Source organism: Muntiacus reevesi, chromosome 12 (assembly GCF_963930625.1).
Source record: "Muntiacus reevesi chromosome 12, mMunRee1.1, whole genome shotgun sequence".
Classification (NCBI taxonomy): Eukaryota; Metazoa; Chordata; class Mammalia; order Artiodactyla; family Cervidae; genus Muntiacus; species Muntiacus reevesi.
In genome coordinates, this window is record NC_089260.1 from 42,731,322 (window position 1) to 42,786,366 (window position 55,045).

Genomic DNA, 55,045 nt, shown 5'->3' on the forward strand with positions numbered 1-55,045 from the left:
AGAAAGAAAAACACCAATACAGTATATTAACACATATATATGGAATTTAGAAAGATGGTAACGATAATCCTGTATGCGAGACAGCAAAAGAGACACAGATGTATTGAACAGTCTTTTAGACTCTGTGGGAGAGGGCAAGGATGGGACGATATGGGAGAATGGCATTGAAACACTTAAATTATCATATGTGAAATGAATCACCAGTCCAGGTTCAATGCATGATACAGGGTGCTCGGGGCTGGGGCACTGGGATGACCCAGAGGGATGGGATGGGGAGGGAAGTGGGAGTGGGGTTCAGGATGGGGAACACATGTACACCCATGGAGGCCTCAAGTCAACGTATGGCAAAACCAATACAGTATTGTAAAGTAAAATTAATTAATTAATTAATTTTTAAAAATCTGAAAAAAAAAAAAAGACTATAAAATCTTTCAAAGAAAGAAAAGCAGATTACCTACAAAGGAACAAGAATTCTCATGAGAAACAGCAGTCTTCTCATCAGCATCAGTGGATACTTGAAGTCTAATAGAATAAAGCTGCCAAGTTCTGAAGGACAATAATTTTGAAACTAGCATTTCCGTATCAGTCAAGGCACTAATTAAAGTGTGAAGGCAAAGATTCAGCCTTTCAGAGGTGTAGAGATTCAGAAGCCTTGTGAAATGGCCCTCAACAGGGTATTTTTTTCTTTCTAACTTTTTATTTTGTATTGGAGTATAGCTGATTAGCAAGCAATGCTGTGATAGTTTCAGGTGAAGAGTGAAGGGACTCCGCCATACATGTACATGTATCCATTCTCCCCCAAACTCCCCTCCCGTTCGGGCTGCCACCTGACATTAAGCAGACTTCCCTATGTTCTACAGTAGGTCCTTGTTAGTTATCCATTTTAAATATAGCAGTGTGTACATGTCCATCCCAAACACTAGGATACTTTTCTCAATTAAACGTGGCAAGTCGAAAAACATATTTTCCTCCTTTACCTCCAGATTCCTAATAAAGTTACAGTTAAAGGATTTTTTTTAAAAAAAGACAAAGAGTATACTGATAAGGAGATTGAGAGGGAAGAACCTGAAAAGAGGCGGCCGTAAAATTTCAGGACCAGTGAAGCAGAAGGAAGGAGAGTCTGATGCCTAGAAGAGGGAATTTCAGTAAGCAAGGTCCTCTCCAGCATCCCAGGAATGTAGTCTTAGCCATTAGACCACCAGGGAAGTCCTGGGGGACCCATTTTACAGTGCCATTTCCCTTGCCACCCTCTCTTCTACTTCAGCAAGGAGGGCTGCCCAAATGCACAGCCCACACCCAGACTGAGATGGAGTATAATTAAACAGGGATGCTGAAAGACTGTCTTCTTAGAGGAAGACTGAACTGGAAACAAATCCCAAACTCTCCCCTTCTCCCCAACGAATTGTGGGAACACTGCTTTGGGTCAAAGAGGTTGTCACCAGTCAGCCGTCCTGTGAATCTACACCCCAAATTCTCATCAACAGGCTGGGCTTTAGAAATCTCAAATTGCTAATTCAGTTTCAAAGTGGTTCTAACCGACTAAAAAAAAAAAGAGAGAGAATTAAGATCCAGATTTGGAATTAACTGCCTATCAGAACAAAGTCCAACATAATTCAGAGGAAGAAAACAAAATCTAGAACTCAAAGTCATGGGTCAGCAAACTACAACCTGCAGGCTAAATCTTGCCTGTAGTTTCTGTAAATATAATTTCCTTGGAACACAGTCACGCCCATTCATTTGCATGTTTATGTCTATGGACCATTTCAAGTAGAGTTGACAGAAACCCAGTGGCCCACAAGGCCTAAAATATTTCATCTGGCCCTTTACAGAAAGCTTGCTTACCCTGGCTTAGATCATTGATATTTAATGTAATTATTCATGTGGCTGCATTCAGGAGCACCATTTGTTTTTTTGTTAGTCCTTGTGGTTTTGTTGGTTTTTGCTTCCTGTTTCCCTTTCTCCCTGCTTTTGGTTTCTTAGGGATTATTTAAATAATTTTTACTATTTCAATTTATATATTAGTTATATATGTGTATTTTTTAAATGGTTTCTCTGGGGGTTACAATATCATACCTAATATTTTATAATAAATGTAACAGTTAATATTATTCCTCTTTAAACATTTATTCAGCTGCACTGGGTCTTAGTTGTGGCATGTGAACTCTTAGCTGTAGCATTTGGGAACTAGTTCCCTGACAAGGGATTAAACCTGGGCCATCTGCATTGGAAGGGCAGTCTTAGCCACTGCACAACCAGGAAGTCCCTAATATTATTCTTAATATTACACTTCATGTAAATTGGAAAAGCCTTGCAGGCATAAACTGGAAACTCAGAGAATGAATTTAAAAATTGACAATGGGCAGACCTTACAAGACAATGCTGAGCCATAACCTCTGTGGCAAACAGTTTAGAATGAGGAACTGAATTCCCAAAGCTATCTACCCAGAATGGACAGGACTCAGTTGATTAGCAACATCACAATTTTTTTGTCCCTACTTTCAACTTAAGAGCAGGGAAAGCCAAGTATGTTCCCCCAAACAATTACATAAGATGCCTGCTGCTAGCTGGCTGGCCTCCAGCTTCCTCATGCCAACAACCTCCAATCAGAGCACGCCTGAAGCCTTAATTTTTGACTACAAAGCTTTCCCACTATAAATATCTGCCTGCATCTCTGCCAAACACAAGTGATGCTGGCTGGCTTCCTTGCTATATCAAGCTCTGAATAAACAGGCTATTTGTTTTCATTTTTGAGTGGCTTCATTTATTTCCACAACTCAAATAGTTGTGATATAAGGAGGAAGCACAAGCTGGAATCAAGATTGCCGGGAGAAATATCAATAACCTCAGGTATGCAGATGACACCACCCTTGTGGCAGAAAGTGAAGAACTAAAGAACCACTTGATGAAAGTGAAAGAGAAGAGTGAAAAAGTTGGCTTAAAACTCAACATTCAGAAAACTAAGATCATGACATCCAGTCCATCACTTCATGGCAAAGAGACGGGGAAACAGTAGAAACAGTGGCAGACTTTATTTTTCTGGGCTCCAAAATCACTGCAGGTGGTGATTGCAGCCATGAAATTAAAAGACGCTTGCTCCTTGGAAGGAAAGTTATGACCAACCTAGACAGCATATTAAAAAGCAGAGATATTACTTTGTCAACAAAGGTCCATCTAGTCAAGGCTATGGTTTTTCCAGTGGTCATGTATGGATGTTAGAGTTGGACTATAAAGAAAGCTGAGCACAGAAGAATTGATGCTTTTGAACTGTGGTGTTGGAGAACACTCTTGAGAGTCCCTTGGACTGCAAGGAGATCCAACCAATCCATCCTAAAGGAGATCAGTTCCGGGTGTTCATTGGAAGGACTGATGTTGAAGCTGAAACTCCAATACTTTGGCCACCTGATGTGAAGAGCTGACTCATTTGAAAAGACCCTGATGCTGGGAAAGATTGAGGGCAGGAGGAGAAGAGGACGACAGAGGATGAGATGGTTGGATGGCATCACCGACTCAATGGACATGGGTCTGGGTGGACTCCAGGAGTTGGTGATGGACAGGGAGGCCTGCGGTTAACGGGGTCGCAGAGTTGGACATGACTGAGTGACTAAACTGAGTTATATAACCTTACTTTGTAGAAATGCAAATGAACAAGTATGGCTATATACATGAATTTGTTGAGTGGGGGGGGGGGTGAGAAAACAAAGAATACAGAGTAGTTCATTTCCTAAAATCAAAAAGAAAAAGGACTTCCCTAGTGATCCAGCAGTTAAGAATCCACCTGGCTATGCAGGGGACATGGGGTCAATCCCTGGTTTGGGAAGATCCCACATGCATGGGGGAACTAAGCCCATGTATAAGCCCACGTGCCTAAGCCCATGCTCCACAAGAGAAGCCACTACAATGAGAAGCTTGTGCTCTGCAACTAGAGGGTAGGCCCTGCTCACAGGGCTAGAGAAAGCTGCTCACAGCAACTAGAGAAAGCCCCCATGCAGCAGGGAAGACCCAGAGAAATCAAAAATAATTAATTAATCTATTAAGGAAAAAAACCACACTCTCCCAGCCTTTGCAGTTTGGCTCAGTTGGGTAACTCATTCAATGCTGAACCAGGCCACCTACAACTAACTCTGCCTTAGCCTCCATCTCCGGCCCTTATGAAGCCTAAAGATCACACAGCATAGAGGCCTAGGGTGCTCCCAGGTCTTTCCTGAGACTGCATCTAGTCCTGGGCACAGGTGCCTGGTCTTCTGGATTCCCTGGTTTACTCAAGACTTTCAAAGCCTTTACCTACCAAACATTTCATGCAGCCATGAAATTAAAGATGCTTGTTCCTTGGAAGAAAATGTATGACCAACCTAGACAGTATATTAAAAAGCAGAGACATTACTTTCCCAACAAAGGTTCGTCTAGTCAAAGCTATGGTTTTTCTAGTAGTCGTGTATGGATGTGACTTGGACTCTATACAGAAAGCTGAGCGCCGAAGAATTGATGCTTTTGAACTGTGGGGTTGGAGAGTCTTGAGTCCCTTGAACTGCAAGGAGATCCAACCAGTCCATCCTAAAGGAAATCAGTCCTGAATATTCATTGGAAGGACTGATGCTGAAGTTGAAGCTCCGATACTTTGGTCACCTGATGGCAAGAGCTGATTCATTGGAAAAGACCCTGATGCTGGGAAAGACTGAAGGCAGAAGAAGGGTATGACAGAGGATGAGATGGTTGGATGACATCACCGACTCGATTGAGTTTGAGCAGGCTCTGGGAGTTGGTGATAGACAGGGAAGCCTGATATGCTGCAGCCCATTGGGTTGCAGTTGGACACTACTGAGCAACTGAACTGATTTTCTTCTCCAGGCTCTTCAATCTGTCTGCTGTCCCTGACCCCAGGCAGATGTAGGCACTACTTTTAAAGCCCATGAGTTCAGAGGGGGCAAAACAAAGGCAAATCTCTGAACCCCCAGGGAACTGCCAGACATGGAAACATCCCACCACAAACCTGAGCACAAGTTCTGTGTTGGCCTTTCCCACATTGTCAAACTGCACAACACAGATCACTGGTCCCCCCTCAAACAGGGCAAGGAAAACCACCAGAATGCTCTACAATTTAGCAGCCTTTTTTTTCACTGAGCACTCCCCATTTAAGTTATTAGATTCGTTTCAAAAAGTTGATTTTAATAGTTTTTTTTTTTTTTTTTTGCCAGCTTAACATTTGCTTCAGAAAAAGGAAGTTTCTCTGAAACTCTCCACTTTGTCACTCTCTATGTAACCTTTATAATGACTGTTTTAGAAATGAAGGGCAGATTAGTGGTTGCCAAGGTTTGGAGGAATGATGTAGGAGAGAGATGAGTGGCAACAGAAGCGATCCTCACGGTGTTGGAATATCTTGCCTGTGGTAGATACATGCACCTACACAAGTGATAAGTTGTTTGGAATTACATACACCATATACACACGGTACAAGACTGGGAAAATCCGGGTAAAACTGATTATTTATATCAATAATCTGATGGTGACTTATTGTGGTTTAACTAACACTGGGGTAAGCTGGAGCAGGTGTACAAGGACCAATTATTTCTTACAACTGGAGGTGAGTCTAGATGTCTGAATAAATTTCAGTTTAAAAATTCAAAGTATTCAGATAAAAATGAGGAAGCATTTAGGAATACAATAACCCAATTTATTTCACTTTTCCTTTTTAATGTGTCCACAAGTTATATAATAAAAACCTATGCTTACATAAATCTATAACAGTTCTTTAATTAAAAATAAAATTCTAAATAAGAAAGCACCACATTATAGCATAATTCTTAGTGATCTTTTTTAGTGGCACATGAAATAACTGAGCATCTTACAGTTCCTATCAGTTTAGATCTGATGATTTAGGGTGTTTGGAAAGAGGTTGACAAACTGGTCTATTTTGGCTCATAAATAAAATCATCAGCTTTGGCACTGATCATCAAAATGTCTGCAGTAAACACAGTGATGGCAACTAGTACTGTAGCGGGACAGACAGAATCAGGAGAGATTATCCATACTTTAATTTATTATACATAAAAGACAACAAACAGCAAAAATGAGAAAGTAATGTATAAAACTTTAATAAGAAAAACAAATGACAAAATAATCATTTAATTTTTTGTGCAAATACTTAAGCATTTTCACATACTTGTTACTAAAACATACATAACTCAAAATGCTAAATAATTCTAGTTTTTGACAAAATTCTCTAAAGAATGTGTTGGTAAAAACTCAAAAGTTGTCTAATAAGGTGTGCAGGATCTTGCTTATTTACTATCTATCACAGATATTAAAATGATTATGTTTGAAGTCAATTCAAACATTTACAGAATGCCATTTAGGCCTGATATTTAATTAAATGAAAATATCGGAGAAATTGATATTTATGGCACCAGGTTACAAAGAAGCTTTATTTAAACTATCTGTCAAAGTTTTAACACCAGAACCAAAGTCAAATGTACGTAAATGAAACATAAGCTATTCTTGGTAGTAGTATAAATTTTGTCCTATGGGTATTACATTTTCAAGTTATTTCCTTTAAAATGAAACTACTTAAAAGGAAAATTTAAGTATATCTCATAGATTACTCTGTACATTTATCATTCTATAAGCAAATGTGTTAGTAATTAACATATTAAGGTCATAAATCATTACCCCTTATGTCAAAGGCCTCTTACTCACTGATTTAGACACTTCACTTTTACGTGTGTCACGGAGTTGAAGTCAGCCCACACATAGATAGCAGGTTAACAGCAATATATTTTCCCTGTAATCAGGCTTTCACTTTCTTATTGGAATAGGGTTTGGAGGTAGGAGGATTGAAAGCACTAGGGTTCAAAAAAATTTGTTTTATCAAAGGAAAAAGATTCTTAAAGAATACAATGATGGTAATGCTCCTAACAGCACAAATCCTCATATTGAATGATTGTGCCACAGAAAAAATACTGTAATGCTTTAAACAGAATTTTAAACTACATTAATGACCAACTTTCAAACAACATGCAGTGACCAGAGTGTTAAACTGTCGTCTCATCAAGCTCTGCAAACACTCTCAGTCTTCACTGTCTGAACAGATCAGTTTTAGCTTCTTCATAGTCCTCCATCTGTCTTTCAACATGACGCTTGTTCGGTTGTTGAATTCATAATGTGATAGTATTTTAGACCAATTTCCCTCTCCGTATTTCCTCACGCCAGATCTCAGATTCTTGTCTTCTTCCCAAAGCCATGCCTTTTGATGAAAAGTAGGATAGTTAATCACAGAACAGTTCTTGACAAATAGCATTAGTTTCGGGTGTACAACATAATGATCCAGTATTCATATGTATTGTGAAATGATCATCACAATAAGTCTAGCTAATATCTGCCAAAAGTGGATAAAAAGTAGAACAGTTATTCCCAGAAACAATTCTTTTAGTTTTTTCCATTTATTTTTATTAGTTGGAGGCTAATTACTTTACAATATTGTAGTGGTTTTTGCCATACATTGACATGAATCAGCCATGGATTTACGTGTGTTCCCCATCCCGATCCCCCCTCCCACCTCCCTTCCCATCCCATCCCATCCCTCTGGGTCATCCTAGTGCACCAGCCCTGAGCACTTGTCTCATGCATCCAACCTGGGCTGGCGATCTCTTTCACCCTTGATAGTATACTTGTTTCAATGCTGTTCTCTCAGAACATCCCACCGTCGCCTTCTCCCACAGAATCTAAAAGTCTGTTCTATACATCTGTGTCTCTTTTTCTGTTTTGCATATAGGGTTATCATTAACCATCTTTTTAAATTCCATATATATGCGTTAGTATACTGTATTGGTCTTTTTCTTTCTGGCTTACTTCACTCTGTATAATGGGTTCCAGTTTCATCCATCTCATTAGAACTGATTCAAATGAATTCTTTTTAATGGCTGAGTAATATCTGAAACAATTCTTTAAAAAACATATCTAAATACACATTTTAAAAAACCAATATGTTACAATTTCTTAATGGTGGAAGAAATTCTGTGAATATATCTTAGATTTCTGTAAGATCTTGTTGTGGTGATATTGTCAAGGGTCCTGACTATATTACTGTTTATTTTACATGACACACTATGACTCTGCTACCCCACATCAGACAGCTGTAAGGTGTGAGAACTAAAGTAAAAGTGAAAGTGAAGTCGCTCAATCGTGTCCGACTCTTTGTGACCCCATGGACTGTAGCCTACCAGGTTCCTCTGTCCATGGGATTCTCCAGGCAAGCACACTGGAGTGGGTTGCCATTTCCTTCTCCAGGAGATCTTTCCAACCCAGGGATCAAACCCGGGTCTCCCGCATTGCAGGCAGACGCTTTACCATCTGAGCCACCTGGGAAGCTCATCCATCACAAACCCAATTTGTCTGGCTTATGCCCACAATGTCTCTTAAAATTCTATAGCTGTTAATAGATTAGAGATATGTCTCTCTCCCTCTTCCTCTCTCTCATGCGTCCTCAATCATGTCCAACTCTTTGCGGCACAATGGACTGTAGCCAGCCAGGCTCCTCTGTCCATGGAATTCTCCAGGCAAGAATACTGTTTATAATAGCCAGCACATGGAAGCAAGCTAGATGCCCATCAGCAGACGAATAGATAAGGAAGCTGTGGTACATATACACCATGGAATATTACTCAGTCATTAAAAGGAATACATTTGAATCAGTTCTAATGAGATGGATGAAACTGGAGCCCATTATACAGAGTGAAGTAAGCCAGAAAGAAAAACACCAATACAGTATACTAACTAACACCAATACAGTATACTAATACAGTATACAGTATACAATACAATACATATATACAGTATACAGTATATATATGGAATTTAAAAAGACGGTAACAATAACCCTATATGCAAGACAGAAAAAGAGACACAGATGTATAGAACAGACTTTTGGACTCTATGGGAGAAGGCGAGGGTGGGATGATCTGAGAGAATAGCATTGAAACATGTATATTATCAATTGGGAAACAGATCGCCAGCCCAGGTTGGATGCATGAGACAAGTGCTCAGGGTTGATGCACTAGGATGACCCAGAGGGATGGATGGGGAGGGAAGAGGGAACGGGGTTCAGGATGGGGAACACATGCAAATCCATGGCTGATTCATGTCAATGTATGGCAAAAACCACTACAATATTGTAAAGTAATTAGCCTACAACTAATATAAATAAATAATAATAAAAAAGAATACTGGAGTTGTAGCTCTTTCTTCCTCCAGGGGATCTTTCCAACCCAGGGATTGAACCCGAGTCTCCTTTGTCTCCAGCACTGGCAGGCAAGTTCTTTACCACTAATGCCCACCTGGGAAGCCTTAGAGATGTGTAGGATTCATGTAATACCAAATAGAACTCATGAATATTTAATTCTTCCCTAATGAACTCAGTGAAAACCCTGTTCTATGTTGGGAAAAGTACATACACACACACACACAAAACTCAAACCTTCTCACTTCCTCCAACAGATTTCTGAGAACACAACTAACACAAACTAATTAGAGATACATTATTTTGTTTTTGGAGAAAATGACTGATAAATTTTAAAAACCAAATTCAGTATTATACACAGAAAAAGATTACTGGCATTTGCTAGAGGTGACCAACTAACTATTCCTTCTACTGACATGCTGAGGAACAATCTATAGGGTCATCTGAATGATTATTTACTGTTTCTGAACTATGAATGATTTCCCCAGCTGACTCACATTTGGTTTAAAAATTCATCCATCATCAGTCATGAATAGGCAAATATTGTATGATTTCACTTACGTGAGATATCTACAATAGTCAGATTCCCAGAAACAGAAAGCAGAACAATGGTTGACGGGAACAGGAGGAGGGGAAATGGGGGGCTGTCTAATGAGCATAGTGTTTCAGTTTCGCTAGATGAAAAAGCTCTGGAAGCTGCTGCACAACAATGTGAATGCATTTAATGCCAGTGAATCATACACTTAAAAAACAATTAAGGTGACAAATTTTATGCTATGTTTTACTACAAATACATTTTTAAAATGAATAAAGGTCTTGAGTAGAACAATTCTCCAAAAAAGATATACAAATGGTCAATAAGCACTTGAAAACATGCTCAATGTCACTTAATCATTACAGAAAAGTAAATCCAAAACCCTAGCAGATATTGCCTCAAACCCATTAGGAGGTATACCATCAAACAACCAACCAAACACAGAAAATAACACGTGCTGGTGAGGATATGGAGAAACTGGAACTCTTATGTGCCACTGGTGGTAACAAAAACTTGTGTGACTGCTAAGGAAAACAGTGTGGTGGTTCCTTAAAAATTAAAAGCATCATGTGACCCAACGATTTTACCAGTGGGGAGAATTCTATATTCTTTTGTATATAGCCAAAAGAACTGAGTGCAGAGACTTGAAATTTGCACACCCCTATTGACAGCAGTATTACACATAATAGACAAAAAGTGGAAGCAACTCAAGTGTACGTTGATGGAGAACTGCATAAGCAAAATTTGGTATATAAACACAATATCATTAGCCTTAAAAAGGAAGATTCTGACACATACTACAAGGGAAACGATCTTTATCTTGTCCTCAAGGTAAATGAGGACATTATGCTAAGTGAAAGGAGTCAAATACAAAAGAAAAAAATACGTAGATTTCCACTTATATGAAGTACCTACAATAGTCAAATTGAGATAAAGTAGAAAGTTGGTTGCCAGATGCTTGTGGGGGTGGGGTGAATGAGGTGTTACTATTTAATGGGTACAGAGTTTCAGTTTTGTAAGATAAAAAGAGCTCTGTGGATGAATTGTGGTAATGGTAGCACAGGAGGTGTTTAATGACACTGAACTATACACTTTAAAATGGCTAAGATGGCAATTGAAAATTCACTGGAATATTCGACTGATGCTGAAGCTCCAAAACTTTGGCCACTTGATGACTCATTTGGAAAAGACCCTGATGCTGGGAAAGATTGAGGGCAAGAGGAGAAGGGGGCGACAGAGGATGAGATGGTTGAATGGCATCACTGACTCAATGGACATGGTTTGTGCAAACTCCGGGAGATAGTGAAGGCCAGGAAGACTGGTGTGCTGCAGTGCATGGGGTCACAAAGAGCTGGACATGACTTAATGACTAAACAATAACAAGATGCAATTAAAAGGAGGGAAAAGAGAATCCAGCTTAACTGTCTGACATACCAAAAAGAAACTCAAGGTGCTTGTACACAAACATGAGATCAAAATTATCTTGTGTACGACTCAATGCCATAAAACTGGCAGTGAGCACCACTAAACCTCCTGCGGAAGTTTGTCTGAGCTGTCACCTATCAGCAATGGTGCTGCCTACAAGTGTAGGCTACTCACCCTCTAGACAAAGACCGACATCTGTCCTACGACCTTCTGTCCTGACAAGCCAGCCCACTTCCCTCACCAGTCACCACTCCTAAAAGCCTCACCATACTCCTCATTACTAACTGACACAAAACCAAAGGAGATATAAATTCTGCATGTGTGCAGTGAGGAGTTTAAAGGGGAGAGGGATGTACTTACTGATTAATCTCTGGGTTCATGTAAATCTTTTCAGAATGTGATGAAAGCTATGGATCCACTTTGCAGACAAGTGAAGGTACATAAAATTTTACATGAAATTTCAGGAGCCATTTAGAATCCTCTTAAAAAAACCTATCAATTTTATAGTCTTTCAAGTTAAGAATTTTTGTTGTGTAAGAAGCTGCCATACATTTATTCTGTTTTAAAAAGTAGGCTTTGATTTGTGCAAATCTTATATACATAGCACTGTTTCCTTGTTTTAATCTCAGTAATATTTAATAGAGAGCACAGATGATATCTGATAAAATAAAAAGCCCTTTCTCTGAAGAAATAACATTCTCTGCTTGAATACTATTTAGGTTCTATACTATTTAGTGCAACCAAAGTTTAAATGGTATTTCCAGTGGATCATATACAGCAACGTTAGGCAGGCTACTACCCCCTGTATAGCGCAGGAGTCAAACAACGGTATTTACATTTTAAAAAGTTGCTTTCAATAAAGAGAAGAATATGTGACAGAAACTGTATATGGCTCACTGCCTAGCCCTTTATAGAGTTTGTCAACCTTTGATCTAGAAGTTATAATTTTGTCAGTAAAAGTTAATTGAAAAGCACAATGTTTAACATTAAACATTTAATTTTTTTTCTTCTACTGAAAAGGAGCAACTGTAACTTGATATATTATTGTTACTTCATGATTATGGCTTATTTTGTTTGATCTCAATGCTTTTTTTTTTTTTTTTACAGTCCTTGCTTAATTTCATCTATGATTTAAAGGGGAAAGAGTCTTAAAAAACACCATATGGAATATATTAGTAATCATACAGCAAACAGAAACTATAGTCCTCCATCCCTGGTTGGGAAACTAGGATCACTCAAGCCACACAGCGTGGCCAAAAACAAAAATAAAAGAGAAAACTTAAAGAGGTCAACCTCTATTGTTCATAGATGGAACTGAATAAGTGACACAATGGACTTACCAGTGTTAAGATTAGAAAGAAAATATAAGGACAGCATAATTTCATAAGTTTACTTTTTTGCTTAACATGCTTTCATTTCTTTACTTTGTACTGGTGACCTATTACACTAGATTCCCTCCATAGTGACACATGGTTAACTAAGAGTCTAAGATAATGTATTTCAGGTCAAGAGCAAAAACTGTGCCCTTGGTACTATTCTGTCTTTTGCTTTCTTGAAAAAAATAAAATTAAATCTAGCCATGCTCATAACTCAAGATATAGACAGCACAGAACAAATTAAAATGCACTGATCTTTTCTTTCCTTAAGGTTAAAAAGTTATACAACTTACATTTTAAAATTGCATATCACTTCTAATGTCTTTTAGGAAAAAAACCCAATGCTTTAAAAATGGTATCGTTTATTTACACCAATGTAGTCCTTGGATCTAGTGCTATGTCAGTAAATGGCACAGGCATTTTGCACTTTCTTATCTGTTGAAATGTATACCTTCTAGCCTAGTTTGGTCTATTTTTAAAGCCTGATTTGGTGTGAGTAATCAAGTCAAAAATCTAAACTTTGAAATATGTAATGAGCAACTACCTTCCACTAGTTCATATAAATCATTTCAAAGGCATCTATTTTATCTGATAAATAATAAATCTATACTTTGGAGAAGGGATTGTTCCTTACATGGCCACCAGGCAAGTTACAGGCTTGTTCTACTGTATTCTCCAGTAATGACTTGATGACTCAAAGGTCTGCTCCTACCTGCCCCCTTTACTTCTCTCAGATAAGAGAAAGCCAGAGCTAAAGTGGTGACCTCTTTCTCCCATGACACAAAACCTTCAGATTGGCATTGTTCAGGAATATGGAGATCTCAGATGCTGCGGAAGCTGCCAGAGAGAGACTCAACTGTTCTAGAAACTGAGAACCATAGTAGTCCCCAAACAGAAAGAAACCTTGTGTGTGTCTCTGAGAATAGAACCTACCAGTTTTCTACCCCTTTACTTTCTGCCTCAGAGGAAAGATGTGGGAGGCAAACATAATCATATAAAATACTAATTTTAAAAAGCAGCTGGATTTAGAGACCTGATTTCTAGTCTTCATTATAAAGCACATATTCTTGTGGGTTCATAACTGAGTATTAAGTATTGGCACCATCCAATGCAGGACATTTTTTCCCAAGGGCCAACTGGATTCCCCCCACCAAAGTTTTTATACTGAGCAGATGCTGTGTCACAATTGTGGTGGTGCAGTTCTGATATCCTCTAAACTTTATGGGTTCATAAAACAGGAAGGAGTAAACTATCAGTCTGAAAGCACAGTCCATTCCTCCCACTGTTTGCAGTAACACATGGATGCTATTTTAAACAGTGTGCCCTTGTGCTGCTCAAGTCCAGCTGGTCTACCACCCCAGGGTCCATACTGAAACACCAACTGACTGGAGAGAAGGGGCTTTGGAGCTTTAAAAACTGAAACATCCTTCCACTTTCTCACTCCGATTCCTCAAACAGAGTTGGGAATAATGTTCTTTTCATCTTTCCTATCCTATCCTTTTTTTCTCTTACTGTGAAAAATAATAGTCAATCTCAAGACACAGACTGAACTCATTGCCTGCTGAGACAGGACTGTTGGTTTGTTTCTTGTCATATCTGTATGTTGGTGCCGTATGTAGTATAGGCATGTTTTAAAATAAAACAGATGATATATATTAAACAATGATATCATTTATAATTTAAAAATACTGTATAATAATTCCCATCACATACCATCCATGGGAAAAAAGTCTTTATTGTTGAAAGCCACTTACTTTTCTTCTGAATAAATTTACAAAGGACGGCCTCTTTTTAAATTGTGATAAGGCAGGCAAAAATACCTTTGTTTGTTTAACATACAAATGCAGGAGAAAGAAATTGTCCAAGAAACTGTGCAAGACTACTGTAATCAAAATTTTGAAAGAATTCAAATCTCAATACAAAATAAGATAAAATTGGTCGTTCATTTAACAAGTTATCCCACCAAAATGCCAACAGTAGAAAGCTAGAAATAAAACCAGACACAGAATTTTTTGGCATAATAAACAGTGATAGACAATATCACCTATATTCTATTCTTTAATTTCACAGTTGATATCCCACATGTTGTTTCAAATATAAAAAAAAGAGAAACTGTTTTCTTGATGTATATCTCTAAGTAACACCTATAATTCCACTTAGAATTGTTACCAGAAGAACCACAGGGAAAGATAAGTATATAAGGCAGAGACTTCTGGATTTTAGACCAACCTGGAGAGTCCAGGACTTGACCCTATCCCAACATATCAACAATGAACCATTTGCAAACAGCTTATAAAAAAAAAAAATCATCTTAAATAATTTACTCATCTACTGTAAACAACTAGAAAACCAGATAAAATACAATAAACAATGGTTTCAGAAACTGGACAGATAGCACAGGACTATAATCACTGAGAGGAAAAACAAATGAGTGAGTCCTAAAACTGACTCAGATTTCTGAATAGGAAAATTCTATATCAAATGGTATCTCCTTTTTTAAAGCACACAAAAATCTTATTTAAACTGAACCTCTGTTAGGAAGATACGAAAGTAAGTTTTACCGTGTGGATTTAAGTTTTACCCTACATCTGATAAATGGACTGTAGGATGGATAATTCTAAATAAATGTCATTAATACCAAGCTTAAGATTATCTTTAAAATGTGAGTGAACTCTGAACAGGCATTTTGATCAACTTATCTAAGATGGCAAAGAGGAAACATTTTATTCTCAAGATTTTTTAGAGTTGAACAGAAATAATGTGAAATAATCACAATTACTCCTTATGACTTTAACATACATTTAGCATTATTAAAGTAAAATAAACAAGTACCTGTTTTTTCCTAGATCGATGCTTTTCAGGAGTTACAGGCTGACTTTTTAAAATACGTATTCTCTTGCTTTCAGTGGCTCGCCTACTGTTCTCCTTTTTCTTTCTTCCACCTAAAAGTAGAAACACTGTCATCAAAAACTGCCCACATTAAAAGATTATATTTTTAAAGGTTATCATGAAATTCCTATTTATTTTATAGCTATTAAAAAAACCTGTTTAATCTTTTTCCTTTGAATCTGGAAGCAATATGGTATAAATGCAAAAATCAGCCTTTGAAAATCAGGGGGCATGTGTTTCCTTTCCAACAAGGGCCTGGCAGAATCGCTCCTGCAGAGGGTGGCGAGAAGGGGCACTCTGCCATCAATGAGATGGCACCATCAACATCCACAAATTTATCAATGGAGTAGGTTTCAAGAAGCACTTGTGGGGGCTTCCCTGGTAGTCTCGTGGTTGAGAACTTATGTGCCAACGCAGGAGGCACAGGGTTCAATTCTTGCTCTGGGAGGACCCCACATGCTGTAGGCAGCTAAGTCCAGGTGCCCAGAGCTCAGGCTCTGCAATCAGAGAAGTCACAGCAGTGAGAAGCCCACACACCACAACTGGAGTCGCCCTGAAGCCTGTACATGGTAACAAAGACCCAGTGCAGCCAAAAAGAAAGAAAGAAGACCCTCTGGCATTCAAAGAGATCTGGAAAGACGCCATGAAGGAGATGAGAACTCCGTATGTATGCACTGACACTGCGCTTAACAAAGCTGCCTGGGCCAAAAAAATAAGGACTGTCTCATACTGCATCTAGCTGTGTGCGGTTGTCTCAGAAAATGTAATGCTGCTGCTGCTGCTGCTAAGTCGCTTCAGTCATGTCTGACTCTGTGTGACCCCACAGATAGCAGCCCACCAAGCTCTGCCGTTCCTGGGATTCTCTAGGCAAGAACACTGGAGCGGGTTGCCATTTCCTTCTTCAATGCATGAAAGTGAAAAGTGAAAGTGAAGTCGCTCAGTTGTGTCCAACTCTTAGTGACCCCATGGACTGCAGCCCACCAGGCTCTTCCGTCCATGGGATTGTCCAGGCAAGAGTACTAGAGTGGGGTGCCATTGCCTTCTCTGCAAAATGTAATGAGGATTCATCAAAGAAGATTTATATATTTGTTATTTATTTAACTACCACTACTTAAAAAAAATCTACAGGCAGTGTGAATGAGGACTAACTGCTGATTGTCAAAGTTATAGAGCTGCAAAAAACCAAACAAAACAAAGAAAAAAAATCAGAGGGAATGTGCTTTGAATCTTGATTCTCTCATGCCTCTGAACAAGTCATTTCACCTCCCAATGCCTGTCTTGCCATCATCTGCTAAAAAAAGGAATATTTACCTTATAGGATCATTGTAGTTTCTTAAAGTAATGTTTAAGGAATATCTGACACAGTATAAGAAATAAATCTTTCTCTCTTATTTACAGTTTAGTAGGATAAGAAATAAATGTATATGCAACTGAAAAGAAATAGAATGGTCATTATTGAAAGAAAAGTGTATATATTTAGTTGATCCTTGGATGATGTGGGTTTCAATTACATAGGTTCACTTATACAGATTTTTTAAAATAAATATAGTTTCTATGTTTTCATTTTACAAATCTTTTTAAGTGTGCAGAAAAGTTTATGTTCGATTAGAGATCATAATATGTGGAATCAAAAGAACTAGGGTTTGAGTTCTGATTTTATGCCACCTATTTCAGCTGCTTACCCTCAGGTAAGTCAGTTATCAATCCCTTTGTTTCTGAGGCAGAGATGGCAGTATGGTGTTGACTGCACAGAGTTGGAGCCCCTCATCCCTATTGTACTGTATAGAAACCTAAAAGAATCTACACATAGAATTAAAAAAGGGTTTTAGCAAGATGGTTTCATACAAGATCAATAAACAAAACTCAACAGTATTTCTGTACATTAGCAACAGTTAAAATATTTAAATAATCAAAAGATAATATTAACAATAGTAACAAAATATAAAACATTCTTAGGGATAAATCTAGCAAAAGTAGTCAACATCTACATGCAGTAAATTATAAAGTTTTACTATATTTGTTAAGTGTGTGCACACACGCATACATGCTGTAAGAAAAATAACATAAGACACTCTAAATAGAGAAATGCTTTTGTGCATAGGAAGATAATATAAATGCATCAGCTCTCTCCAAAATTATCTATTACAATGTAATTTCAAATAAAATTTCAACAGGGTTCTTTGTAGAACTTAACAAGATTATTCTAAAATGACGTCTAAGGAGAGGTAATTAATCATGAGCTCTGAGCATTCCTGTAGTTCTTGCTGAAGGTACAAGACTTTACTAAACAGTTTCTGAAGTTAGTAAACTGCAAGTACCTATTTCAGGTACCTAAATAGGTCACCGGAACCACAGGCTGACCACCATGTAGCTACTCTCTCCTGGAGAAGTGAACTGGATTTATTTGCTACAATGTTTTGGTTGTTGCTTACTCAAAAAGTACCCTTGGTCCTGAGTTCCTCTTTCCAATACAACCTACTGCCTGTGCAGCATCTACCTGGCTGCATTATGCTGTCTTTGGGACCTGGCGAGGGAAACCAGCACAACCATGCTGTTGCCATATACAACCTGCTGTGCTGTAGCAAACTGCCCTGTTCTGACCCACTGAGTCTTGTTGTACACTTTCTGGCACCTATGGAGTGGTAGCAGCTTCACTGCTTGCCATCTTTCATGAAGTTTCCTCCCACCCCTGACAACATGGAGGATGAAAACACCAAGAATACTTAAGATGTTCCTAAAGAATAGCAGCATGATGAAGGAAATTACTGTCACATACTGAGTTATTTCTAAACTACAGTGATAGAGACGATGTGGTATCACTGCAGGGGGAGACCATATGTGTTGGTAAAGGCTAATGGAAACCACACCGTTATGAACAGAGATTTTCATATTGTGAACTGTTCAAACAGGTGATAGAGGACTAAAAAGGCAAAAAGGAAACAATAACAGATTAACAATGAAGAGAAATTCATAATCATAGCTGGACACTTCAATACTTCTTTCTTTCAGTAATTAGTAGAACAAGAAGACAAAAAGTAAGCATACATATAGAACATCTGAAAAGCACTATGAATCAATTTGACCTAATCGACACTGCACACTCAATGATAGCAGAATTCACATTCTTAGTATATGTGCTGCTGAAGCGAGCACCAGAATTCACATTCTTAAGTGTACATCAACAGTCACCAAGATAGACCACATTCTAGGCCATAATTTAGTCTTAAAAAAGAAAAAGAAATCCTACAAAGTACATCTTCAGGCTGGAACAGAATTAACTGTAAATCATTAATAGAAAATGATTTCTATTAATATCATTTCTATTAATATCATTTCTATTAATATCTCTAGGATATCTTTAAATATTTGAAAATTTAACAAACAGCTTCTTAATAGTCCAGATGATCAAAGAGAAAAGTCTCAAGGGAAGTAAAAAATATATTTTGATGAAAATAAAAATATAACATATAGGGATGAAACTAAGACAGTAATAAAAGGAGAATTTATGGCATTAAATGCACAAATTAGAAAAACTGGGCATCTATGAAGAAAAAGCCACTCATATACAAAGGGAGGCGAGTCAGGTTGATATCAAACTGCCCACAGCAACACTCATTCAGTTAGAAAATAAAGAAACAAAATCTGCAAAGTTGCGAGGAAAAATATTTCCAAAGAATACTGTATTTAATCAAATCTTTTCTTTTTTTTGCTACTCTCACCATTACAGCTGAAATCAACAGTAGTCTGAAGTTTATATTTACTGTTATAGAGGCAATCTGACTCAAGCTATCAAAGTATTTCCTATTATTTATTCTTCATTTTGAAGGAATCATAGTTTACTGATATATTTCTTATGATATAGCATTAACGAGTACTTCACTGAATCCTCCAGTTTCACCTCTTAAAAATTAAATGTAAATATACTTTTAAGTACATATGTAACCTCATCACTTTTTAATAAATTTTTATTTGCTTCGATTCTATCCTCCCCTTGAGGCAGTTTATCTATCTCAACATTTAAGGACATGGGCTCTAAAAACTCAGAAATGTTATTGTGGCTCTAGTTCTGTTCATGATCTGTATGACCAAGGGCTTTCTACACTCAACCTCTTTTTGTCTTGGCCTTCTCATCTGTAAAATGGGGCTGATTAAAAAACAAATGCACTGATTCAGATTGTTTTGAGGATTAAATGAGTTTATGGGTAAAAAGCTTCTAATTCAAATATTAATCATTTCACTGAATACTGGTGAAATTTTTTTTGCATAGAACTCAGGTGATGCAAGAGATGCAACAGATGTGGGTTTGATCCATGGGTCAGGAAGATCCCCCGGAGGAGGAAATGGCAACCCACTCCAGTATTCTTGCCTGAAAACTTTCATGGACAGTGGGGTCATAAAAAGTCGGACATGACTGACAAACTAAGCATGTGCATGCGCGCGCGCACACTCACACACACGTATATACTACTAACAACTAACAAAAAGTTAAGAAATGTACTAAAACTCATAGGATCGTCTGTTTAATATTCACAGTCACTGTCAAATCACTCTACAAAGGGATTACGGCCTTCATCAGTCTAATTACTGATCAACTACAGTGTAGAAAAGTATATGCTTCCATTTCTCTGAACTTTGTATTATGAAATTAAAAATCCAGGAAAAACCCCTCAATTATTTTAGTTTAGAATTATTACTCCAGTGCTCACTTTGGCAGCACATACACTAAAATTAAAATTTTGATCTCTAGTTATTTCTAGGAACTTCACCAGGACCTTCACTGAAGCAAGTATTTCTTTGCCCTATCATTGGCCATCCACTATGAATAAATTTATTCAATTAATATTTACTGCATATATTACAGCACAGGGAGCTCTACTCAGTACTCTGTAGTTGCCTATATAGGAATACAATCTAAAACAGAGTGTATGTATGTATTTGTGAAACAGATTCACTTTGCTGTACACCTGAAACACAACACTGTAAATCAATTATACACCAATAAAAATTTTTAAGAAGTATTACTGCAGGTCTACCATGTACCTGGCATCAAGGTGGTACGTCTATTATTTTTATATTGATCATTAAATATTTAGATTTGAGTCAAAAATATTTAAAAATCTTTGCATTAGAACACAATAGGTTCAATAAACATTTTTTGAATGAATGCATACCATGGAGGAATTTATAATCAAATTGTAATTGAAAATAATTATGGACTGCTTTTAAGATTTTTTTGGTTACTGTTGTTTTTTTAATGAAGCAATGTTTTTTATAAGGATAATAAACTCTAAATGCAATGAGGAGAGTAGTTAGATTCTATATATAGTCATCCTCACAATAGTCATGGATTCTGGTATTTGAAAATTCACCTAACTGTTGAAAGCTGTAAATCAAAAATCAAAACCTGCAGTGCTTTTGTGGACATGCACAGAGTGGCAAAATATCTGAGTCATGTTCCCAGCTGAGGTTAAATGAGGTGAAGTTCTGTCTTCCTATTTCAGTTCCCACACTAGAAATAATTCTTTTTACAGTCTATTTAGTGCTGTATTTTTGGGCTTTCAGGGGTAATTTTGCTGTTTAAAATGGTTCCCAAGTGTATTGTGGAAGTGTTATCTAGGGTTCCTAAGTGCAAGAAGGCTATGTATGATGTTCCTTATAGAAAAAAGTATGTGTGTTAGATAAGCATCATTTAGGCATGAGTTACAGGGCTGTTGACCGTGGATTCAACGTTAATGAATCAGTGGTGGTGGTGGTTTAATTGCTAAGTCGTGTCTGACTCTTGTGACCCCATGGACTCCTACCAGGCTCCTCTGCCCATGGGATTCTCCTGGCAAGAATACTGGAGTGGGTTGCCATTTCCTTTTCCAGTAATGAATCAGTAATATATACTAAATAAGGTGACTTTCAACAAAAACACATAGAACAAAGTTATATTTTGAACAGTTGACGAAAATGTTGTCACCAGAGGCTCAAAAGAACCTAACCCTGTACTCCTCTGTAAGCGTTTAATATTCACTAAGTGTTCAGGATGACTTTAAAGAATATTACCATAAATAACAAGCACCAACTATAACTTTCTAAATTAAGCATCACCTCTAATTAACTCTATGAACCCAAGGCATTTAATCCCTTTGTGTTTTCCTTTTCTGAAGTATGTCTGTACGTTGAGATGTTAGGTCAAGGGTTGGACTGCTCTCAAGGAAGTATCAATTCTCCATTCCTAAACCTGTAGTAAATGTACTTACTTTGACTTTGAAGAGTTTCCACTCTTTCCTCTTTCTTCTTAAAATCTTGTTCATTTCCACGTTTCAACTTAGATAAGAAGAGATTTTTGTGAGACCTAAATGAAACACAAAAGCTTGTGATTTTTTCTGCAAAGACTAGAAAGGCTATGGGAAAAGGTAGAGGATTTGTCTCAGTCTCTATCTAGGACCTGCTTCTACTTTGGCCTGTTTCCTTTGGTGTTCCCCTTGCTTAGTACCCCATCTTAACCTTTGGTCTCTTTAAGATTTTTGTTGTCAAGACTTTCTGCTCTCCCATCATTTATTTTCTCCACTTCATTTACTCAGAAATCAAGATCCTTCTGGCCTTTCAATTGGAGAAATTTAAAAATTCTTTTATACATGATGGTAGATATCACGATTATAGATTCTGAAAAAGGGCTTTTTGGAAAGGTAGGATTGTTTGGAAATATAGGAAGGGACAGAAATTTTGGACAATTCTGCAAAGTTTGTATTATTATAACTTATAAAGGGGCAAACTAAAATGAGAGGGGAAAAAAGTTTACTTAAGCTTAGGCAGCTCTTTTATTATCACCTAAAATCTATACTTCTACCCCAGAAATGCTAATGCAACCACAAACGTTTTCCCTCCCTTCTCAAACTTTGTGTGCGCTCTGGAATGCCAGTCTCAACTTCTACACCTTGTCTAAAGTCTAGCTCTCCCCTGGGGACATTTCTCTGTTCACGGCCTTGAGTAAAGATTAGCTTCATCTTCCACATTCCATGACCCAGAGGGTTTTGCAGGTGGGTTTCTGTACTTCCTGTTTCTTACTGTCACTTTCAGGATCCTGTTTCATAGAAACCTCAGCCTATGAGGATTCATGCCATTGAGGCATATCACCATTTACTATTTTCCATAATCATTTGTTATCCTTCCAAAGCACTTCCCATAATTCACAGATCTTTTTCTGAGTGCTGCCATTACCATGAATTATTTTCATGTTTACATGAATAAACCAGATAACATCCTGGCCCCTTAATTCCTCATCTCCAGTGACTTCTTCCACACCAAATCAGTCACTCCCTTCCAAGGTTCCACTTAGCATCCCAACTGCTCTATACTTGGCAATCACTCATGCAGACTTTCTGCTCTCTGAATATGCTACATTGTCTGTTACAAAATTTATAGCAGATTAAACAGTTTTTAAAATAATTTCTTAAAATCAGGATTTGGGACATTATCAGAAATGTAACCTCCTTCCCTCTCCTGCCCTAGCATCATGCCCTTGTTTCTGATACGATCAAGTTTACTAATTATCTGATTTAAATTCAAGGACTCCTTGCTTGTGTGCTCCTTGCAGAAACAATGTGAAACAACCCAGGATCCGAAGAGGCAGGTCTCCACAGTTTGCCATTTCAAGGGTCTTAATATCTGTTGAGGTAAGTAAGACTTTGTGACATTCTTCAAATCATAGCGTTTGCATGCAGCTATTATAATCTACCTAGGTTTGCATGAATTGCTTCAAAGATTTGAAAAACAGAGAAGAAAAGTGTCAAATTTACTTCACCTCAATAAGGATACTGTATCCCCTGAGGATTCAGTTACCGCAGACTGTTTGTCACTAACACTTTAAAAGAAGAAAACATTTGTAAGAATGCAAACATAAGAAATTGTTCATAAGGATAGTACTTTCCACACAGTCAAGTCAAATTTCAATTTATAAAAGCATCTCTGGAAAGAAACTCTGGTAAAATTAGAACCTTTACAGTCCACTACAACAAGACTCATTTTTGCCCAAATGTGCTTTCCAGAGACACCAAATCAACGTCTTTCCCAAACATAAGTTCAGCAGAGGTGATGCTGTAACTGAACATTCACAATATCACTCTTTCAGAAACTCTCTCAAGGAGCTTTATTAATATGAATTTCTTATCCTACCTAGCAGTCTTCAATTGAACTTTTTATAAAATTTTTCTCCTTTGCTATAGTTAAAATTAGCTCCAACAAACACAGCAGGACCATTTACAGCTTCATGCATTCATCTGGAATTGTTCCTCTCTACTGAAAGGACATTTCCTCTTCCACCCACCAGTAAACCGTCCTTTGAGGCCCAGCTCCATGCTCACACTTTCTAGAAGCAGATCGTCAACTCCTTCAGCATTTAAGTCTATCAGTAAACTTCAACAACAAATTATGTAATGTCTGCTACTGTTCTGTTTCAAGTCTATAAATATTATTGCCTCAAACAGTTTATAAGCTTTGCCAGATGAAAATATTTCTTTCATCTAGTACCGACAGCATAAGCATTTCATCTTTCCTAGCATTTGTCTGACTTCGAAATCACATTTTTGATCCTATCCTTGTTTTACTTGCATCTTATTGATTCTTGCTTTGAAACTGGTGAATGTGAGTCCCAGGATGGTTTTAATATTTGCTTGATTCTTAAACTTTACTCTGTCTCTAGCTTTTGGTTTTTCTCCTGGTGTCTAGTACCCTATAAGATTTAATGTATGTCTGGTAATGAACCAGGCATCAAGGATTCAAAGCTATTTATGAACTTTCAAAGAATTCTCCATCTAGAGAGAAATCTACAGGTAAACAGGTATGTTACTATCCAAGATAAGCCATCCTACAGAGGTATAACTTGGTGCTATGGGAATACAGGAACTGACAAATGCTCAGAGCTCAGCTAGATTTCTTATAGGTGATCTTTAAGCTAGATTTGGAAGGGCAAACGACTTTGCTGGAGGCAAAGTCAACTTCTCAAAATAGGTCTTAAAAACTGAGGTCAGTCCTGAGGTGTGACCAATGCCATATCCATCCAATTCAGACTCCAACTCCCATCTTTAAATCAGTAGTTAAGATGGGGGCTCACAGCGCTTAAGCCATGATCCTGAGAAGAGAGAATACTATATCCACTGCCAAATACATTCACACAGAGACCACAAGGATTTGACTATTTGGCCTTGGTTTAAGGGTGGATGAAGAGGAGGAATGGACCATAGGTTCGTTAGAAAAGATCTTTATAATCGTAGATTTTATTGTCTTCAATAAAGTTAGTTTCTAAAGCCAAAGCAAAAGATAAAAGTCAATTCTGCAAAAATTACCCTCAAAAAAATCCCTAGAGAAGAAATAATTTTAGAAATTGAATTCTTTTCTCCCAATATGTAGGAATGACACAGCCGGCTTCCTTCCAACACTGGAGCAGATCAGTGTCTGCACTTGTCCACCAGATGAAGAGTTAGCTTGCCCTTAGACAAGACGAAGGGCTTCCCTGGTGGCTCAGTGGTAAAGAATCTGCTTGCCAATGCAGGAGACACAGGAGAGGCAGGTTCGATCCCTGAGATGGGAAGATCCCTTGGGATCCCCCTGGCATGGCAACCCATTCCAGTATTCTTGCCTAGAGAATGCCATGGACAGAGGAGCCTGGTGGGCTATAGTACACAGGGTCACAAAGAGTTGGACACCACTGAAGTGACTGAGCACGCATGCATGCACAGAGAAGGTGAACAATATTTTAACATATCAGAATAACCCTCAGTGCAACAGTCACATGAGGGCAAGTAGGATTTGAGAACTAAGGGACACAAATGATTCAGGCTTCCAGCCTCAATATTGTTCTAGAGCTCATGTTCCCTGAGAACAGTAAATGATATCGCACTATCTACACAGTACTGTTTTGTCTCTACTCTTGCTTAGCATATACAACAGAATTTGCATAAGCCATGATGTAACTCTACAGCACTTCCAAATACACAAATGTTAGTCATCAGTAAGACAATATACCTACTGCTCAAAAATTATTTTTATTAATAAGAGCTCACTACCATCACTTTTACATAGATATTATATTCATAAGACAAAAATGTACTAATGAATCTACAAACCTTTTTCCTGTATCCAAATTAGCTTCAGTTGACAATTCAACATCTTTATCATTAGGTTTATCTTCAGAATATGTTGTTCTTGCTCTTTTAGTTTCCACTACTTTTGCTGCTGCCTTAAAAAAACAGGGAGGTGGGAGAGGAAGGAATGCAATAAGCCATTAAAAACAAATAGTATTAAATCAAGCCTTCTAGTTATTTGATAGTCATAACAAAAGTATCTCTTTACAGACCAATAAAAGGGCAGTGTATTGTTTCCCCAAGTAACTGTGACATGACCGTTAGCCACCTGCTTGGTTTATAAGCATCATGGAGAAGGGCTTTCTTTGTAAATGTACTTGATACACACAATGCGCTGCAGAATATTTTTTTCCTCTTGAGTGTGCTGGGTCTTAGTTGAGGTATGTGGGATCTTTAGTTGTGGCCTATGGGATCTAGATCCCCTGACCAGGGATTGAACCCTGGTCCCCCGACTTTGGGAATGCAGAGCCGTAGCCACTGGATCACCAGGGAAGTCCCTACAGACAATTTTAAGAGAAAAGTTTACTTAAAGAAAAAATAAAATGAAAAAAGATTCTAGGTATTTCAAAATGAAACTATCTCAAATTAATCAATGCTCCAATATAACATATTACAACTTTCTGGAGCTAAGATAGGATAAAATGTGACAAAAAAAAAAAATGTCTGTAGTAGCCCTTCTTCAGTCCAACTTGACTTTTCCCAAAAATATGCTAAGATTTTCTTTTAAATTTAATTAAATTAAAACTATTTCTTTTTCACTTATTTCTCATTTCATTTTGGTAAGTTTTCCCCTCAACTTTTTATTGTGAAAATTTTCCTCAAGACTTACTTTGAATAGCTGAAAATACTACATAGATCAGAAATAAACTTTCTTTTAGATGCACTAACTATAACATTTCACCACACTATTCTATAAAATCACTAACTAAATTTCTGATTAGTTTTTAAGGATTTCTATTTCAAGTATTTTCCTTTATTATAACAATGTCTATGTTTAGAGCTTCTCTGAAACATGCATACCTTCATTAGAAATGTTGATGATTTTTCATTTAGCACACAACTCACATAACTCTTAATTTTCTCCATCATGTGGTTGTAGCTGAAGTGTTGAAAAAAGGAATGGAATGTATCTTTCTGAGAGATTATCGTAAGTAATTTCCTTTTAAAAGGCTAAAGAAAACAGAAGAAACAAATCACAAATAAGATACTAGAAATTCTGTCATATTGTTTAGCTGAAGTAAGTCAGTAAACGAAAACTCAAGATTTTACAAATTTTTTCATTTTAAATGCCCACCAGTATGTTTTTAACAAAAAAATATTCTATATTTTATACATATACAAAAGGATTAAAATAACTTATAAACCTAATTATCTATGATCAAGGTTAAGAAATAAGACATTATCTATTCAATTGAAGTCTGATTATCATAATCTGATGGCACTTCTTGTCCTTCCTGGCCTTCTTCTCAAGGTAAGCAGTATCCTGAATTTAGAACTTAGCATATCCATGCATTCCTTTACACTTGTACTACATATGTATGCACCCATAAACAATGTATAGTACTGTTTAGCATGGTTTTAACTTTATACAAATGGTGTTATACTATGTATTCTTCTGAAACTTTCTCTATTCTGCTCAACTCTATGTTTATGATATTTATCCACACTGATTTGATACTTATAGAATTACTAGTTACTTTCACTGTTAAATAGTATTCTATTAATCAAAAATACCACTTATTCATCTTTCCTTCCAGCCTGTGTAAGTATTTAGGCTATTTTCTATTTCCACAATTCTATTAAACATTTTTCAACATGTCTTCTGGTAAACAGTACAAATTTTTCTTAGTTCTTTCAATGCTGATTGCATAATTAAGCTATAAAGCTTAAAAAAATTTTTACTTCTCAAGCTCTATCTCAGAGCAATTTTCACAGTTGGGCCTGAATTTTTTTTTGGTTTTTATTTTTTAAATAAAGCTTCATGACTTTAAAAGCACACAGTGAAAGTAAGAACAGTGACTCTAGGGTATATATCTAGAAGTGGAATTGCTGGAATGTATGCTTATCAATTTTGCTAAAATACTCTTTGAAGCTTAAGTACCAATTTATAGTCCTGAGAAGAAGGTATAGCAGTGCTATAATTTCTCCACATTTTGAGCCAACTGTTGGTGTTCTAAGACATTTTAATCATTGCCACTCTGAGGTACAGAAAATGTTATTTCAAAATATTACTTGGTGCAAGCGTGGTGCGTGTTTAAGTCGCTACAGCTGCGTCTGACTGTTTTCAGCTCTGTGGACTGTAGCCCACCAGGCTCCTCTGTCCATGGGATTCTCTAGGCAAGAACACTGTAGTGGGCCGCCATGCCCTGCTCCAGCGGATCTTCCCGACCCAGGGACAGAACTGTGTCTCCTGCGGCTCCTGCATTTCAGGTGGATTCTTTACTGCTAAGCCACTAGGGCAGCCCATATTACTTGGTACTGCCCTGATAACAAGTATTAGTGAGGTTAGCATTTTCTCTTTATGTTTATTGGCCATAAAATTTCCTCTTCTGTGAAGTACAAGCAGAGTAGAGTTTTTAGTCACCTCACAGTGCTAAGACAAAAAAGTTAAGGCAAGGAACCCAATAAACATCAGGTTTTCAGCTGAAATCTCTGGAGGAGTACACCCTAGGAACAGGGGCAAATTAGAGATAGAATGAGCCTTACTAAAAGCTCTGTTTCTCAATGAATTAAAGTGATTCCCCTCTCCCCCATACCAGTATGTGAAAAGGTACTCAGCTTCATTAATCATCAACAAAACAGAAATTAAAACCCAATAAGGTAGCACTACCTCACTGCTAGAATGACTAAATACTTGCCAGAGTGACTAAAATGAAAACCACAGACATGGTCTGTGAAGCAACTGGAACTCTCTCACACTGCTGGAAGAACTGATACTGCTACTTTGGAAAACTGTTTCACCTTATCTACTAAAACAATATGTGCATATATTTATAACCTATCAAATCTATTCCTAAGTATTATCCAACAGAAATACATATATTTGTTGTACAAAAGGCATGTAAAGGAATCTAACGGCCTGGAAAAAACTCAAATGTCCATCAACAATACAATGGATAAACTGTGGTATGTTCCTACAATGGAGCAATGAATTGTTACAAGCAATGCAGTGGATCTTTCTGACAAACAGAAACCTGCTATATGATTATATTATATAAAGTTCAGAAATAAGTAAAACTAATCTTGGATGTTACATGTTAGGAGAGGGGTTACTCTTGAGAAGGTGGGAAGGACAGTGACTAGAGAGTGCTGGTGATGCTCTGTTTCTTGATCTAAGAGGTCATCACACAAAGTGTGTTCCTTTTGCGAAAATACATCTACTTACGCCATACGTATTCTACTAAAGGTATGCCATTGTTCAATTAAAAGTTTACTAAAAATTGTATAAAACTATCTTTCTTTGATAAGCTTACTTGATTCCCACAACACTTTGTTTTTAATACTTAAAAATTAACTTCTATTGACCTTAATATTACACATACAGAGAAAGATTAGTGATCACATAAGAAACCATTAGAAAAACAGGCAAGTTACAATGTATTCTTCCCTACCTGTGCTGCTCAATACGGCAGCCACTAGTCATGGAGTCCTTGAAATGTGTGAGCCCTCAGTTTAGACTTAAGTGTAAAATACACCTCAGATTTCAAAGACTTCGTATAGCTGTTGCTCAGTATTGGTAGGGAATTGGCCCCAGAACTCCCCTCTGATACCAAAATCCAAGGATGCTCAAGTCTTCTATATATAAAATTGTGCAGTATTTGCATATAACCTACACACATCCTTCTGTAAACTTTAAATATATCTAGATAACCTATAAAACCTAACACAATGTAAATGCTAGGTAAATAGTTACCAGAGTGTGGCAAATTCACGTTTTTCTTTTTGAAACATTTTGGAACTTTTCCTCCTAAATATTTTCCATCTGCAGTTGGTTGAATCCCTGGATATGGAACCCAGAATACACAGGGCTGACTGTCCAAAAACGGGAGAGCAAAATACCTCACCAATGCTTTTTCACATGGATTGCTAAAAAAAATTAGCTTCACTTGTTTCTTATTTTTTTAATGTGGCCACTAGAAAATTTAAAAATCACATCCATCACTGGCATTACATTTCTATTGAACTACACTTTTTTTTTAAACTATACTGTTTAAAAGAGAAAGCATTTCTTTCCCCTCCCAATGTTCTTTCAATTTTTCTTATTCCACATAACCAGCTCTAAAATTCTAATGTAAATAATTACCGTGTAAGAATTTGGGTCACCAAATACTCTTTCAAAGACTTCTTCTGCTTCCTTAAAATTGCCATTTTCCATGCAAACGGCTATAGCCTAAAAATCAGAATGACAAATACATACCTTAGATTCCTTTTTAAAATATCTAATTGCTGCTTAATATTAAAATAACTCAGGTAAGGTCTAAACTACTTCATCTAAAATAGTCTTATACAATTTAACAATTTTGATTTGATAAATGATAAATAATAGCTTTTCAAAGATGAAGTAACTGTGGTCCAAAAAGACATGAAATTTTCCACTGGCCTCTTCTATTTAATTATTAATAAATTAGAAGCTACATTATATATACTGAGGACTCACCAAAATAATAATTTTAAACAAAAGGGAAATAAGACAGGAGGCAGATGGATGGTATCTGAGATGATTAGGAGATATATATATACAGATATATATATAAAATTTGTCATTTAGGAGCCTAGGAAAATTGCTAATAGAAACCCAGGAAGCCAGATGCTTTTGAATAAGCATTTTATAAACAGGCCTTTTTTATTTCCCCCAACTGATTTAAAAAAAAAGAAAACGATTTTGTATTCGGGTAAAGTCAGCAAAAACAAGACCGGGAGCTGACTGTGGCTCAGCTCATGAATTCATTATTGAAAAATTCAGACTTAAAGGTATGACCTAAATCAAATCCCTTACGATTATACAGTGGAAGTGACAAATAGATTCAAGGGATTAGATCTGATAAATGGAGTGCAGAAGAACTACGAACAGAGGTTCATGCAACTGTACAGGAGGCAGTGATCAAGACCATTTCCAAGAAAAAGAAATGCAAAAAGGCAAAATGGTTGTCTGAGGAGACCTTACAAATAGCTGAGAAAAGAAGAGAAGCAAAAGGCAAAGAAGAAAAGGAAAGATATACTCATTTGAATGCAGGGTTCCAAAGAATAGCAAGGAGAGATAAGAAAGCTTTCCTATGTGATCAATGCAAAGAAATAGAGGAAAACAATAGAATGGGAAAGACTAGAGATCTCTTCAAGAAAACTAGAGATACCAAGGGAGCATTTCATGCAAAGATGGGCTCAATAGAGGACAGAAACAATACGGACCAAACAGAAGCAGAAGATATTAAGAGGTAGAAAGAAAACTCAGAAGGACTATACAAAAAAGATCTCCACTACCCAGATAACCACGATGGTGTGATCACTTACCTAGAGGCAGACATCCTGGAATGTGAAGTCAAGTGGGCCTTAGGAAGCATCACTACGAACAAAGTCAGTGGAGGTGATGGAATTCCAGCTGAGCTATTTCAAATCCTAAAAGATGATGCTGTCAAAGAGCTGCACTCCATATAGCAGTGAATTTGGAAAACTCAGCAGTGGCCAAAGGACTGAAAAAGGTCTGTTTTCATTCCAATCCCAAAGAAAGGCAATGCCAAAGAATGCTCAAACTATCACAAAATTTTGCATTCATCTCACACACTAGCAAAATAACACTCAAAATTCTCCAAGCTAGGCTTCAACAGTACATGAACTGTGAACTTCCAGATGTTCAAGCTGGATTTAGAAAAGGCAGGGGAACCAGAGATCAAATTGCCAACAATGGCTAGATCATAGAAAAAGCAAGAGAATTCCAGGAAAACGTCTACTTCTGCTATACTGACTACTTTTGCCAAAGCCTTTGACTGTGTGGATCACAAGAAACTGTGGAAAACTCAAGAGATGGGAATACCAGACCACTTGACCTGCCTCCTGAGAAATCTGTGTGCAGGTCAAGAAGCAGCAGTTGGAACTGGACATGGAACAAGGGACTGGTTCCAAATTGGGAAAGGGGTACAACAAGGCTGTTTATCGTCACCCTGCTTATTTAACTTATATGCAGAGCACATCATGCGAAATGCTGGGTTGGATGAAGCACAAGCTGGAATCTACGTTGCCGGGAAAAACATCAACAACCTCAGATGTAGACACCACCACCCTTATGGCAGAAAGCAAAGAGGAACTAAAGAGCCTCTTTAGTTGAAAGTGATGAAAGTGAAAGAGGAAAATGAAAAAGCTGGCTTAAAACTCAACATTGAAAAAACTAAAATCATGGTAGCTGGTCCCATCACTTCAACGCAAATAAATGGGGAAACAACAGAAAGTGACAGACTTTATTTTCTTGGCTCCAAAATCACTGCAGATGGTTACTGCACCATGAAACTAAAAGATGCTTGCTCTTTGGAAGAAAAGCTACAACCAACCTAGACAGCATTATTAAAAAGCAGAGACGTTACTTTGACAACAAAAATCTGTCTAGTCAAAGCTATTGTTTTTCCAGTCGTCATGTATAGATGTGAGAGGTGGACCATCAAGAAAGCTGAGTGCCAAAGAATTGATGGTTTTGAACTGTGGTGTTAGAGATCACGAGAGTTTCTTGAACACAAGGAGATCAAACCAGTCTATCCTAAAGGAAATCAATCCTAAATATTCATTGGAAGTACTGATGCTCAAGCTGAAGCTCTAGTACTTTGGCCACCTGATTGGGAAGAAGTGACTCATTTGAAAAGACCCTGATGCTCAGAACGATTGAAGGAAGAAGAAGGGGACAATAGAGGATGAGATGGTTGGATGGTATCACCGACTCGATGGACAAGAGTTTAAGCAAGCTCCACGAGTTGGTGATGGACAGGGAAGCCTCGTGTGCTGTAGAACTGGGAAAGACTGATGGCAGGAGGAGAAGGGGACGACATAGGATGAGATGGTTGGATGGCATCACTGACTCGATGGACATGAGTTTGAGCGAGTTGATGACGGACAGGGAAGCCTGCGGGCTGCAGTCCATGGGGTCAAAAAGAGAGACTGAACTGACTGACTGATGAAAATACTTAGAACAATATCTTCAAATAGTAAGCAATATATTATTACATGTTTGCTATGTATTTCACAGTAACCTGCTCAACTTTATACTAGCAAATTTAACAAAGGCTGCTTCCCCTTGACTTCCAAAAGTTTGGGATAACAAGATAGATCCCTTTGGCCTGAGTTGAAATTCTTAAAAGCAGCAGTCATGTTTTTGCCCATTTTCTTCAGGCTTAATTTTACTTGACAGTCACCACACGATCAATGATTAATTCTTGAGAAGGTGTGACACCACATGGATTTTAGTTTAACTATGAAAATCTTGAGAATGTGCTTTCCTGTAAGCAAAATATATTTTGCCTTCTATCTTTGGATGATTTTCTTTAGTTTCTCACTCTTCAACAGGCTACTTGTAAAATTCTCTATATAGTTAAAATTTTACATTCTCTCTTTTTAGTTTTACATTCTCTTAATCACAAAAATCCATTTCATTTTCTATCATTTGATAACCTTGAGTGGGAGAGCACAAATCACTGGTGTTTTAAGTTTAGTGATCTTTAAATAGATCTGATGGATTGTAGCCCGCCAGCCTCCTCTGACCATGAACACTGGAACGGGTTATCATTTCCTACTCCAGGGGATCTTTCCAACCCAGGGGTCAAACCCGTGTCTCTTGCATCTCCTGCATTGGCAGGTGGATTCTTTATCACTTATGCCACCTGGGAAGCCTCTATTTTCCAAAGTGGGGGCAATATGCACTTAGGTAACAAACATTAATTCCAGTTCTTAGAGTTCATGTCAAATTTCTAAAGAGAATAATTATATTGAATTTTACTAAAGGTTCATTGTCCAACAGTAGCTCTTAAGTTTCTATAAATGTCATGCTTTTATTTTCTAGGAAAATAATAATTATAAACACAAAGAATACTCATACCTGAATTTTAATTAAATTCTCTATTTCTTCATGAAGCTTGTCATGTTCCTTTTCAATTGAAGCCCAAATCATCAGGGCTGATTCCAAAGGTGTAATTCGTTCATCACTTTCAAACTGTGCATCTTTTAAACCAAAATAAAAACAGGTACCTTAGAAAACTATGAAGAACTTTGTCAATTTTTTATAAATTACTTTCTTTAAATATTGACTGATTGTATTGTATTTGCCAGGCACTGCTCTTATATATGCCAGTTTAGGAAAGATTTTTCAAGTTAATTTCCTCATTAAAATCAACTTAAAATAGAAAATGCTAGACGAGTTCACAAAACATTTGAAGCTTTTCTCTACTAAAATATTTATTTTAAGGACTTCCTTGGTGGTCCAGTAGTTGAGAATCTGCCTTACAATGCAGGGGACTCAAGTTTGATCCCTGGTTTAGGACCTGGGATCCCATGTGTTGTGGGGCAGCTAAGCCCACATACCACAGGTACTGGGCCGGCACTGAAACTAGAGAAAGCCCACGCACCTCAACAAAAGAAGCCTGTGCACTACAACAAAGACCCAGAGCAGCCAATATATATAAATATGGGTTGACTTTAAGAGCTGAAAGAAACATTTTACATAAGGTATCACAGTAACAGAATTCTTAAATAAGTCCAACTGCAGTGTAACAAACTTAAAATAGAATTCTGATCTTAGCATATACTAACTGAAATCCTTATTATATATATTGTAGATATTTGAAACAGGCATTCGGGTTCTCTCTACTAACATTCTTCCAATTATCAAGGCTTAACAATCTAAGGAGTCATTGTTTTACTCCTCTTTCTCATCACTGTATCTATTGCAATATATCATACAGTGGTTGTAAAAACTTTGGAGTTTATTCCAGACTCTATCACTTATCATCTTTAGGGTGCTGAAAACCTATTTCATGTCTCTAAGTCTCAGTTTTCTCACCTATAAAATGCCACAATTGTAAATACCATGTGAGTATTTAATGAGATAATATTTTTCTATTCACTAAGTATATATTACAGCTCATTTCAATACTCATCTTTCCTAAGAAGTTTTTCTTGATTGACATTATTGAACCATTCTTGCTAATCTACCTTCATTCTTATAAATGTGACATACAGAAAAATTGTATGTACGTCAGATCTTAACTTAAAAAACTTTAGTGTAGAAAAATAAGTATTTTATATTAACACATATATATGGAATCTAGAAAAACGGTACTGATGAACCTACCTGCAGGGCAGGAATAGAGACTCAGATACAGAGAACAGACAGATGGACACAGCAGGGGAAGGAGAGGGCGGAACAAATGGAGAGCAGCACTGAAATACACACACTACCATGTATAAAATAGACAGCTAATGAGAAGTTGCTACATAGTGCAGGGAGCTCAGGCTGGTGCTATGTGATAGCCTAGAGGCGTGGGATAAGTTGGGAGGTGGGAGGGAGGAGACTTGTATCCCTATGGCTGATTCACATTGTTGCATGGCAGAAACCAACACAACATCGTAAAGCAATTAGGCCTCAATTAGAAATCATCAAATCCAAAAGAAAAATGATAAAAAACTTTACAGTGTAGACTTTCACTTTCAGGTAGGATGATGACACTGCAGCAGGGCAACACTCTCACTATGACCAGAAAAAAAAAAATGGGGACAAACTGCAAAATCATGTTGCTGAAGACAGGAAAGAGCTGTGGAAGCTCTGAGAACTAGGTGGAATACATCCTAGAAGGAGATTCCCTCTCAGGTGAGCTGATGATTCACAGCTCTTTTCCTCCCTGGGCTCATTCGCTGAAAAGGCTGAAGATCCAGTGTGCTCCAGGCAGGGAGGCTTTACTGGGGGTAAGAGAAAGAAGAGCTTCTGGTGGTTACCTTGGGGCTAGCATGGTGGATTGGAAACTAAAGGAACTGAAAATACATGGCTAGCTTTTCCCCACAAAGCTTTTGCTGAGTTCTGGGGTGGAAAGTATGGAAAACTTCCAGTTGTGCAGATCTTAAGATAAAGTCCCATGAGAGGGTGGAGCCTGCCATAAACAAAAATTTCCCCTTTAAGACATTTGCCATGTTTTAAAACCAGGTGGAGCAGGAGACTATAAAGTTAATAAGGCAGCCACTAGCTATATATAATTACTGGACAGTTAAAATAAAGGTGGTAAAATATCTCGTTTTATATCAATCATATGTTGACATATATTTTAGAAATACCGGGTTATATACGACATTGCTAAAATTCTACCTATTTCTACTTTACTTAATATAGCTAGTAGAAAAGTTTTGATTATATATGAGGCATACTTTGGGCTTCCCAGGTGGCACTAGTGGTAAAAGAAGCTGCCTGCCAATGCAAGAGGTATAAGAGACTCTGGTTCGACCCCAGGGTGGGAAAGAATCTTGGAGAAGGGCAAGGCAACCCACTCTAGTATTCTTGCCTGGAGAATCCCAAGGACAGAGGAACCTGGTGGGCTACAGTCCACAGGGTTGCAAAGAGTCAGACACGACTGAGTCAGCTTAGCTTGCATGCATGTGGCCTACTTTATATTTCTATTAGGCAGTGATGCTATACAGCAACCACTAAAAAAATAAGCAGAAGGGTTACACATAGCTGAAAATCCAATATAAATTAAAATGAAATTTTAAATGCTGCCTGAAATATACTGATTCTTGTTCACTAACCCCAGTCTATTATATCTAAGATGTGCTCCGGGGAACTTCAAGATTAAACCATGGAGTCACACACAAAATAGGAAATTTTTTGACCCTTTTTTGATATCTTAAAGATATTAGTCATTTGGACTATGGTAACTTTGTGGTGACTCTTATTACTGTTACACATTACTAGCAACCATCATATTTGTAACCTCTTGTTGAGCTTATTTCAGCACTTATTCAATAAAGGAATATGACTCAAACTATAATATCTCCTTCTCTTGTCCTCATTTATTCTAGATTGTAATGGCCAAGACTGGTTTAGTTTATCAGTAATGGCCATTATTTACAGCACAGTCATTTAAAGGACCTTCTGACGCTACACAAGCCAGAGTTGGATTAGCGAGAGTCCTGAGAGTGGTACTAACAGGCTGGGATTTCCTGTAACACAACAAGTTCATAAGTAAACAGCTTCATGTAATACTGTCTACCACTAGAGACTGTTGGGAAAGCCTTCTGTAAATTGCAAACCCCGATATAAATATGCAAATATTTGCATCAGAAGGTCCTTTAAAGTTACCATGCTGTAAATATTAGCCATTACTGATAAACTGAACCAGGCATGGTCATCACAGTCTAAAAAAATCTATGAAGACAAAGGAAAGCGATATTATAGTTTAAATCATATTACCTTATTAAATAAGTGCTGAAGTCAAAGTCGAATAAGAGGTTTCAAACATGCTGGTTGCCAGTAATATATGACAGAATTAAGAGACACCACAAAGTTACCATAGTCTAACTGAGTGATTATGCACTCAACTCCTTACTGCAAAATTCAGACTTAAATTGAAAAAGGTAGGGAAAACCACTAGACCATTCAGGTATGACCTAAATCAAATCCCTTATGATTATACAGTGAAAGTGAAGATTCAAGGGATTAGATCTGATAAATGGAGTGCAGAAGAACTACGAACAGAGGTTCATGCAACTGTACAGGAGGCAGTGATCAAGACCATTTCCAAGAAAAAGAAATGCAAAAAGGCAAAATGGTTGTCTGAGGAGACCTTACAAATAGCTGAGAAAAGAAGAGAAGCAAAAGGCAAAGAAGAAAAGGAAAGATATACCCATTTGAATGCAGGGTTCCAAAGAATAGCAAGGAGAGATAAGAAAGCTTTCCTATGTGATCAATGCAAAGAAATAGAGGAAAACAATAGAATGGGAAAGACTAGAGATCTCTTCAAGAAAACTAGAGATACCAAGGGAGCATTTCATGCAAAGATGGGCTCAATAGAGGACAGAAACAATACGGACCAAACAGAAGCAGAAGATATTAAGAGGTAGAAAGAAAACTCAGAAGGACTATACAAAAAAGATCTCCACTACCCAGATAACCACGATGGTGTGATCACTTACCTAGAGGCAGACATCCTGGAATGTGAAGTCAAGTGGGCCTTAGGAAGCATCACTACGAACAAAGTCAGTGGAGGTGATGGAATTCCAGCTGAGCTATTTCAAATCCTAAAAGATGATGCTGTCAAAGAGCTGCACTCCATATAGCAGTGAATTTGGAAAACTCAGCAGTGGCCAAAGGACTGGAAAAGGTCTGTTTTCATTCTAATCCCAAAGAAAGGCAATGCCAAAGAATGTTCAAACTACTGCATAATTGCACTCATCTCACTTGCCAGCAAAGTGATGCTCAAAATTCTCCAAGTCAGGCCATGAACTTCCAGATGTTCAAGCTGGATTTAGAAAAGGCAGAGAATCCAGAGATCAAATTGCCAACACCCGCTGGATCATCAGAAAAGCAAGAGAGTTCCAGAAAAACATCTACTTCTGCTTTATGGACTACACCAAAGCCTCTGACTGTGTGGATCACAACGAACTGTGGAAAATCCTTCAAGAGATGGGAATACCAGACCACCTGACCTGCCTCCTGAGAAATCTGTGTGCAGGTCAAGAAGCAACAGTTAGAACTGGACATGGAACAACAGACTGGTTCCAAACTGGGAATGGATTACGACAAGGCTGTATATTGTCACCCTGCTTACTTAACTTACATGCAGAGTAAATCATGCGAAATGCTGGGATGGATGAAGCACAAGCTGAAATCAAGATTTCTGGGAGAAATAGCAATAACCTCAGAAATGCAGATGACACCACCCTTATGGCAGAAAGCAAAGAACTACAGAGCCTCTTGTCCATCTAGTCAAAGCTATGGTTTTTCCAGAAGTCATGTATAGATGTTAGAGTTGAACTATAAAGAAAGCTGAGCACCGAAGAATTGGTGCTTTTGAACTGTGGTGTTGCAGAAGACTCTTGAGAGTCTCTTGGACACAAGGAGATCCAACCAGTCCATCCTAAAGGAAATCAACCCTGAATATTCATTGGAAGGACTGATGCAGAAGCTGAAAAACTCCAATACTTTGGCCGCCTGATGCAAAGAACTGATTCACTGGAAAAGACCCTGATATTGGGAAAGACTGAAGAAAAAGGAGGAGAAGGGGAAGACAGAGGATGAGATGGTTGGATGGTATCACCAACTCAACGGACATGAGTTTGAGCAAGCTCCGGGAGTTGGCGATGGACAGGGAAGCCTAGTGTGCTGCAGTCCATGGGGCTGCAGAGTTGGACACGACTGAGTGACTGAACTGAATGTTATCTTTAAAACAGTATATGGAGCATGGTTTCCTAACAGCAGCATCAGAATCATTTGGAAACTTACTGGAAACGTAATTCATCCTACCAAATCAGAAATTCATGATGGGGAAGGGGATACGTCATTCTGTTTCTTAACAAGTTCTCTAACAATTCTGAAGTAAGCAAAAAATGAGAATCATTGCTCCAAGAAAATAGGGATATTTCCTTTGCTAGTTTTAAATATGCTTGTGTACAGATGTACAGGTCAAATACAAGTGGGCAAACTCTCAAAAACAAAATGATAGCTCCCATCTCTTTCTGAAGAAGGCAATGGCAACCCACTCCAGTACTCTTGCCTGGAAAATCCCACAGACGGAGGAGCCTGGTAGGCCTACAGTCCATGGGGTCGCTAAGAGTCGGACACGACTGAGCAACTTCACTTTCACTTTTCACTTTCATGCATTGGAGAAGGAAATGGCAACCCACTCCAGTGTTCTTGCATGGAGAATCCCAGGGACAAAGGAGCCTGGTGGGCTGCCGTCTATGGGGTCACACAGAGTCAGATACGACTGAAGTGACTTAGCAGCAGCAGCAGCATCTCTTTCTTCTCATCATCACACCTTCAGACACAGACTGAAATATGTACCATATAATATAAAAACATACTTACCAAGGGTTTTTCCAGCTGCAATTCTTGTCAAAAATTGACATACATATATAGTTTTCAGCTGATAAGCTGTTAGACTGGACAGTCCATGAATAATAGCTGAAAGTGAATCAAGTAAATTTTATTAAAACATTAAAAAAACTTCGAACTTGGCCCTACAGTACCTCTGTGTGGTTTGTTGAGTAGTAAGTTAACAAACATCACCCAAAGATTATCATAAATTTAGAAATGTATGCTTTATTCATAGACAATTTTTAAGAAATTAGAACAAATGTGAATAACAATGAACACTTAACCTTCAAAATAAAACTGATGTTTCATACACAGAATAATAAATCTTTAAAACTACGTACTTTCATGGGTACTATTCTGTACTAATGAAAAGGGAGATTTAGATCCAAACTGTAAAATATGTCAAATCACTAGATGGAAACTTATTTTATACCTTGAGATGCCTAATGTAATAGGAAATATATTATTTCTCTCAAGGTTTCAGTTGAATGAGTCTCTTTAGTTTACAAAACTTTATTTTAAAAACATGCATTTATGTTAATCTCCCCAATATTTGAACATCCAACTAGATGTCATGCTAGGTAGTAAGTATGTACAATGCTGAGTAAACCATAATCCTGGTTTTCAGTGAGTTTACTATGTACAATAAAAGACAAAGATTAAATTAACTAGTCTTGCAGCTGCTAAGCAGATGAAACAAATACTTATTTTCATTTATTTCCTGAATTTTAATATGCCATAACATTATGCTATACCAGAGATTATCTGGACCAAATATAGTGATAAAATAATAGGATTCAAAAAGAGAATAAAACTTATATAAAATTTAAACACAACTTATTCAATATTTACAGACTATCTACTGCTGGCCAATGGTAGGAACTCATGACTGAATGATAGCCCCCTAGGAAGGTTTTAGTCTGAAAAGACACAAATTAAACAAAAAGGTAGGCAGGTGACTAATTAAAATTTTAATGTGTCATAAAGGGTAAGTATGGTAAAGGAGCAAAACAGAAGAAAAGCCCAATCTATTCTAGAGAAGGATTGCTCTTTGTACCTATTAGGCATAAAACAAAACAATGAAAATCTACCCAAGTTGAAGCCAGCTATCTGCTTTTTCCATACCTGTAACCAAATACTACTGACAGAAAGACACCAGAGGATCTAATGACCACCAACAATAACAACTATATTTAAGCAATTACTAAAATACCAGGCACCTACTTTAAGTCCTGAGCAGTGGTTTTCAACTGGGGGACATTTGGCAATGTCCAGGGACATTTCTGATTGTCCCACTGAGACATTCTGACTGATTGGGAGGGTGGTGCTACTGGACCTAGTGGCTGAGGTCAGGGATCCTACAATGCACCAGCAAACCTCCACCCTGTCCCCTCTTCTCCCTCAAGCATACACAGAATAAAGAATTATGTGGTACAAAACCTCAACATGGTGAGGTTGAGAAACCTTGCTTTATAAATATCAGTTCATTTGCTTCTCTTAATAGCTGTGAGGTAGATGCCATTATTACTACCATTTTTACAGATGTGGAAACTGTGGTGGTATCAAGTCCCTGCTTCAAGGCTTGTGACGATAAACAAGCAGAGCCAGGAATCAAACTCAGACAATTTACAAGGATTCTCTGGTGATCCAGTGGTTAGGACTCTGTGCTTCCACTGCAAGGGGCACAAATTCCACCCCTGGTCAAGGAATCAGGGAACTAAGATCCCACAAGCCATGCAGCCAAAAACACATAGACATACACAGTCACAAAAACAAACAAAAAACTGCAGACAACTAACGATGGAGCCCAAGCTCTTAATCACAATCCTACACTGCCTCCCACGATGGAGATAGGTTAGGAGTATCAGTCTGGAAAAGGCATTATCTGACAAAAGTGAGGTAGGAGAACAATTCTGAGTGTGAATGAAAAGCTAAGAATTTTCTAGTAAGCATCTAGAGTTGCATATGTTTACATTCTTGAAGTGTAGTACATGTAATTCTATAAGAGATAGTCAAAAATGGCATATAGAGACAATGTTCAGTTCACAGTTTGTGTATCTGTCACTGATTTAGCAATGAAACTTGGAAAATAATTTACTCTTTCTGGATTTCTGTGCCTTTAACCTTAAAACAAAGGAGGTGACCTAGATTATTCCTTGGGTCTTGGGCTAGAATCTTAAAAGGTCTTTGTTTTTTGTTTAAAAAACTTTTTTTTTAGAATGGTTTTAAATTTACAGAATGTTGCGAAGATAGTCGAGTGCATGCATGCAAGGTTCCTTCAGTTGTGTCCAACTCTGTGCGCCCTATGGACTGTAGCCCACCAGGCTCCTCTGTCCATGAGATTCTACAGACAAGAATACTGGAGTGGGATGCCTTGTCCTCCTCCAGGGGATCTTCCCACCCAGGGATCAAACCCATGTCTCTTACACCTCCTGCACTGGCAGATGGGTTCTTCACCACTAGCGCCACCTGGGAAGCCCCAGGATAGTAGAGAAGTCCCATATAATACTCTCCACCCAGTTTACCCTGTTATTAGCAACTTACATTAGCACTGTTACATTAATTAACCAATATCAATACATTATTATCTAAAGTCCAAGCTTTACTCAGATTTCTTTAGTTTTTACTTAATGTCTTTTTTCCGCTGCAGGTTCCCATCCAGGGTTCAGTTCAGTTCAGTCACTCAGTTGTGTCCAACTCTTTGTGACCCCATGAACTACAGCATGCCAGGCCTCCCGGTCTGTTATCAACTATTGGAGTTTACTCAAACTCATGCCCATTGAGTCGGTGATGCCATCCAACCATCTCGTTCTGTCATCCCCTTCTCCTCCCACCTTCAATCTTTCCCAGGATCAGGGTTTTTTCAAATGAGTCAGTTCTTCCCATCAGGTGGCCAAAGTATTGGAGCTTCAGCTTTAGCATCAGTCCTTCCAACGAACATTCAGGACTGATTTCCTTTAGGATGGACTGGTTAGATCTCCTTGTGTCCAAGGAACTATCAAGAGTCTTCTCCAACACCATAGTTCAAAAGCATCAGTTCTTCGGCACTCAGTTTTCTTCATAGTCCAACTCTCATATCCATACATGATTACTGGAAAAACCATAGCTTTGACTAGACAGACCTTTGTTGGCAAAGTAATGTCTCTGCTTTTTAATATGCTGTCTAGGTTGGTCACAACTTTGCTTCCAAGGAGCAAGCATCTTTTAATTTCATGGCTGCAGTCACCACCTGCAGTGATTTTGGAGCCCCCAAAATAAAGTCTCTCACTGTTTCCATTGTTTCCCCATCTATTTGCCATGAAGTGATGGGACTGGATCCCATGATCTTAGTTTTCTGAATGTTGAATTTTAAGCCAACTTTTTCACTCTCCTCTTTCACTTTAATCAAGAGGCTCTTTAGTTCTTCTTTTCTTTCTGCCATAAGGGTGGTGTCATCTGCATATCTTTATTGATATTTCTCCTGGCAATGCTGATTCCAGCTTGTGCTTCATCCAGTTCAGCAGTTCTCATGATGTACTCCGAATATAAGTTAAATAAGCAGGGTGACAATATACAGCTTTGACATATTCCTTTCCCAATGGAACAGTCTGTTGTTGCTCCATGTCCGGTTCTAACTATTGCTTCTTGACCTGCATACAGACTTCTCAGGAGGAAGGTCAGGTAGTCTCGTATTCCCAATTGTTTAAGAATTTTCCACAGTTTGTTGTGATCTACACAGTCAAAGGGTACCACATTACATTTAGTCATCACGTCATTTGGGCATCTCCTGGTCATAACAGTTTCTCAGCCTTGCCTTAATTTTGGTGACCTTGGGGGTTTTGAGGTATTTTGTAAACTGAATCTCTCTATTGGGATTTGTCTGATATTTTTCTTGTGATTAGACTATAGATCAGAGAGGAAGATCACAGTGGCAAAGTCCCACTTTCATCACATTATATCAAATGTACATGCTATCAACTATCACTGTTGATGCTGACCTTGCATCAACTGGGTGAGGCAGTATTTGTCAGTTTTCTCTACCTCCTTCCCCTTTCTATACTGTGCTCTATACAGCCCACACTTTAGGAGTGGGGACTTATGCTCCACCTCCTGGAGGACAGAGTAGAAACATGAATTACCTAGAACTCTTCTACACTGGAGATCTGTCTCTTCTCCCACTTGTATATTTATTCCAGCATTTATTTACATCAGTGTGGACTTTCTGGATATTTTTAAATAATTTAGGTTATAATACAACACTACAGTTGACCCTTTAACAATGAGGGGGTTAGAGACACTGACCCTCCAAGCAGTTGAAAATTCCAGTGTTGGTTCTCTGAATGCATGGTTTAACCAACCAAAGACTGTGTAGTACTGTAGTATTTACTACAGGAAAGAAAAAACTGGCTTGTAAGTGGACAGGTGCAGTTCAAACCTGTGTTGTTTAAGGGCCAACTGCATTTTCATTTTCTTGCTTATGTCTGCTTGGGCTATTGGGAACTCCTGCAGTTGGCTCCTATGCCCCTTTGTGCCCCCATAACTGTGGAGCTTTGTTTCTTTGGCGGTCTTGTTTGGCTTTTAGCTCCGCCTTACTTTTTGTCACAAGATGCTCCAGGTTCAAGTTGTATATTTCCTGTCCCTGTCCTGGAATTAGGCCATTTCAATGGAAAATGGTATTGGAAACCAATACCTGAATGCATTGGAAGGACTGATGCGAAGCTGAAGCTCCAAAACTTTGGCCAACAGGTGAGAAGAACTGACTCACTGGAAAAGACTCTGATGCTGGGAAAGACTGAAGACAGGAGAAGGGGATGACAGAGGATAAGATGGTTGGATGGCATCCTGACTCAATGGACATGAGTTTGAGCAAACTCCAGAAGACAGTGAAGGATAGGGGAGCCTGGTGTGCTGCAGTCCATAGGGCTGCAAAGAGTTGGACACTACTCTGAGCGACTGAACTGAACCCTGTCTCTAGTGTTATCTGTGACATAGGAGAAAGGTTCTTGGACTGGAAGATAAGGCAGGTGTCTGGACCAACTCTCTTAACCTATGAATGCTTTAAGTTGTTTAGATCAGTCCTCCATAAACTGAGATTACTCGCCTCACTCATAATAACTGTAAAGCTAAAATGTGTCAACATGGTTTTCTGAAGTATTGAATTTTCTATTAAATTCCATCTTGGGTTGCGGTCTGCTGCAATAAGCTGAGAGCCAACTCCAATAAATATTAATACCGGAGTATCTTTCGGTCATCATTCAAAAAGCCAGCTAGCCTTCTGTAGACATCAATGTCTCTGCCCATCATTCACAGGCTGTTTTGCATAGGTGGTAGACTTCATTGTCAGTTACTTTCATCCTGAAGCAGCAGGCTCAATGAGGGCTTCCCTTGTGGCTCTGCTGGTAAAGAATCCGCCGGCAATGCGGGAGACCTAAGTCCGATCCCTGGGTTGGAAGATCCCCTGGAGGAGGGAAAGGCTACCCAATCCAGTATTCTGGCTGGGAAAAGGTCATGAACTGTATAGACAATGGGGTAGTAAAGAGTCGGACACGACTGAGCGACTTTCACACACAGAGGCTCAGTGAGGTTTAAAACGGCTCACAGAGTAATACAAAACACTGATGCCTAGGTCTCAATGACTTGCTAAAACGAAAAAAAAAGCTTTCACAGGAGTACCTCAGAAAAAAGCAGGAAATGCAAGCGCCTAAGGAGACAAAAGGAACTGGACACTGGGTTAAGCGCAATTTTGTACATTTTACCTCACTTAATCCTCTTACCACCTCAACGGGTTATTCTCATTTTACCGACTAGTAAAATTTATGAATCTGAGAAAAACTGAGGAGCCGATGAGAGGCGGAGGCGGTATTCGAACCAACGATTGACTCCGAGCACGGGGCCCTCAGCAAGCAGCCAGACCCCGAACCCCTGAGGTATAGCGCTGCAAACCAGGCCTCAGTCACCCGCCGCGGTTCCCGCTCCCGGCCCGGGCGCGCCCAGCACTCACCCTCGGCGCTGTCGCGGGTGCGGTGGAAGTCGTCGGAGCGGCCGTCACGGAAAGCCCGGCAAAGCGAAACGCAGAGGAAATCGAGCATCCAGCCGGCAGCTACCGCCTCTGCCTCAGCCACCAGGCCCGGGTCCTCCTCCTCCTCAGGGACCCCCGGCTGTACCGGGCACTCGAGCAGTTCTTGGCATTCAAACTGCTCCTGATCATCTGTCACCGTGTCCGCCACCCGATCCTTCGAGGAACCCGCATCTTCCCCGTCCGCACGCCCTCGCGGGCTCTGAGCCGCAGAGGCGGTATCCTCCGCCATGTTAAACAGCTCGTGCAGCTTCGGACCTTTCCGGCGCAGAGCGACGACTGGCTCGCGCCGCGCGGGGCGGAGCCCACGAGGAGGGGCCTCTTCCGCCTGAGGGAAAGCACCAATCAAACACCGCCGGGATGGGCGAGCGGCTCGAGCCTGGCTTCAGATTGGCCGAAACCTGCTCCAGCCTCTGATGTTGAATTTACCCGTCGCCCTGTAGCGCCGCTTTGTTGGTAAACTAGACAAGTCCGGGCTAGTGCCGGAGAGAGGACTGCAGGTGGTTGGTGTTCAGTGGCTCAGTCGCGTCCGAATCTTTGCGACCCCATGGACTGCAGCACCCCAGGCTTCCCTGTCCTTTACCATCTCTCGGAACTTGCTCAAACTCATGTCTGTTGAGTCGGCGATGCCAGCCAACCATCTCGTCCTCTGTTGTCAGTTTGCCTTTAGTCTTTGCCAGCATCAGGGTCTTTTCCATTTTAACTAACCGTGTTGTTCTAGACGTTGTTGCATTTTAACACCAGAATAGAATAGTTCCCCCACCTCCAGGTGGGGGAGGTGTTTTAACTAGAAAAATAAAACATTTTTAACTTTTCCAGTTAAAATGGAAAAACACTTTACCCGTTTGTGCTTCAAAAGAGATAGATAATTAAAATGTCACTATTTTTCGAGCGTAACACTTTAAATCCTAGTATACTCTTAACAGTTACTATGCAATCAGGAAGCAAAACTCTTTCAACAGATAGATCCGTGCTTTTCCAATTTAAGGAGCGTCAGAATCTGTCCCGAGGCTTATTGGGCATCACACCTATAATTTTTGTCCTGTAGGTCTGGATTGGGATCCTTGAATCTGCAAGTCCTTTGTTTGCAGGTGAGTGATACTAAGGCTGCCAGGTTGGGGACCAAAATTTGAAATTATTGCTCTAGAAAGAGTATGTTATTATGGAAAAGAATTTCAGTCAGGACCTGAAATAGACTATAAAAATTCAGCTTGTACAACAGTAAAGTGAAAGTGTTCCCCTGACTCTTTGCAACCCTGTGGACTGTAGCCTCCCAGACTCCTCTGTCCATGGGATTCTCCAGGCAAGAATACTGGAGTGGGTTGCCATTCCCTTCTCTAGGGGATCTTCCCAACCCAAGGATCCAACCCAGGTCTCCCACATTGCAGGCAGATTCTTTACTGTCTGAGCCACCAGTGAAGCTCAGTGGCTTCCTGTATTCACAACAGTAAATAAATACTTATTTTGAATTTTCAAACTTACCTTGGAGCACAAGAGGGGACAGAGGGGAGAGGGGTCTGGTTATGTTCTATTTATGTAGGTGACAGTTGCATTAATGGTCACTTTATGAACATTCATGGAACATGATATATGCACTTTTCAGTATGTGAATTACAATTGAATAAAAAGTTTCCTTTAAAACCCTTTCTGTTTATAACATATCAGGTGTTATCAAACCCTTTGTATTTTAATTTTTCACATTTATTATTGCCTTAAGGCTGAAATGTTGAGTCATCAGAGGACTATATTGTAGCCCATAAGAATGCCTAAGTTGGGGACTTTCCTGGTGAGGCAGTGGCTAAGACTCTGTGCTGCTAATGTAGGGGACCTGGTTGGAACCTGGCACAATGTCATTGAAGATACTGCCCACTGCAGCTAAGACCTGGCGCATTTGTGTGTGTTAAGTCACTTCAGTTGTGTCCAACTTTTTGTGACCCTATGGACCATAGCCTGCCAAGTTCTTCTGTCCATGGAATTCTCCAGGCAAAAATACTGGAGTGGGTTGTCGTTTCCTTCTCCGGGGGATCTTCCTGATCCAGGAGTTGAACCCATGTCTCTTATGTCTCCTGCATTGGCAGACTGGTTCTTTATCACTGGCACAGCTAGACCCCGCACAGCCAAAAAAAAAAAAAAAAAGAATACCTAGATTGGAATTCCCGTACCCTATATACCCATTAGCTGTGTGACCTTGGATTAACTATGTATTACTAGTAGTCATACCATCATTACAGGCTCCTTGGAAAGACTAAAGGAATTGATAAATGTAAAGACTTTAAAAGGAAACCAGGTACTAGGTAAGAGCTCAGTAACATTAGCTGGAAAAACAGGATATTTGTGCTACTCAGAAAAAGAGTAGTGAGTCAGAAGGAATTGTTCCTTCAGACTCCAGTAGTCCCAAGGAAAGTAAGTCCTGTTTGTAAATAATATAGAGAACTAGGCCTAAGGAAATAAAAGATAAGATGTAAAGAAAAGGACCCTAGATGAGTATCAGATTTCCACTCCACTTTGAGGCAGTGGCCACAATGTAACATTACGGGTAAAGAAGCTTCTTACTCATGAAGAGTTCTTCCCTTTGCAGAATTAGTAAATTAGTGAGAACTGAAAGAATGTGTAGAACTAAAATGAAGTAGATTTCAGGATTGGAAATATGTTAGACAATTCTAATCCTAGGCTTCCCTAGTGGTTCAGATGGCAAAGAATCTGCCTACAATTTGGGAGACCTGGATTGGATCCCTGGGTTGGGAAGATACCCTGGAGAAGGGAATGGCAACCCACTCCAGTATTCTTGCCTTGAGAATTCCATGGACAGAGGAGCAGTTCATGGGGTCCCAAAGAGTCGAACACAACTGAGTGACTAACACAATCCTTTAGAGCTTTGAAAATATTTAGAAGATCTTGATAGCCCCTTGAGATTTTTTAGACTGGTTTGTCATGTATTATAGGATTAGTATATGACTGTCAGACAATAGGCATCAATGTTGTATTGTCTCACCCTGTAAGGGCATGTAGTTTGTTAAATGCTGAAGTCTAGGCTGACTCTCCTGATCACATAATTTTGTTGCTTTATTAAAAAAAAAAAAGCCTTCTGGTGTATGTCTTTAACAAGTTGCCAATTAGCCAGTATTTTTAATAAAATGCATCTGCCCAAAGTGAAAGCGATAAGAACATCCAATAGGAGTATAAGGATATGTCTACAAACAGCTGGGGACCCAGGGGAAGAATGCTGTTTCTACTTCCTCCTGGAAATGAACCAACTCTGTATGATGCAAGGTATCCTGGTGATGTTTTCTACCCCTGAATAAAAAATAAGGGGAAATCTCTTGACCACACAGCGCTAGGAAATACATTCTATGGACAGTCTCTACTTATTAAAGCCTCTACTTAATTTTTTCAACATTCTTTTTAATAAACAATTGTTTTTTTAGTCTTGCGTCACGACATGTGGAATTTTAGTTTCCTGAATAGGCTAGAACCCACACCCCCTGCATTGGAAGCAAGGAGTCTTAACCTTGCTGGGGAAGTCCCAAGTCTCTTATTTATTTAAGTGAATGAGCCCGATATGAAATTTTCAATTTTCTAGGAGCTTCATTTAAAAAAGAAAAAGCTGAAATTCATTTTCACATTATAGTTTATTTAACCCAACATATCTAAAATATCAGGGCTTCCCTGGTGACTCAGTGGTAAAGAACCCGCATGCCAATGCAAGAGACTCAGGTTGGATCCCTGGGTTGGGAAGATGCCCTGGAGAAGAAAATGACAACTCACTCCAGTATTCTTGCCTGGTAATTCACATGCAAAGAGGGAGCCTGGAGGGTTATAGTTAGTTCATAGGGTCACAAAAGAGTCGGATACAACTTAGTGACTAAACAACAAAAATATCAACAACCCAAAATATCATTTCAACCTGTAATCAATATAAAAGTGATTGAGATATTTTACATTGTTTAAATGTCTTTGAAATGCGGCATCTGTTTTACATTTATAAATATCTGTCTGGAGTTGTCATGTTTCACATGCTCAAATAGCCAAATATGGCTAGTGGCTATAACTGTAGGACCATTCAATACAGTACAAGTAGAAATTCAGGCTCTGTAGTCAGAGATTTTGATTTGAATTCTTTCTCCTCCACTTTCTAAAGCACAATTAGGGAAATTTCTGGTTTTAAAAAAGTATCAGTTTTTTACCCCCATGGACTTCTCAGAGCTACATACTATACAGTAATATGGATTATGAATTTCTAAGACAAACATAGCATAAAACATATGCTCTAATTTATCATTACACTCTGTTTTTCACATGACAACCTATGTAATTATTGTACCAATAAATACACTTTGATGCTGTAAACTACTATACCAATATATACAGATACCAGCTATTAATATGATTCCATGATCTCTAAGGGGAATTCCCTGGTGGCTCAGTGGTAAAGAACTCTCCTGCAATGCAGGATGCTGCTGCAGATGTGGGTTCTATCCCTGGGTCAGGAAGATCCCCCGGAGGAGGGCATGGCAACCCACTCCAGTATCCTTGCCTGGAGAAGCCCATGGAGAGAGGAGCCTGGCGGGCTACAGTCCATGGGATCCCAAAGACTTAGACACATGTGGATGTGGACTTGATCTCTAAGGGTTATAGAAAACTCAGTATCACTTGATTCAGTGGATCATACCCTTTAAACATTTTCTTTATTTGACTTATAGGATCCATCTTTTTTAAATTTTCCTCACATCTCACTAGTCACTTCTCTTCAGGTTTTAAACTTATGGTTACTCACTATAATTTTTTAGTTGATCTTCTCTCCTCCCATTGTCTAAAATTGTCAATGGGAATTCCCTGGTGGTCCAGGGGTTAGCACTCTGCACTCTCAGAGCTGAGAGCCTGGGTACAGCCCCCGGTCAGGGAACTAAAATTCCACAAGCTGCCCATGGCAGAGCCAAAAAACCTAAAAAATGAAATAAAATTGTCAAGATCCTGTTGAGGAACTTCCATGGTTATCCAGGGATTAATAAGAACTTGCCTGCCAATGCAGGGAACACGGGTTTGGGAAGAGCCCACAAGCCTCAGAGTAACTAAGCCCAGTGTGCCGGAACTATTGGGCCCATGTGCAGCAATACAGTACCGAAGTCCACGCAGCTAGAGCTTGTGCTCTGCAACTAGGGAAGCCCCACAGTGCAAGCAGAGAGCACCCTGCTCCCGGAAACCAGAGACCTTGAGCGGGAAACAGGCAGGAAGGCCAGAGTGCCCCAAGCGGCAGGAGGAAATAAACTGCAAGTGGCAGATGTTTTTTTCCTGACTCTACACAAAATTAAAAGAGCCTTCTTTTAATCCTGTGTTCATGACACCTGGTTCTGCCTTGAGCTAACCAATGCATTTCTTTTATGTTAATCAAACTATGCATTTGCTCTGGAATTTGCCTTTCTTCAAAATGGTTCTGCCTAAGACTAATTAAAAACTTGGGCTGGTAATGGCTCAACAAACCAGTATTCCTCTCAATTGTTTTATGGCCAGGGGGATGACACACCTCATGCCACCCTGTCTCAAAAGTGTATATTGTGGGAGAGGGGCCCGGTGAGATGGCTAAACTCCCTCTCGCCTTGAGATGTCTCTTGTCTGATTAAGAGCTTTCTAACAGACATAATGGGCTTCCCTGTGGCTCCAATGGTAAAGAATCTGCCTGCAGTGCAGGAGAACAGGGTTTGACCCGTGGGTTTGGAAGATCCCCTGGAAAAGGAAATCGCAATCCACTCCAGTATTCTTGCCTGGAGAACTCCATGGACAGGGGAGCTTGGTGGGCTACAATCTATGGGGTTGCAGAGAGTCGGACACGACTGAGCGACTAACCCAAGCAACAGCATAAAACACCTTGCTAAAAACTAGCAAGGGGGCACTCTTTCTGTTCCCTTCTGATACCTATGTCAGAGGCTTTCCCTATCTCTATTACACTTTAATACTACTTTGCTACACAAAAAGCTCCAAGTAGTCAAGCCTTGTCTCTGACCCCAGACCAAAATCCTTTCCTCTGGAGGTCATGATTCCTGGCATAACACATAAGTTGAAGCAGCAACCTTTCCAAAGGCTGCACAGCAGTGAAGACGGCTACTCTTTCTTGCTGTGCACAGGCTCTAGGATGCTAGGGCTTCAGTAGTTGCAACCCTCGGGCTCAACAGTATGGGCTCAGGAGTTGTGCCTTGGGCCACTGAAGTGGCAAGCAGATTCTTAACCACTGGACCACCGGGAAGTCCCATAAAATCTTTTTAAAAAGAAAAAATTCGGAGTATAACTGGACCTTGTGTGTGTGCTAAGTTGCCTCAGTCATGTCTGACTCTGCGACCTCATGGGCTGTAGCCACCAGGCTCCTCTGTCCATGGGATTCTCCAGGCAAGAATACTGGAGTGAATTGCCATGCCTTCCCCCGGGGGACCTTTCTGATCCCTAAGGGATCCCCTAAGGGATCCCCTAAGGCTCCTGCATTGCAGGCGGATTCTTCATCACTGAGCCACCGGGAGAACCCACAACTGGACCTTAGTACTAAATGATTTGACCAGCATTGCATTTCCAAATTAACCGATTATTTGACTAAACAGACTGAATTGACTACTTTTTGTCGGCCCTGGTGATACATTTACTCTTCCCAGTAGAGGTCACTATGTAACAAATCCTTTGATTAAAAAAAAATACATAGTATAATTCCTTCCATGCAAAGATTTTCAACTGAAAAAAAAAATACTATGAAATTTTTTCTTACTAGCTCCCTTGTAATCCAAGTAGGTAGAGGAGCCAAGCACGAGATGGGATGAGGGCCAGAGATCCAAGAAGCTGGTGTGACAGCTACTGCACAAATACAAGTAACATTCATGCATGTGGCTTAGTGTGTTTGCTCTTTTGGTTTCAGGAATTTCCTCCGATTTCAAAAATCTAAGATTCCTTTCTCTGCTCTCCACAGAGCGCCAATGTGATACCTGCTGGGACTAAACCCATATGAATCAGGAAGCCGACAGCAGGATACCACTCAGTTGGAGGATGGTGTCTTCTTCCGAGCCTGTCTCTCATGGCCTTTCTTCTGAGTAGGAGAGCCTGGACTTCTTTCTGTGACAGCTTTTTTTTTAATATGGAACACTTCACAAATTTGCATGTCATCCTTGTGCAGGGGCCATGCTAATCTTCTCTGTATTGTTGCAATTTTAGGATATGTGCTGCCAAATGAATTGCGCATGACAGCTATATTTTTTTTAAAAAAAGCAAAAGTAGCCTTTTCATGAAGATGGCGCCGAAGGAGAAGAAGGAAGCCCCTGCTGCTTCTAAAGCTGAAGCCAAAGCAAAGGCTTTGAAGGCCAAGAAAGCAGTGTTGAAAGGTGTCCACAGCCACAAGGAAAAGAAGATCCGGACGTCACCCACCTTCCGGCGGCCCAAAACACTGTGGCTCAGGAGGCACCCCAAATATCCTCGGAAGAGCGCCCCTAGGAGAAACAAACTTGACCACTATGCCAGCATCAAATTCCCCCTCACCACCAAGTCAGCCATGAAGAAAATAGAAGACAACAACACACTGGTATTCATTGTGGATGTCAAGGCCAACAAACACCAAATTAAACAGGCTGTGAAGAAGCTCTATGACATTGACGTGGCTAGGGTCAATACTCTGGTCAGGCCTGATGGAGAGAAGAAGGCATATGTTCAACTGGCTCCTGACTATGATGCTTTGGATGTTGCCAAAAAAATTGGGATCATCTAAACTGAGTTCAGCTGGCTAATTCCAAATATAAAAGTTTTCACTATGTAAAAAAAAAAAAAAAAAAAGCAAAAGTATGGGAATTTCCTGGTAACCCAGTGCTTAGGGCTCTATGCATTCACTGCCAAGGCCTGGGTTCAGTCTTTAGCCAGGGAACTAAAATCCTGCAAGCCATACAGCAAAAAGTAGATAAGTAAAATAAGCAAAAGCAAACACTTTCAGGCCTCTGGAAGCCCAAACCAGAACAGCACAGTGTCACTTCTTCCATGCTTAGTTGATCAAACAGAGCCATAAAGCCATTGCAGATTCAGTGGTGGACAAGTACACTTCAGTTCTTGATTGGAGGAGAAATATGCCTGCACCAGGATGAGATGAACTGTTGAAGGTTAGCCTTGTGAACTGGGCTTCCCAGGGGATGCTGCCATCCCCTGGCTGCCAACCTAGGCTGCCAACGTAGGAAACATAAGAGATGAGAGTTCGATCCCTGGGTCGGGAAGATCCCCTGGAGGAGGGCATGGCAATCTACTGTAGTATTCTTACCTGGAGAATTCCATGGACAGAGGAGCCTGGTGGGCTAAGGTCCATAGGGTAGAAAGGATCAGACACGACTGAAGCAACTTAGCATGCACCCACACATTCTTGTGAACCACCTACCAGAGTGTCTGACTGAATGTGGAAAAATCAGACACTGGAGTCAAAGGGTTAGTCTAGGGTGGTTACCCAAGCAGAGTTGTATTTCACAGCCAAAATGACTCAGCATGAGAGAGGGCAGCTAATACGTGTTGTTGTTCAGTCCTATCCAACTCTTTGTGACACCATGGACTGCAACACACCAGGCTTCCCTGTTCTTCACCATCTCCCAGAGATTGCTTAAACTCATGTCCACTGAGTTGGTGATGCCATCCAACCATCTCATCCTCTGTCATCCCCTTCTCCTCCTGCCTTCAATCTTTCCCAGCATCAGGGTCTTTTCTAATGAGTCAACTCTTCAAATCAGGTGGCCAAAGCTCTTCAGCGTCAGTCCTTCCAATGAATATTCAAGGTTGATTTCCTTAAGGATTGTCCTGTTTGATCTCCTTGCAGTCCAAAGGACTCAAGAGTCTTCTCCAACACCGCAGTTCAAAAGCATCAATTCTTTGACTCTTAGCCTTGTTTATAGTCCAGCTCTCACATCCATACACGACTACTGGAAACACCATAGCTTTGACTATTCATTTCTTGCTGCATTTCACATCCTTAGCAGCCGCCTGTGGCTGTGCCGGCTGTGCCCAGTCGCTTCAGTCATGTCTGGCTGTTTGCAACCCCATGGACTGTAGCCTGCCAGGCCCCTCTGTCCACAGGATTCTCCAGGCAAGAATACTGGAGTGTTGCTGTGCCAGAATACAAATGTTTCTGTCAAGCAGCAAATCAAGTAGAAAGGGACAACTTAAGAACAACAGTTGAGAGTAGGTAGACTGCTCTGCATATGGCATTTTCCTGCTAGCTGGCTGTGAGATGGTCACATAGGAACCTCTACAACCTCTGTAGCTGGGGGGAATGTTTAGCTTTTACACAACAAGCACCATGGGGGCCCATGTGTCTTCCCCAGAGGTCTTTCATCCTGACCAGACTAATGTAGAATCTATCC

At 39.2% G+C, this 55,045-nt stretch overlaps 1 protein-coding gene, 1 non-coding gene and 1 pseudogene across 3 annotated transcripts; 1 reads left to right on the forward strand and 2 right to left on the reverse strand.

Moving 5' to 3' along the window:
- Window positions 1-6,073: 6,073 nt before the first annotated feature.
- TERF1 (telomeric repeat binding factor 1) lies at window positions 6,074-45,946 on the reverse strand. 2 transcript variants are annotated; one of them, XM_065902868.1, is made up of 10 exons: window positions 45,615-45,946; window positions 39,626-39,721; window positions 33,653-33,774; window positions 29,885-29,971; window positions 26,602-26,751; window positions 25,564-25,676; window positions 23,244-23,303; window positions 21,700-21,794; window positions 15,398-15,507; window positions 6,074-7,237 (listed from the first exon to the last, which is right to left on the reverse strand). In XM_065902868.1, exons 1-10 carry the CDS (start codon window positions 45,919-45,921, stop codon window positions 7,061-7,063), a joined length of 1,317 nt encoding a protein of 438 aa, XP_065758940.1. In that variant the 5' UTR covers window positions 45,922-45,946; the 3' UTR covers window positions 6,074-7,060. The 2 variants fall into 2 exon arrangements, with proteins under 2 accessions (XP_065758940.1, XP_065758942.1); XM_065902870.1 differs by lacking the exon at window positions 23,244-23,303.
- Window positions 45,947-52,791: 6,845 nt separating this feature from the next.
- On the reverse strand, window positions 52,792-52,900 carry LOC136145354 (U6 spliceosomal RNA). Its single transcript, XR_010658790.1, has one exon. It is a non-coding gene; the product is annotated as a U6 spliceosomal RNA (small nuclear RNA).
- Window positions 52,901-52,944: 44 nt separating this feature from the next.
- On the forward strand, window positions 52,945-53,432 carry LOC136145174 (large ribosomal subunit protein uL23 pseudogene; annotated as a pseudogene).
- Window positions 53,433-55,045: the final 1,613 nt, after the last annotated feature.

Excerpts from the sequence above, each read along its gene's own strand:
- TERF1 (XM_065902868.1), bottom strand. The coding sequence starts at position 45,921 with ATGGCGGAGGATACCGCCTCTGCGGCTCAGAGCCCGCGAGGGCGTGCG. Across the intron at positions 39,722-45,614 it reads CACCCGCGACAGCGCCGAGG|CTATTATTCATGGACTGTCC; the intron begins GTGAGTGCTGGG and ends ATTCACTTTCAG. Across the intron at positions 21,795-23,243 it reads GATACAGTATCCTTATTGAG|GTCTCACAAAAATCTCTTCT; the intron begins GTGAAGTAAATT and ends TGTTTCATTTAG.